This window comes from Lynx canadensis, chromosome X (genome assembly GCF_007474595.2).
Source record: "Lynx canadensis isolate LIC74 chromosome X, mLynCan4.pri.v2, whole genome shotgun sequence".
Lineage (NCBI taxonomy): Eukaryota > Metazoa > Chordata > Mammalia > Carnivora > Felidae > Lynx > Lynx canadensis.
This window is the reverse complement of record NC_044321.2, coordinates 101812206-101884294: the sequence shown is the minus strand read 5'-3', so window position 1 is coordinate 101884294 and position 72089 is coordinate 101812206. Positions and strand designations below refer to the sequence as shown.

At 35.2% G+C, this 72089-nt stretch overlaps 1 pseudogene; it reads left to right on the top strand.

Moving 5' to 3' along the window:
• The first annotated feature begins 45759 nt into the window (after positions 1-45759).
• LOC115506886 lies at positions 45760-46239 on the top strand (annotated as a pseudogene).
• The last annotated feature ends 25850 nt before the right edge of the window (positions 46240-72089 follow it).

Genomic DNA, 72089 nt, shown 5'->3' with positions numbered 1-72089 from the left:
AAGGAGAGATAAAGGTCTTCCCAAACAAACAAAAACTGAAGGAATTTGTCACCACTAAACCAGCCCTACAAGAGATCCTAAGGGGGACCCTGTGAGACAAAGTACCAGAGACATCACTACAAGCATAAAACATACAGACATCACAATGACTCTAAACCCGTATCTTTCTATAATAACACTGAATGTAAACGGATTAAATGCGCCAACCAAAAGACATAGGGTATCAGAATGGATAAAAAAACAAGACCCATCTATTTGCTGTCTACAAGAGACTCATTTTAGACCTGAGGACACCTTTAGATTCAGAGTGAGGGGATGGCGAACTATTTATCATGCTACTGGAAGCCAAAAGAAAGCTGGAGTAGCCATACTTATATCAGACAAACTAGACTTTAAATTAAAGGCTGTGACAAGAGATGAAGAAGGACATTATATAATAGTTACAGGGTCTATCCATCAGGAAGAGCTAACAATTATAAATGTCTATGCGCCGAATACCGGAGCCCCCAAGTATATAAAACAATTACTCATAAACAGAAGCAACCTTATTGATAAGAATGTGGTAATTGCAGGGGACTTTAACACCCCACTTACAGAAATGGATAGATCATCTAGACACACGGTCAATAAAGAAACAAGGGCCCTGAATGAGACATTGGATCAGATGGACTTGACAGATCTATTTAGAACTCTGCATCCCAAAGCAACAGAATATACTTTCTTCTCGAGTGCACATGGAACATTCTCCAAGATAGATCATATACTGGGTCACAAAACAGCCCTCCATAAGTTTACAAGAATTGAAATTATACCATGCATACTTTCAGACCACAATGCTATGAAGCTTGAAATCAACCACAGGAAAAAGTCTGGAAAACCTCCAAAAGCGTGGAGGTTAAAGAACACCCTACTAACGAATGAGTGGGTCAACCAGGCAATTAGAGAAGAAATCAAAAAATATATGGAAACAAACGAAAATGAAAATACAACAATCCAAACGCTTTGGGACGCAGCGAAGGCAGTCCTGAGAGGAAAATACATTGCAATCCAGGCCTATCTCAAGAAACAAGAAAAATCCCAAATACAAAATCTAACAGCACACCTAAAGGAAATAGAAGCAGAACAGCAAAGGCAGCCTAAACCCAGCAGAAGAAGAGAAATAATAAAGATCAGAGCAGAAATAAACAATATAGAATCTAAAAAAACTGTAGAGCAGATCAACGAAACCAAGAGTTGGTTTTTTGAAAAAATAAACAAAATTGACAAACCTCTAGCCAGGCTTCTCAAAAAGAAAAGGGAGATGACCCAAATAGATAAAATCATGAATGAAAATGGAATGATTACAACCAATCCCTCAGAGATACAAACAATTATCAGGGAATACTATGAAAAATTATATGCCAACAAACTGGACAACCTGGAAGAAATGGACAAATTCCTGAACACCCACACTCTTCCAAAACTCAATCAGGAGGAAATAGAAAGCTTGAACAGACCCATAACCAGCGAAGAAATTGAATCGGTTATCAAAAATCTCCCAACAAATAAGAGTCCAGGACCAGATGGCTTCCCAAGGGAGTCCTACCAGACATTTAAAGCAGAGATAATACCTATCCTTCTCAAGCTATTCCAAGAAATAGAAAGGGAAGGAAAACTTCCAGACTCCTTCTATGAAGCCAGTATTACTTTGATTCCTAAACCAGACAGAGACCCAGTAAAAAAAGAGAACTACAGGCCAATATCCCTGATGAATATGGATGCAAAAATTCTCAATAAGATACTAGCAAATCGAATTCAACAGCATATAAAAAGAATTATTCACCATGATCAAGTGGGATTCATTCCTGGGATGCAGGGCTGGTTCAACATTCGCAAATCAATCAACGTGATACATCACATTAACAAAAAAAAAGAGAAGAACCATATGATCCTGTCAATCGATGCAGAAAAGGCCTTTGACAAAATCCAGCACCCTTTCTTAATAAAAACCCTTGAGAAAGTCGGGATAGAAGGAACATACTTAAAGATCATAAAAGCCATTTATGAAAAGCCCACAGCTAACATCATCCTCAATGGGGAAAAACTGAGAGCTTTTTCCCTGAGATCAGGAACTCGACAGGGATGCCCACTCTCACCGCTGCTGTTTAACATAGTGCTGGAAGTTCTAGCATCAGCAATCAGACAACAAAAGGAAATCAAAGGCATCAAAATTGGCAAAGATGAAGTCAAGCTTTCGCTTTTTGCAGATGACATGATATTATACATGGAAAATCCGATAGACTCCACCAAAAGTCTGCTAGAACTGATACATGAATTCAGCAAAGTTGCAGGATAGAAAATCAATGTACAGAAATCAGTTGCATTCTTATACACTAACAATGAAGCAACAGAAAGACAAATAAAGAAAATGATCCCATTCACAATTGCACCAAGAAGCATAAAATACCTAGGAATAAATCTAACCAAAGATGTAAAGGATCTGTATGCTGAAAACTATAGAAAGCTTATGAAGGGAATTGAAGAAGACTTAAAGAAATGGAAAGACATTCCCTGCTCATGGATTGGAAAAATAAATATTGTCAAAATGTCAATACTACCCAAAGCTATCTACACATTCAATGCAATCCCAATCAAAATTGCACCAGCATTCTTCTCGAAATTAGAACAAGCAATCCTAAAATTCATATGGAACCACAAAAGGCCCCGAATAGCCAAAGGAATTTTGAAGAAGAAGACCAAAGCAGGAGGCATCACAATCCCAGACTTTAGCCTCTACTACAAAGCTGTCATCATCAAGACAGCATGGTATTGGCACAAAAACAGACACACAGACCAATGGAATAGAATAGAAACCCCAGAACTAGACCCACAAACGTATGGCCAACTCATCTTTGACAAAGCAGGAAAGAACATCCAATGGAAAAAAGACAGCCTCTTTAACAAATGGTGCTGGGAGAACTGGACAGCAACATGCAGAAGGTTGAAACTAGACCACTTTCTCACACCATTTACAAAAATAAACTCAAAATGGATAAAGGACCTAAATGTGAGACAGGAAACCATCAAAACCTTAGAGGAGAAAGCAGGAAAAGACCTCTCTGACCTCAGCCGTAGCAATCTCTTACTCGACACATCCCCAAAGGCAAGGGAATTAAAAGCAAAAGTGAATTACTGGGACCTTGCGAAGATAAAAAGCTTCTGCACAGCAAAGGAAACAACCAACAAAACTAAAAGGCAACCAACGGAATGGGAAAAGATATTTGCAAATGAGATATCGGACAAAGGGCTAGTATCCAAAATCTATAAAGAGCTCACCAAACTCCATACCCGAAAAACAAATAACCCAGTGAAGAAATGGGCAGAAAATATGAATAGACACTTCTCTAAAGAAGACATCCGGATGGCCAACAGGCACATGATAAGATGTTCAGCGTCGCTCCTCATCAAGGAAATACAAATCAAAACCACACTCAGGTATCACCTCACGCCAGTCAGAGTGGCCAAAATGAACAAATCAGGAGACTATAGATGCTGGCGAGGATGTGGAGAAACGGGAACCCTCTTGCACTGTTGGTGGGAATGCAAATTGGTGCAGCCGCTCTGGAAAGCAGTGTGGAGGTTCCTCAGAAAATTAAAAATAGACCTACCCTATGACCCAGCAATAGCACTGCTAGGAATTTATCCAAGGGATACAGGAGTACTGATGCATAGGGGCACTTGTACCCCAATGTTCATAGCAGCACTCTCAACAATAGCCAAATTATGGAAAGAGCCTAAATGTCCATCAACTGATGAATGGATAAAGAAATTGTGGTTTATATACACAATGGAATACTATGTGGCAATGAGAAAAAATGAAATATGGCCCTTTGTAGCAACGTGGATGGAACTGGAGAGTGTAATGCTAAGTGAAATAAGCCATACAGAGAAAGACAGATACCATATGGTTTCACTCTTATGTGGATCCTGAGAAACTTAACAGGAACCCATGGGGGAGGGGAAGGAAAAAAAAAAAGAGGTTAGAGTGGGAGAGAGCCAAAGCATAAGAGACTGTTAAAAACTGAGAACAAACTGAGGGTTGATGGGGGGTGGGAGGGAGGGGAGGGTGGGTGATGGGTATTGAGGAGGGCACCTTTTGGGATGAGCACTGGGTGTTGTATGGAAACCAATTTGTCAATAAATTTCATAAAAAAAAAAAAGAAATTGTAGTTTATATACACAATAGAATACTACGTGGAAATGAGAAAGAATGAAATATGGCCTTTTGTAGCAACGTGGATGGAACTTATGCTAAGTGAAATAACTCATACAGAGAAAGACAGATACCATATGTTTTCACTCTTATGTAGATCCTGAGAACTTAACAGAAGTCCATGGGGGAGGGAAAGAAAAAAAAAAGAGGTTAGAGAGGGAGAGAGCCAAAGCATAAGAGACTCTTAAAAACTGGGAACAAACTGAGGGTTGATGGGGGGTGGGAGGGAGGGGAGGGTGGGTGATGGGTATTGAGGAGGGCACCTTTTTTTTTTCTCAGTTTCTTTTTTTTTTATATATGAAATTTATTGACAAATTGGTTTCCATACAACACCCAGTGCTCATCCCAAAAGGTGCCCTCCTCAATACCCATCACCCATCCTCCCCTCCCTCCCACCCCCCATCAACCCTCAGTTTGTTCTCAGTTTTTAACAGTCTCTTTTGCTTGAGGAGGGCACCTTTTGGATGAGCACTGGATGTTGTATGGAAACCAATTTGACAATAAATTTCATATTAAAAAATGAAAAAAGATCTATAAAGAACTCACCAAACTCCACATCTGAAAAACAAATCATCCAGTGAAGAAATGGGCAGAAATCATGAATAGACACTTCTCTAAAGAAGGCATCCAGATGGCCAACAGGCACGTGAAAAGATGCTCAACGTCACTCCTCATCAAGGAAATACAAATTAAAACCACACTGAGATATCACCTCATGCCAGTCAGAGTGGCTTAAATGAACAAATCAGGAGACTATAGATACTGCCGAGGATGTGGAGAAACGGGAACCCTCTTGAACTGTTTGTGGGAATGCATACTGGTGCAGCCACTCTGGAAGACAGTGTGGAGGTTCCTCAAAAAATTAAAAATAGATCTACCCTATGATCCAGCAATAGCACTGCTAGGAATTTACCCAAGCAATACAGGAGTGCTGATGCATAGGAGCACTTGTACCCCAATGTTTATAGCAGCACTTACAACAATAGCCAAATTATGGAAACAGCCTAAATGTCTATCAACTTATGAATGGATAAAAAATGTGGTTTATATACACAATGGAATACTACGTGGCAATGAGAAAGAATTAAATTTGGCCTTTTGTAGCAATGTGGATGGAACTGGAGAGTGTTATGCTAAGTGAAATAAGTCACACAGAGAAAGACAGATACCATATGTTTTCATTCCTATGTGGATCCTGAGAAACTTAACAGAAGACTGTGGAGGAGAGGAAGGAAAAAAAGTTAGAGAGTGAGGAATCCAAACCATAAGAGACTTAAAAACTGAGAATAAACTGAGGGTTGATGGGGGGTGGGAGGGAGGGGAGGGTGGGTGATGGGCATTGAGGAGGGCACCTGTTGGGATGAGCACTGGGTGTTGTATGGAATCCAATTTGACAATAAATTTCATATTAAATAAAAAAGAAAAATTACTAACCAAATAAGCCAAAGATTATTAACCCTTTGAGTATGGTACCTCTTCATATTGCATGGCTCCAGGTAATGCATATAAAATCTTTAAATGCTTGTCAAATACCAAGAATCCTTCTGAAGAATGTTATGAGAATCAACTCTTTGGTAACAAGAAAGAAAAAGAAAGAAAGAAAGAAAAATGAGTGCTTTAACCTGCAAAGTATGAGTCCTACAATGGCCAACCAACAAACCTAGACCCTAATACAAGGTTTCCAAAGCTCTTTCTTCCTTCAGAGTTTCCAAAATCCTGCTTACAAATAACCTAGGAATACTATATTTCAAGAACCTGCAAAATAATAAATTTCAGAGGTGTTCTTTTATGAAATAGAGATAACCTAAATTATGTAGAATAAATGAAATTAATAAAAAATCCATTGTGATTTTACTTATGTTGCCATGACTATGTTTCTTAAGGATTGTGTAATTTGGTTTTGTAATACTCCAGCCAATTTGAGATTAGGAAGGGGAGTCTGAATAGTACTTTAAAACTGACAAAATGGAATACTACCCCTTAAATTCCTATAGCTTTCCAAATTGTCCTAAGGGGAAATACATATTAGTTTGTACTCTAAGAACAGTTTCATAAGGTGAAACAAAATACATGGAGACACACACTGTAAAGGACTTCCTCTACCATTGGAGATTTATGATACATACATATTTATTTTTTGTTGCTGCTAAGGAATGTTAGAGCCTTTTTCTTTTTCATTTGTTGAACATTTTTAATTTAAATTCAAGTTATTTAACATACAGTGTAATCTTGGCTTCAGGAGTAGAACCCAGTGATTTCATCTCTTACGTATGACACTCAGTGCTCATCCCAAGTGCCCTCCTTAATGTCCATGACCCATTTAACTCATCTGTCCACCCACCTCCCTTCCAGCAACCCTTTGTTTGTTCTCTGTATTGAAGAGTTTCCTATACTCTGCCTCCCTCTTGTTTTTATCTTATTTTTCCTTCCCTTCCCCTGTGTTTGTGTTGAGTTTCTCAAATTCCACATATGAGTGAAATTGTTATATCTCTCCCTGACTTATTTCACTTAGCATAATATCCTCTAGTTCCATCCATGTTGTTGCAAATGGCAAGATATCATTCTTTTTCATTGCCAAGTAGTATTCCATTATATATATAAACAACATCTTCTTTATCCATTTATCAGTCGATGTACATTTGGGCTCTTTCCATAATTTGGCTACTCCTGATAGTGCCCTATAAACAATAGGGTGCATGTGCCCTTTTGAATCAGCATTTTTGTATCCTTTGTATCCTTCCTAGTAGTGCAATTGCTGGGTCATAGGGTAATTCTATTTTTAATTTCTTAAGGAATCTCCCTGATGTTTTCCAGAGTGGCTTCACCAGTTTGTATTCCCACCAACAGTGCATACTTCTGAGAAGTTCAGAAGGAAGAAGATCTTCTAAAGCTTTTTAATGTTTAAAATAAGGAAACTTTCTCACAAAGGAAACTTTTTAAAATATCCACTGTCAGAGTTTTTGGGACAAAATGAAGACAAAAACAGATTAAATATGTTCATCAGCATCAAAATACTATAGTCAATACTTAATACTATTCTTATACAACTGCATCTGTTTGCTAACGATTTATCATTAGTTTTAGTGTTCTCTCTCGTGCATTGGCTGCAGTGACTTAATTTTGACACTACATTTCATAGAAACAATCTCTGCTGCCCTAAAATTAGGAGTGTACTAGGTGACAACACTTTCTTTGAAAGCAACTGTAAATGGTCTGAGTATGAAGAAAACCAACTGTCTATTAGTTACTCCATATCAGATATCAGTCTATCAACCCACTCAGATTCTCCATCTGGGCAACTGTGTTAGAGTTACAAATAGAAGATAGATTATTTTAGCTATGGCTGCCACGAAAAGGAACACTGATCAAATTTTCAAATTTTCATAAATTGTGCTATGAATCCCAGACTAAAACTTTGATGAAGTGGCCTTTCAAAATACATTATTCTTGAATATGATTATAGCAAATCTCCAAAACTAAAAGTAACCTAATTTTTCTCCTCCTTGAAACCTCAAAGAGTTTGACTAGCATATCTTTTCATTACATTCTATTGTCCCTCTTTTTTTTCTGCATCATTTTCTTTAAAATTTTATGTGAAAAAAAATTAAAAAAAATAATAAAAGGGGCGCCTGGGTGGCTCAGTCGGTTAAGCATCTGACTTCGGCTCAGGTCATGATCTAGTGGTCTGTGAGTTCGAGCCCCGCATCAGGCTCTGTGCTGACAGCTCAGAGCCTGGAGCCTGTTTCTGATTCTGTGTCTCCCTCTCTCTCTGACCCTCCCCCGTTCATGCTGTATCTCCCTGTCTCAAAAATAAATAAAAGTTAAAAAAATTATAAAAAAAAATAAAATTTTATGTGTCCTGTCACATGATCAAACATGGTTTCTGGAGTGGCCTAAATTAAAAGGTAGGTATTAATGTTATCTTCATTATATTCATAGGTTAAATGACTTGCCCACTAGTGGCAAATATGGGAGCTGAAAAGTTAACTAACTGGCTCCAAATTCTGAAGTCTGCTTATCATTATTGGATTACCAGAGAATACATTGTATTTTAATAATCTTCAAAGATTAACTCACAACAAGCCCCCCAACAATGAAGAAAGAGTACCCCTTGAGAGGAACTAGAGGTTCTTTATTAACATGTGGGTGTGTATGCCAGAAGAGATTTATTAATCTTGAGAGAATCCTATTTTCATGTCCTCTCAATAATTCCAAAGCTCAACATTATTACTGTAAATTATAGAAGGATGAGGTAAAGAATAAATATATTAACTATATAGAGAATGAAGAAATATTACTGTTAATATTATATCCTTAGTCCTAAATGGCATTGTAGAATTAAGACATAATAGAGAAATAAAATAATCTATAAAAGAAACAGAAAAGGGAAGAAATTAATGAATTTTCAATACCACTATAGGTATGATCTTCATGTAGCTTCTATTAGTTTTTTTACTTAATAAGCAAAATAAAAATCCTTATTGTATCCCCAAATATTCTTGTCTTTCAACGCATTGATTCCAGCATTAAAAGGAATCACAGGTCTACAGTACCTTCGTTTAAAATATATATTTATTTTATTTATTTTGAGAGAAAGAGACAGGCAGAGAAAACAAGCAGGGGAGGGGAAGGAAGAGAAAACAAGCAGGGGAGGGGAAGGGAGAGAAAGAGAGAGAGAGAGAGAGAGAGAGACAGAGAGAGAGAGAATCCCAAGCAGGCTCTGTGCTGTCAGCACAGAGCTCAATGCAGAACTCAAACTCATGAGCCAGGAGATCATGACCTGAGCTGAAATCAAGAGTCGGATGCTTAACCTACTGAGCCACCCAGGCATCCTTATAGTACTTATATGACTTTTGGATGTCTGCAAAGTTTCCCATTTGGCTCTCTTTCAAAAGGAATAGGTGCTTGACCAGTTAGAGATTGTCTTCTTGGAAAAGATGTTCCCAAAGGCCTCAGCATGGCATGGCACATAATGACACAGTAAGCTATAAGCATTCATTTAAATAGAAATATGATATACAGATGTGTTGGCAAGAAGCTCCCATACCAAATAAAGGACTTCAAGTAAAAACATTGCTGCTGAAAATAAATATTAGTTTTGTCATATTTCATATTCATCTGCCTCCTCTTAATTGTCAAAGAATGAACAAAACAAGCCCTAATGTGGCAAACGCTATCTTCTCTCCCTCCTCAATTATGTCTGGATAGATATAAAGGATGAAAGATGTTAACATTCTTATCCATTAGTCATGACTCGATCCAGGAGGACAGATATGTCACCCAACCTAAAACAGAAAGATTGCTGGGGCTCTCAGAGAGAACTTGATTAGCTCGGATCTGAAAATTTATCAGTTTGTATGTTCATGAGATATACTGTCAAATTAAAGACAGATGCCCCACTTGAGCACACAGACAAAGATAATATACACACAAATGTACCATCAATTCAGATATATTCATATTTTTTCAAAGTTTAATATCTATTTCAAAAGTACATGAACTGCCTTCTTCCTGCTGTATATGTTGTGTATTACTAGAAAAGGGATAAAACCCTTCTCTTGGGTACTGTACCAAGGAAGTAATACCACTCCAAAGAATATATTGGAAAGGTCAACTTCTTTCTGTATATGGCAAAAACTAATTAGAAGTCCTATCTATTATCAAAGATTTTGGCTTGAGAAAATAAGAAAACTAGACTATTTTGTGTTATCTTTCTGTCTCTGACTCTGTCTTTACTACACCTAAGACCAAATATAGTACTATTGACAATAAAGAAATAAAATTGTGCCAGGGCCACTATGGGTGAAGACTAGACTCAAGTTTCTGATATTTTTGAAGCTTACTACACTAACTGTAATATGTAATTAAAAAAATATATTTTTATAGTGTTTGAGATTCAATCAAAAAGTGGAATATGTCAAACAAATAGAATTATTTCCAGAAAGTATGTCTTAAATTAGGAGAGAAATAGAAAACCCTTAAAAATAAATTTGGATTTTAGATAGGTAGAGTGAGCGAGTTTGCTAGTTTTAGCATAAACTTTTAAAAAATATATGAAATCTCTATTTTCTCTGAAAATTCCAATGGTGTAATATTATAATCCAGAGGAAAATATCATAATAAGAAATAATAGGTATTCTTTATCAGGTTTATTACTGTGTATATGTTTAAGACACTGCCATGGGCCGATTAGCTGACCTTTCAAAGTTAAGTTTGCATATTTCCTTGCTTATCCACCATTGTCTGTTAAAGGGAAAATTTCTTCTGTTCACTTCCTTGTACCTTGGGGTAGAAAAGGGGCTATCTAATCACCCATGAAATATATGACTTTAATCCTGTTCAAGAAGGAGAACATTTGTAAGTTGCACAGCATGAGAAGCACATGAGTTATGGGAAATTGCTGTGGTGGTATAAAGTTGTCTTTTCCAAACAGAATTTTTCTATAAAAGTGTAATGCATAAAGTACATTTTCAAGTATGATATTCCTTAAAATGGATATCAATAAGAGACAGATATCATTAGGTTGTTTGATTTTTGGATGATGATATTCTCACAGTGAGTTAAAAAACAAACAAACAGAAAACTATGTCCCTTCCGGTTTTCCTTCTTTGGCATCCATCGACAGGTGGGACTGTAATTCACCCTCATGAGATATTATAACACCCATACCAACTAAATTTATTAATAACAACTGTTAATGTAATTGCAAAGAATATTCACCTGTTTTAAATGAATTTCTAAATAAGTCAGTTTTCCCCCTCCACTATGAAAGATTGTTTTTTGAAAGCTTGACAAATATATTTGTTACATAGATGTTGGTTAAAGCAAGTGGCATTCAGAAATGTTTACAAACTATATTTGGATAGCTACTACATCTAGTCTATCGTGAAAGTTGAGTTTATTTTTTTTGTTAATTTGTGAAAATATATTATGTTTTATCTGAAACCAAGTTGACCAGATAATTCACATATATCAATCTTGGAATGTTTTAAGTGAAGATATTTTAAATAAACCCTAACTAAGGGAGTTAGTAAAACTTATTTTTTTTTTGCACAAATGTTGTATGTTAAAACACATAATAAAGATTTACTATGGACTGAATTGTGTACTACCTGAAATTTATATGTTGAAACCTTGGAGATGGGGCCTTTGGGAAGTAATTATTGTTAGATAAGGTCATGAAGGTAGAGCCCTCATGGTGAGATTAGCAGCTTTATAAGAAGAGGAAGAAAGAGAGATTGTTTTCTCTTTACCATGTGAGGACATAGTGAGAAGACAGCTGTATGCAACCCAGGAACAGGAATCTCTCACAAATCCAGCACCCTGCTATTGGACTTTTGGCCTCCAGAATTGTGAGAAATAAATGTTAATAATCCATGCAGTTTTTGATATTCTGTTATAGCAGACTGAGTAGACTAATAACACAAGGCCTTAAATGAATAGTGATAGAAACAACTTATCAGATCTTATGGAGTATGTCTTTTATAAATATGTCTTTTATAAATACTCAGACTATTGCCACCTCTAATGGTAAGTCCAATGATCAGTAACCACTCTGAGCAGTACCTGTCACAAAGCTGCCATCCTGGAAGAGTTTTCTCCCCTATTGCTTTAGCAGTTATAGAGTCTCAGCCTCTACACTGTTTCATTTGCACTTTTGATATGTTACCAGAAGGTGACAGTACTGGGCCTCAGTTGTGAGAAGATAATTTTCACTGTGAAACGTTTTCTTCTTTTTAACTCTGTTCATTAGCTAACTTTAAACTTTTATATATTCACTTATAATAATTTTCTTCAATTGTTCTTGATTTATATTCCTAAAGATTCCAACAGGAAAGCTAAAGTAGAAGGCTTTTCACAAAAGTCAGCTTCAATTGATCTTTCCAGTCATTCTTCTGACCCCACTCACCTCCTCAAGCAGCTACAAAGAATTATTGCTTTTCTAAGGATACCATGTTCTTTTATACCTCTATGACTTTGAATGTGCTTCCCCCTGTGCATGGAGTACCTTTTTGAATCTCATAAAATCCCACTAATCTTTTAAAGTTCAGGTCAAAATTCCATTTCATAGTAAAGACTCTCTAGATCACCTAAGAAGTTATGCTCCCTTGTAGTGTCAGAGCAAAAGAAATTGCTAAAAAATAATTAGATTATGCCAAAGGGATACATGAGCCAATTTAAAAAGTTCATAATGGCCAGAGCTGGCAGCATTATAGCAAAACAATATATATTGTATAAAAATTTAAAATACTGGGATATAACCTAAAGTATAAAATAAATATCCATGAGACATACTTATATAAATAATTGAATACATAAATAAACCAAGGAGGGGATAGGGAGAGACAAATCACCTTTGCAAAAGAATTTCAAATAATTTATGTAGATACTTCACTCTCAAATAAATGGAATATAATCCCTTACCCCTTAAATGTGAGGTGCTCATAGTGACTTCTTTGTAAAGGGTTCAGTTTAGAAAGGGGAGAAAATTAACTTTATAGTGAAAAAACTTGACAAACACTACCTCAACCAGATGATCAAGTTTAATATCAACATTGATAAGTCGTTGATAGTATGTACCCTTGATAAGTTGTGATTAAAGTGGAACTTAACCCCTGTGATATTCCTTCCAAAAAGCAATAACTCCCATCTAATCATAAGAAAAACACTAGAAAAATACTGTCAGACATTCTGCAAAATATCCCATCAGTAATCTTCAAACTTTTCAAGGTCATGAAAAACAATACAAGTCTGAGAAACTCCCACAACTAAAATATTAAGAAAACATCACTTCTACATGTAATGTGGCATCCTAGATGGAATCTTGGAACAGGAGAATACATTGGGGAAATAACTGAGGAATTCTGAATGAACTATATAGGTTAGGTAACAATGTATAAATATTGGTTCATTAAATGTTACAAATATACTATACTAATGTGTGATATTAATAATAGGACACAGTGTGGGTATATGGAAAGTCTGTACAATCTTTGCAATTATTGGGTAAATTTAAATCTCTTCTAAATTTTAAAAGTATATTAAAGAAAAATAATAATCATAAAGCAGTTTTACTGCAACAGAACAGCTACAAGACTTTCTTCATCATTCACTTAAATGGATTTTAGTTACCTGTTTCCTTTTGTCCCTCCCTCTAGACTCTAAATCCTTTATAGTCCCAGCCTTTCATATATAGTACATTCAACACACAGGTCTATAGAATGAGTTAGAAATATGTATTTAGATACACAACTAATGATGGAATTATTACAACATTCTGAGAGATATTGTAACCAGAGAAGTAATATAAACTGGCAATGCTATTTGTAATAAATTTTATAGAAGCCTCAATAATAAATGTGAATTTATTAAAGTTATAATAGTTTTCTTTTGATCCTTCATACGCACAGACATACAGACATGAACTTGAATTTGGTTTCTCTTAAAATTAAAACATTTTAGGGGTACCTGGGTGGCTCAGTCAGTTAAGCATCTCACTCTGGCTTTCAGCGTAGGTCGTGATATCACAGTTCATGAGATTGAGCTCTACCTTGGGCTCTGCACTGAGCATGGAGCCTGCTTGGGATTCTTTCTCTCTCCCTCTCTCTCTGCCCCTCCCCTGCTCACATTTTCTCTCTTTCTCTCTCTCTCTCTCAAAATAAATAAACTTCAAAAATTAAAACATTTTTAAATGGTCCTTGATGAAAAATAATCTTCAAGTTGTCATCTATATGACTGCATCCCAAATCGTCCATAAGTGATAAGCTTAAGAGTGATTGAAGGCACTGACCCTGGAGCTAGACTACTTCAAAAGATATGTTGCTTTACAGCTGAATGACACTGGATAACTTATTAACCTCTATAAACCTCAGTTTCCTCGTTTGTAAAATGAAGATAATCATAGTACATGCCTTCCAGAGTTATTGTGAGAACTAAATAAATTAATGGCTGTCAATGGCTTAGAGCTCTGTGTGGCAAATTAGGCAATCATTAAATATCAGTTATTATGACTATTACAATTAACAGAAGAATTATTCCAAATATGGTTTTCAGTTGAGCCATACCTCTTCAGACTTTTGCACTAAACACTGGATGAGGTAACTTATTTATTTCTGATTCTATACTAACTATGCTATGTTAAGGTCAGCATTTTATTGATTATTATAACCAAAGTTAATCATTAGACTAGTTATGATTGTTAAAATGTAAGATCCATGATGGCAGAAACTATGTCTATTTCACCATTGCCATCTCAGCACCTAACACCAAACTTGGTGTTCATTAGGGCTTAGTAAATACTTGCTGACTGATAGTTGTATATCACCTGTACCCAGAATGACCTTTGTTACACTTACATTTCAAGGTTGAGATTAAACTAAATAATTTATGAAATACTTTTAAACGTCTAGGCTATATTCTCTGGTCTTAGAGCCAATTGGTCTAGCTTCTATTCTTAGTTTAGAATAATTTTTAAAACTCTTCTCTCCATCTAAATAATTGTTGCTATACAAATGCATAAATAGCTAAGGATAGATTTTCCTTTTAAATAGTCTTTAATTGGTTAAAGAATATACTAACTTTAGATTTATTTCACACATGCCCTCATTGATTCTTTTAGTGTCATCCGTACCAAATTCTTATTCTCAATGCATATGTACAGTTTGCAAGATAAAACATTTGACTGTAGTTTAAGATGAAAATAGAGGTGAAAAGGGGAGAAAAAAACAGCAGATTAGATGATGGTTGATGTTACAATGGTTCCAAATATTTTGGGTTACATTTTCAAGTGAATTAAACAATAAAAAAGACCCTTTTTGTTTCATGTTTTTCTATACATATATATTCCAGTTTTAAATTTTTAATAAAATATTTATTAAGTACAAATATTTATATTTATTATGTGTAAATATTTATACTTATTATGTGTAAGGCATTGTGCAAAAACTATGTACAGAATAAAAATATGAATGCAGTGTGGTCCTCACCTACAAGCTCTACATGAAAAAAGGATGGAAAAATGGAAAATGTATATTAATACCTATAATTCAAGCTGTAGAATTCTACTTTGCATCTAAGTTAATATTTTCAAAATCGACTTATTTTTAGGGATATGTTCTTTAATGAGGCCACAGCTCAAGGCTTAGACACATTTAACAGACTGTGTGTGTGTGTGTGTGTGTGTGTGTGTGTGTGTGTGTCTGTATATACATGTTTTTTTTGGTTTCCAAATACTGCATTTTCTATAAGCTATACCTCATATCACATTCATTCAAGTCAGTACTATTAAGTTGTAAATATGTGGAATGCTAAAGTCATGAATGTGAGGTCTGTTTTGTAATATCTCAAAGTTGTATTATACAAAAATGTATAATATAACACAAAGACTTAAATGTTTTTGTTTCATTATAAAAGATTAATACAATACATAAATAAGGACCCCAAACTATCTCTGTTTTCTAACTCATAGTTTAATCTTCCTTCAAAAGTCAGCTACAGTTATACCTAGTCTTTAAATATACATCTTTTTTTTTCCTAAAATGAGTGTATACAATTTGAACAAGAAATGCAATAGTTTCAAATAAAAAAATGAATCAAAAACTAAGATCTATTTATTTCTATTCCCAATGCATACTGTACAGCTTATTCACTTTCAAATTTGTCCATTATAAAAATTATTTTTGTATGTATATTCCTGTAAGATTTTGAAGTTCAATGAGAATGATAATATTTTTGTTTTAGCTATATATTGGTATTTAATAGTTGTATTTAATAGTACTCACCATATTTGTCGAATGAATGACTGAATAGATAAGAAAGAAGCTTTTCATAATTCTACAATCAAAAGAAATGATTCTCTTTTCCACATGCTCTATTACCTATTATCAACATGTGTTCATGAAGATATAGTTGCATATTTTTTTCTAATCATCTAACATTTATATAGAACACATTTTTGTTGTTGCAAGCCTTCATAATTATCATTTCATTAACTACATAATATTGCATTATGTTATGCTTTTTAGCTCTAGGATTTCTATTTTTGATGGGAAATCTCAATAAGATTATCTGCGATTTATCTTGCTATTTTTTATCAAAATGATTTATCTTGCTATTTATTTTGCTATTCACATTTCATGAATAGATAATGCTACAGTTATAGTGCTCGCATAACACTCTTTTTTTCGGAAACTTATCTCTTGGGAATAATTTCCATAATAGAAGAGGAGTCGAGTAGTTGTGTGCATAATTATAAAACCGGGACTAACAATAAAAAGCAACTATTTTAAAGGTACTGGAAAGCATTCAAAAGCAGAGTGAAGTCAGAGGAATTTCTTCTTGAAAAACTGTATGTTCAAGAGATAAGAAATGTGAGCTTGTCTTCTTGTCTGTGGGAGTTCCCCAAACCACACAGCCATGGTGGGCAGAAATTTATAGCTATACCAGTTTGATGTACAATAGAACCGAAATTAAGACAGAAAACTCAGCCAGAAATTTAAGGTAGAAATTCTGGAAGCAAAAGACACAAGAAAGAATGAGACCCAAAATTTTATAGTAACTCTATACCTATCCACTAAACTACACATGTGCATGGGATAGCCCAAATAACACAGCAAAACAAAACAAAACAAAACAACTGATAGGGACCAGAGAGGTGTTTTGCATCAAAAAACAGAGTTATACTGGAGAGCTTTTTTTGAGGTTGTTCTTTTTCCAACTATATGGATTCCTCAATAAAGGCTACCTTGGAAAACATAAAAGGAAGTATTGTTGACTTATGGTGTTAGATGATAGGGCCGAAGTATGGCCAATCAGTTGAAAATTTAAAGGAGAATCCCAGAAGCAAAGACACTATAGAGAAGATTAATTCTGAAATCTTCCTGTAACTCAATCCAGAATTTTGCTTCAGCAACAAAATGCAGAGTTGCAGAAGAAAACCTAGGGAACCATGTTAAAAAACACAGCAGGTAAAAGTTGTAAGAGATATTAGCTGTTGCCCACTATAAGGTAGACAAAATTTAGTGTTTGGTCCAAACAACTACTTACAAGAGCAATGAAAACAAAAATCCCCAGAAGAATAAAACAGAACCCAGAATCACTTAAAGCACATCTAAACTATTCAGGTTACATAAATTACTAGACTTTCAAAGAAATACAAAATATGATCTATTCAGAAGGGTGGGAATCTCAATAGGAACTAATTCTAAATGACATCTAAACTAAACCTATTTTTTCAAAAAGCAAAGCCCATTGTCTGATATGTCATTTGCAAATATCTTTTCCCATTCCACTGGTTGCCTTTTAGTTTTGTTGATTGTTTCCTTTGCTGTGCAGAAGGTTTTTATCTTCGTGAGGTCCCAATAGTTCATTTTTGCTTTTAATTCCCTTGTCTTTGGGGATGTGTCAAGTAAGAAATTGCTATCGCTGAGGTTACAGAGGTCTTTTCCTGCTTTCTCCTCTAGGGTTTTGATGGTTTCCTGTCTCACATTCAGGTCATTTATCCATTTTGAGGTATTTTTGTGAATGGTTTAAGAAAGTGGTCTAGCTTCAACCATCTGCATGTTGCTGTCCAGATCTCCCAGCACCATTTGTTAAAGACACTGTCTTTTTTCCATTGGATATTATTTCCTACCTTTGTCAATGATTAGTTGGCCATACTTTTGTGGGTCTAGTTCTGGGGTTTCTATTCTATTCCATTGGTCTAAGTGTCTGTTTTTGTGCGAATACCATGCTGTCTTGATGATTACAGCTTTGTAGTAGAGGCTAAAGTCTAGGATTGTGATGCCTCCTGCTTTGGTCTTCTTCTTCAAAATAGCTTTGGCTACTCGGGGCCTTTTGTGGTTCCATACAAATTTTAGGATTGCTTGTTCTAGCTTCGAGAAGAATGCTGATGCAATTTTAATTGGGATTGCATTGAATGTATAGATATCTTTGGAAAGAATTGACATTTTAACAATATTTATTCTTCCAACCAATGAGCATGGAATATTTTTTTCATTTCTTTATATCTTCTTCAATTTCCTTCATAAGCTTTCCATAGTTTTTAGCATACAGATCTTTTACATCTTTGGTTAGATTTATTCCTAGGTATTTTATGCTTCTTGGTGCAATTGTGAATGGGATCAGTTTCTTTATTTGTCTTTCTGTTGCCTCATTATTAGTATATAAGAATGCAACTGATTTCTGTACATTGATTTTGTATCCTGCAACTTTGCTGAATTCATGTATCAGTTCTAGCAGACTTTTGGTGGAGTCTATAGGATTTTCCATGAATAATATCATCTCATCTGCAAAAAGTGAAAGCTTGACTTCATCTTTGCCAATTCTGATGACTTTTATTTCCTTTTGTTGTCTGGTTGCTGACGGTAGAACTTCCAACACTATGTTAAACAACAGTAGTGAGAGTGGACATCCCTGTCTTGTTCCTGATCTCAGGGAAAAAATCTCTCAGTTTCTCCCCACTGAGGATGATGTTAGCTGTGGGCTTTTCATAAATGGCTTTTATGATGTTTAAGTATGTTCCTCCTATCCCGACTTTCTCGAAGGTTTTTATTAAGAAAGGATGCTGAATTTGTCAAATGCTTTTTCTATATCGATTGACAGGATCATATGGTTCTTATCTTTTCTTTTCTTAATGTGATGTATCACATTGATTGATTTGCAAATGTTGAACCAGCGCTGCATCCCAGGAATGAATCACACATGATCATGGTGAATCATTCTTTTTATATGCTGTTGAATTCGATTTGCTAGTATCTTATTGAGAATTTTTGCATCCATATTCATCAGGGATATTGGCCTGTAGTTCTCTTTTTTTACTGGGTCTCTGTCTGGTTTAGGAATCAAAATAATACTAGATTCATAGAATGAGTCTGGAAGTTTTCCTTCCCTTTGTATTTTTTGGAATAGCTTGAGAAGGATAGGTATTATCTCCGCTTTAAATGTCTGGTAGAACTGCCCTGGGAAGCCATCTGGTCCCGGACTCTTATTTGTTGGTATATTTTTGATAACTGATTCAATTTCTTCGCTGGTTATGGGTCTGTTCAAGCTTTCTCTTTCCTCCTGATTGAGTTTTGGAAGCATGCAGGTGTTTAGGAATTTGTCCATTTCTTCCAGGTTGTCCAGTTTGTTGGCATATAATTTTTCATAGTATTCCCTGATAATTGCTTGTATTTCTGAGGGATTGGTTGTAATAATTCCATTTTCATTCACGATTTTATCTATTTGGGTCATCTCCCTTTTCTTTTTGAGAAGCCTGGCTAGAGGTTTATCAATTTTATTTTCTCAAAAAAACAACTCTTGGTTTCATTGACCTGCTCTACAGTTTTTTAGATCCTATATTCTTTATTTCTGCTCTGATCTTTATTATTTCTCTTCTTCTGCTGGATTTAGGCTGTCTTTGCTGTTCTGCTTCTATTTCCTTTAGGTGTGCTGATGGATTTTGTATTTGGGATTTTTCTTGTTTCTTGAGATAGGCCTGGATTGCAAAGTATTTTCCTCTCAGGACAGCCTTTGCTGCATCCCAAAGCATTTGGATTGTTGTATTTTCATTTTCATTTGTTTCCATATATTTTTTTAATTTCTTCTCTAATTGCCTGGTTGACCCACTCATTCGTTAGTAGGGTGTTCTGTAACCTCCATGCTTTTGGAGGTTTTCCAGACTTTTTTCTGTGGTTGATTTCAAGCCTCATAGCATGTGGTCAGAAAGTATGCATGGTATGATTTCAATTCTTGTATACTTATGAAGGGCTGTTTTGTGACACAGTATGTGATCTATCTTGGAGAAGGTTCCATGTGCACTCGAGAAGGAAGTATATTCTGTTGCTTTGAGATGAAGAGTTCTAAATATATCTGTCAAGTCCATCTGATCCAATGTATCATTCAGGGCCCTTGTTTCTTTATTGATCCTGTGTCTATATGATCTATCCATTGTTGTAAGTGGAGTATTAAAGTCCCCTGCATTTATCACATTCTGATCTATAAGGTTGCTTATGTTTGTGAGTAATTGTTTTAAATATTTGGGGGCTCCCGTATTCGGCACATAGACATTTATAATTGTTAGCTCCTCCCGATGGATAAACCATGTAATTATTACATAATGCCCTTCTTCATCTCTTGTTACAGCCTTTAATTTAAAGTCTAGTTTGTCTGATATAAGTATGGCTATTCCAGCTTTCTTTTGACTTTCAGTAGCATGACAAATAGTTCTCCATCCCCTCACTTTCAATCTGAAGGTGTCCTCAGGTCTAAAATCAGGCTCTTGAAGACAGCAAACAGATGGGTCTTGTTTTTTATCCATTCTGATACCCTCTGTCTTTTGGTTGGCGCATTTAGTCCATGTACATTCAGTGTTATTATAGAAAGATATGGGTTTAGAGTCATTGTGATGTCTGTAGGTTTCATGCTTGTAGCAATGTCTCTGGTACTTTGTCTCACAGGGTCCCCCTTAGGATCTCTTGTAGGGCTGATTTAGTGGTGATGAAATCCTTCAGTTTCTGTTTGTTTCAGAAGATCTTTATCTCTCCTTCTATTCTAAATGACAGATTTGCTGGATAAAGGATTCTTGGCTAAATATTTTTCCTGTTCATTACATTGAAGATTTCCTGCCATTCCTTTCTGGCCTGCCAAGTTTCAGTAGAGAGCTCCGTCATGAGTCTTATAGGTCTCCCTTTATATGTTAGAGCATGTTTATCCCCAGCTGCTTTCAGAATTTTCTCTTTATCCTTGTATTTTGCCTGTTTCACTATGATATGTGGTGCACAAGATCGATTCAAGTTACGTCTGAAGGGAGTTCTCTGTGCCTCTTGGATTTCAATGCCTTTGTCCTTCCCCAGATCAGGGAAGTTCTCAACTATTATTTCTTCAAGTACACCTTCAGCACCTTTCCCTCTCTCTTCCTCCTCTGGAATACCAATTATGTGTAGATTATTTCTCATTAGTGGATCACTTAGTTCTCTAATTTTCCCCTCATACTCCTGGATTTTTTTATCTTTTTCTCAGCTTCTTCTTTTTTCATAATTTTATCTTCTAGTTCACCTATTTTCTCCTCTGCCTCTTCAATCCGAGCTGTGGTCGCCTCCATTTTATTTTGCAGCTCATTTATAGCATTTTCTAGCTCCTTCTGGCTGTTCCTTAGTCCTTTGATCTCTGTAGCAATAGATTCTCTGCTGTCCTCTATACTGTTTTCAAGCCCAGTGATTAATTTTATGACTATTATTCTAAATTCACTTTCTGTTATATTGTTTAAATACTTTTTGATCAGTTCGTTAGCTGTTGTTATTTCCTGGAGATTCTTTTGAGGAGAATTCTTCCATTTTGTCATTTTGGATAGTCCCTGGAGTGGTGCGGGACTGCCAGGCCCTTCCCCTGTGCTGTCTTGAATAACTTGCATTGGTGGGCAGGGCCACAGTCAGACCTGATGTCTGCCCCCAGCCCACTGCTGTTGCCATAGTCAGACTGGTGTGTACCTTCTCTTCCCCTCTCCTAGGGGCGGGATTCACTGTGGGGTGGCTTGGCCCATCTGGGCTACTTGCATACTGCCAGGCTTGTGGTGCTGGGGATCTGGCTTATTAGCTGGGGTGGATAGGCAAGGTGCATGGGGGTGGGAGGGGCAGGCTCAGCTCGCTTTTCCTTTGGTTATCCGCTTCAGGAGGGGCCCTTTGGCACCAGGAATGAATCAGACCTGCCACCGGAGGGATGGATCTGCAGAAACACAGTGTTGGATGTTTGTGCGGTGCAAGTAAGTTCCCTGACAGGAACTGGTTCCTTTGGGATTTTGGCTGGGGGATGGGCGAGGGAGATGGCGCTGGTGAGAGCTCTGTCGTCCGGGGCTCAAAAACTCTCCCTCCCATTGTCCTCCAGCCCTCCTGCTCTCCAAGCAGAGTTGTTAGCTTATAACCTTCCAGATGTTAAGTCCCACTTGCTGTCCGAACATACTCCATCTGGCCCCTCTGCTCTTGCAAGCCAGACTTGGGGGCTCTGCTTTGCTGGTGGGCTGCCCCTCCGCCCTGGCTCCCTCCCACCAGTCCCTGCAGAGCGTATGCCTCTCCACCCTTCCTACCCTCTTCCATGGTCCTCTCATCTATGCTTGGCTCCAGAGAATCCATTCTGCTAGTCTTGTGGTGGTTTTCTGGATTATTTAGGCAGGTGTGGGTGGAATCTAAGTGATCAGCAGGATGCAGTGAGCCTAGCGTCCTCCTACGATGCCATCTTCCACCTTCACCTTAGTGTAACATTTAAATAATACTGGACTTGCCTTCCATATAAAGCAATATGCAATTTTTCATTGTCATTTATTTATTGTGATAAGAACAAAACATTTGATCTACTCTAACAATTTTTTTATCTGAGCATCATTGCTGATATAGGTGCAATATTACACAGACTTGTAGAGCTAATTCATTTTGCCTGAGTGAAACTTTATGTACCATTAGTGACTCCCCATTTCTCCCTGCCTGCAACCCCTGGCAACCATCATTCCATTCTTTCCTTTTATGAATTTGACCATTTTAGATACCTCATATAAATGGAATGATGCAGTAATTGCCTATGTGCCTGAAATCTTATACTAAGCTTATTATACTCAAGGTTTGTCCATATGGTAGCATATTGCAGACTTTTTTTTTTTAAGGCTGACTGGCATTACATTGTATGTATTGTGAAAGGTGAAATGAAATGGAGTCATTTATGTTTAGAGGTTTTAAAATGAAACCAGGAGGCCATTAAAGAGGTGAGCCTTTTGCATATCCTCACTGGATGGAATCATGAAACCTTGAACTGAGCAAAACTGCAAATATTCCAAGGATTCTGTAAGAACATCAAAAATGTTCTATAGTAACAGACTTGCTGAGTGATGATAGCTTTAGCAAGCATTTATATTTAGCCAAGATTAATTTTCTGCCACCAACACCAATCAAAATTTTTTGTAAACAACATATATAAGCATTTTCTTTTGTCTTTGAAACCCCCTGACTTGGTTCCTTAGTGGGACACAATTGGGTTGATAACCAAAATGTGCTCCCCAAATTATATTTTTGAGACCCCAAATAAATGTTTTTGTTTTAGTTCAACTCTGCCTCTTTTCTCAGTCAACAGTATATACCACATTTTCTTTTGTGTGTGGGGGGGGCAGAATTTTAAAAAATTTATTTCTTTAAATTCAAGTTAGTTTACATACAATGTAGTATTGGATTCAGGAGTAGAACCCAGTGATTCAACACTTACATATGACACCCAGGGCTCATCCCAACAAGTGCCCTTCTTAATGCCCATCACCCATTTAGCCCATCTCCCACCCACCTCTCCTCTAGCAACCCTCAGTTTGTTCTCTGTATTTAAGAGTCTCTTATGGTTTCTCTCCTTCTCTATTTTTATCTTATTTTTCCTTCCCTTCCCTTACGTTTACCTGTTGTGTTTCTTAAATTCCACATATGAGTGAAATCATGTATTTGTCTTTCTCTGACTGACTTATTTCGCTTAGCATAATACACTCTAATTCCATTCACTTTGTTGAAAATGGCAAGATTTTATTCTTTTTGATCACCAAGTAATATTCCATTACATTTTTAACATTTATTTATTTTTTGAGAGACAAAGAGAGACACAGTACGAGCTGGGGAGGGGGGAGAAGGAGAGGGAGACACAGATTCCAATGCAGGCTCCAAGCTCTGATCTCAGCACAGAGCCCAACATGGGGCTAAAACCCATGAACTGTGAGATCATGTCCTGAGCTGAATTCGGTTGTTCAACTGACTGAGCCACCCAGGTGCCCCTATCTCACATTTCTTTAATCCATTCATCAGTTGATGGACATTTGGCCTCTTTCCTTACTTTGACTATTGTTGACAGTGCTGCCATAATCATTCGGGTCCATGTGCCCTTTTGAATCAGCATTTTTGTGTCCTTTAAATAAATACCTAGTAGTGGAATTGTTGGGTCATAGGGTACTTCTATCCTTAATATTTTGAGGAACCTCCATACCGTTTTCCAGAGTGGCTCCACCAGTTTGCATTCCTACCAACAGAGTAAAAGTGCTCCCCTTTCTCCACATCCTTGCCAACATCTGTTGTTTCCTGAGTTGTTAATTTTAGCCATTCTGACAGCTTTGAGGTGATAACTCATTATAGTTCTGACTTGTATATCTCTGATGATGAGTGATGTAAAGCATCTTATCATGCGTCTATTAGCCATCAGGACGTCTTCTTTGGGAAAGCATCTATTCATGTCTTCCGCCCATTTCTTCACTAGATTATTTGTTTTTTTGCTGTTGAGTTTGATAAGGTCTTTATAGATTTTGGATACTAACTCTTTATCTGATATTTCATTTGCAAATAACTTCTCCCATTCTGAAGGTTGCCTTTCAGTATTGTTGATTGTTTCCTTTGCTGTGCAGAAGCTTTTTGTCTTGATTTCCAAATAGTTGATTTTTGCTTTTATTTCCCTTGCCTATGGAGACATATCTAGTTAGAAGTTGCTGCAGGCGAGGTCAAAGAGGTTGCAGCCTATTTTCTTCTCTAGGGTTTTGATGGTTTCCTGTCCCACATTTAGGTCTTTCATCCATTTTGAATTTATTTTTCTGTATGGTGTAAAGAAAAGTGGTCTAGTTTTGCTCTTCATGTTGCTGTCCAATATTCTCAGCACCATTTGCTAAAGAGACTGTCTTTTTTTCATTGGATACTCTTTCCTGCTTTATCAAAGATTAGTTGGCTATACATTTGTGGGTCCCTTTCTGGGTTCTCTTCTGTTTCATTGATTTATGTTTTGTTTTTGTATCATGTTTTTGTTTATGTTTTGTATTGTGTACAATACTGTCTTGATGAGTACAGTTTTTACAGCTTAACGTCTGGAATTATGATGCCTCCAGCTTTGTTTATCTTTATCAACATTACTTTGGGTACTCAGGGTCTTTTTGGTTCCACACAAATTTTAGGATTGTTTTGTCTAGTTCTGTTAAGAATGCTGGTGTTACATGGTAGGGATTTTATTGAATGTGTAAATTGCTTTGGGTATTATAGATATTTTAACAATATTTGTTCTTCCAATCCATGACCATGGAATGTTTTTCCATTTCTTTGTGTCTTCTTCAATTTATTTCAAAGGCTTTCTAGTTTTCAGCATACAGATCTTGTATGTCCTTGGTTACATTTATTCCTAGGTATTTTATGGATTTGGGTGCAATTGTAAGTGGGATTAATTCCTTGATTTCTATTTCTTTTTTTATTTTTTAATGTTTATTTTATTTTTGAAAGAGAGAGAGAGAGACAGAGTGTGAGCAGGAGAGGAGCAGAGAGAGAGGGAAACATGGAATCTGAAGCAGGTTCCAGGCTCTGAGCTGTCAGCACAAAGCCTGATGCGGGGCTCAAACCCATGAACTGTGAGATCATTACCTGAGCTGAAGTTGGACGCCCAACCAACTGAGCCACCCAGGCACCCCTGATTTCTATTTCTATTTCTATTTCTATTTCTATTTCTATTTCTGCTGCTTCATTATTTGTGCAACCAATTTCTGTACATTAATTTTATACCCTGTGACTTTTCTGAATTCACGTATTAGTTCAAGCAGTTTTTTGCTGAAGTCTTTTGGGTCTTCTATGTAGAGTATCTGGTCACCTATCAAAAAGTGAAAGTTTGAATTCTTCTTACCAATTTTTATGCCATTTATTTCTTTTTGTTGTCTGATTGCTAAGGATGGGACTTCCAGTACTATGTTGAACAATAGTGGTGAGAGTGGACATTCCTGTTATGTTCCTGACCTTAGGAACATAAGGAAAAACTGAGACCTTTTCCCCATTGAGGATGATATTAAATGTGGGCCTTTCATATATGACTTTTATGATGTTTAATTATGTTCCTTCTACCCCTACTACATTAAGGGTTTTTTTTTTTAATCAAATATGATGCTGTATTTTGTCAAATGCTGTTTCTGCATCTATCAAAAAGATAATATGGTTCTTACCCTTTCTTTCATTAATGTGGTATATCACATTGATTGATTTGTAAATATTGAGCCAGTCCTACAGCCCAGGAATAAATCCCACTGGATCATGGTGAATGATTCTTTTGATGCACTGTTTAATTTAATATGCTAGTATCGTAAGAATTTTTGCATCCAGTTTCATCAGAGATATTGGCCTGTAATTCTCCTTTTTAGTGGGCTCTTTGCTTTTGGAATCAAGGTGTGGTGGCTTCACAGAATTAGTTTGTAAGCTTTCCTTCTATTTCTATTTTTTAGAATAGTTTGAGAAGAATAGGTATTAACTCTTCTTTACATGTCTTGGGCAATTCCCCTTGGAAGCCATCTGGCCCAGGACTCCTGATTGCTGGGAGATTTTTGATAACTGATTCAGCTTCTTAGCTGGTCATGGGCCTGTTCAAATTTTCTAATTTTTCTTGTTTGAGTTTTGGTAGTGTGTGAGTTTCTAGGAATTTGTCCATTTCTTCCAGATTGTGCAGTTTGTTGGCATATAATTTTTCATAGTGTTCTCTTATAATTGTTTGTATTCCTGTGGTATTGGTTGTGATCTCTCCTCTTTCATTTGATTTCAAATAGATTTTATCTATTAGGGTCCTATCTCTTTTCTTTGTAAGAAGTCTGTCTAGGGGATTATCCATTTTATTTATTCTTTCTAAAACCAGCTTTTAATTTCATTGATCTGTTCTACTGTTATTTGTTTGTTTGTTTTCATATCATTTATTTCTGCCCTAAGTTTTATTATTTCCCTTATTCTTTTGGCTTTGGGCTTCATTTCATGTTCTTTTTCTAGCTCCTTTAGGTGTAAGATTAGGTTGTATATTGGGGCCTTTCTTGCTTCTTGAGATAGGCCTGAATTGCAATGCACTTTCCTCTTAGGACTTACTGAATCCTAAAGGGTTTGGACTGTCATGATTTCATTTTCATTGGCTTTCATATATTTTTAAATTTCTTCTCTAATTTCCTGGTTAACCCATTCATTCTTTAGTAGGATGTTCTTTAACTTCCATGGATTTGGGGGCTTTCCAAATTTTTTCTTATGGTTGATTTCAAGTTTCATAGCATTATGATCTGAAAATTTTCATGGTATGATCTCTATCTTTTTGTATCTGTTGTGGGCTGATTCATGATCCAGTGTGTAATCTATTCTGGGGAATGCTCCATGTGCACTTGAGAAGAATGTGTTTTCTGCTGCTTTAGGATGAAATAATCTCAAGATATCTGTTAAGTCCATCTAGTCGAGTGTGCCATTCCAAGGCATTGTTTCCTTGTTGATTTTCTGCTTAGATGATCTGTCCATTGTTGGAAGTGGAGTATTAAAGTCTCCTACTATAATGGCCTTATTATCAATGAGTTCAGTATATATGTGATTAATTGATTTATATATTTGGGAATCTCCATGTTGGAGGAATATATATTTACAATTTTTAGATCTTCTTAATAGATAGACCCTTTAATTATGATATAATGCCATTCTTCATCTCTTGTTACTGTCTTTGTTTTAAAATCTAGTTTGTCTGATATAAGTATGTCTACTCCAGCTTTCTTTTGACCTCCATTAGCATGATAGATGGTTTTCTATTCCCTCATTTTCAATCTGCTGGTGTCCTTAGGTCTAAAATGACTCTCTTGTCGGCAGCATATAGTTGGATCTTACTTTTTATCCACTCTGCTACCCTATGGCCTTAGATTGGAGAATTTAGTTCATTTGCATTGAGTGTTTATTGAAAGATATGAATTTAGTGCTAATGTATTGTCTATAGATGTGGTGTTTATGGTGATGTTTTCTGGTCCTTTGTAGTCTTTGCAGCTTTTCATTCATGGAATATACCACATTTTCTTTATCCATTCATCTATCTATGGACATTTATGGTTGTTTTGACATCTTGGCTATTGTGAATAATGTTGCAGGAACATAGGCATACTTCTTTGTTATTTGTTTATTTCAATTATTTCAATTCTAGTTAGTTAACTTGTACCATAATGCCAATTACAAGAATTGAATTTATCTGATTCATCACTGACATATAACACCCAGTGCTCATCCCAACAAGTGCCCTCCTTAATACCCATCACCTGTTTAATCCATCTCCCACCCACCTACCCTCCTTCAACCTTCCGTTCTCTATAGTTAAGACACTCTTATGATATGCCTCCTTATCTCATTTTTTTCTCCTTTCCCTATGTTCATCTGTTTCCTAAATTCCAAATATGAGTAAAATCATACGGTACTTTTCTTTCTCTGACTGACTTATTTCAGTTAGCAGAATACACTCTAACTCCATCCACATCCTTGCATATTGCAAGATTTCATTATTTTAGCTGACTGTATAATATTCCTATATATATATTTTTTCCAATATACATTCCAATATACATATATATTCACGTATATTCCAATATATATTCCAATATATATACATACATATATATATATATATATATATATATATATGAATCTTCTTTTTTCATTCATATATTAATGGGAATTTGGACTCTTTCCATAATTTGGCTATTATTGATAATGGTGCTATGGACATTGGGGTGTGTGTGCCTCTTCAAATCAGTATTTTTATATCCTTTGTCTAAACATCTAGTAGTGCAGTTGCTGAATCATAGGGTATTTCCATTTTTAACTTTTTGAGGAGCCTCCATACTGTTTTCCACTGTGACTGTGCCCGTTTTTATTCCCACCAACAGTGTAAGAGGCTTTCCCTTTTCTCCACATCCTCACCAATACCTGTTGTTTCTTGTGTTGTTGATTTTAGTCATTCTGACAGGTGTGAGGTGATATCTCATTGTGGTTTTGATTTGCATTTTCCTGATGATGAGTTATGTTCAGCATATTTTCTTATGCCCATTGGCTATCTGCATGTCTTCTTTGGAAAAATGTCTATTCATGTCTTCTGCCCATTTTAAATTGGATTATGTGTTTCTTGGATATTGACTTTTACAAGTTCTTTATAGATTTTGCATAGTAATCCTTTATCAGATATGTCGTTTGCAAATATCTTCTGTCATTCCTTAGGTTGCCTCTTAGTTTTGTTGATTGTTTCCTTCATTGTACAGAAGCGTTTGGTTTGATAAAGTACCAGTAGTTTATGGTTGCTTTTGTTGCCCTTCCCTCAGGAGAAATATCCAGAAAGAAGTGGCTATGGCTGATGTCAAAAAAGTTACTGTCTGTCTTCTCTTCTAGAATTTTTATGTTTTCAGGTTTCACACTTAGGTCTTTAATCCATTTTGAATTTATTTTTGTGTATGGTGTAAGAAAGTGGCCCAGTTTCATTCTTTTGCATGTTACCCTCCAGTTTTCCCAACACCATATGTTGAAGAGACTGTCTTTTCCCTATTGGTCATTCTTCCCTAATTTATTGAAAATTAGTTGACCACATAGTTTTGGGTCCATTTCTGGGTTTTCTATCTTGTTTCATTGATCTATGTGTCTATTTTACTATTTTTACCAGTAGCATACTGTTTTGATCACAGCTTTGTAATATAACTTGATGTCCAGAATTGTGATGCCTACAGCAATGCTTTTCTTTTTCAAGTTTGTTTTGGCTATTCTGGGTCTTTGGTGGTTCCATACAAATCTTAGGATTATTTGTTCTTGATCTGTTAAAACTTCTGGTAGTATTTTGATAGGGATTTCATTAAATGTGAAGTTTGCTTTGGATAGTATAGACATTTTAACAATAATTGTTCTTCAATCCATGAGCATGGAACGTCTTTCCACTTCTTTGTTTCATTTTCAATTTATTTCATCTGTGTTTTACAGTTTTCAGAATAATTTCACCTCTTTGGTTAGGTTTATACCCAGGCATCTTATTGCTTTTAGTGTAATTGTAAATGGAATTGATCCCTTGATTTGTCTTTCTCTTGCTTTATTATGGGTGTATAGAAATGTGACAGGTTTCTGTGCACTGATTTTGTATCCTGCAACTTTACTGAATACGTTTAATAGTTCTAACAGTTTTTTGATGGACTCTTTAGGGTTTCTATATATAGTATTATGTTATTTACAAATAGTGAAAGATTTACTTCTTCCTTGCCAATGTGGATGCCTTAATATCTCTTTGACAAAGGGATCAGAGGAAGGAATGTTCTCTTAATATGTGTTTCTGGAAACATCTTAATTCTACCTTTACACTTAATTTTTATTTGCCTTGGTATAGAATTCTAGGTTGAAAATCATTGTACATTAGAATTTTGAACGCACTGCTCAACTGTTATCAAGTTACAGGATTTTGTTAAGAGATCTGAAAAAATTCTGACCTGAAAAACAAACAATCCAGTGAAGAAACGGGCAGAAAACATGAATAGACACTTCTCTAAAGAAGATATCCAGATGGCCAACATGAGAAGATGCTCAAAATCACTCCTCATCAGGGAAATACAAATCAAAACCACACTGAGATATCACCTCACGCCAATCAGAGTGGTTAAAATGAACAAATCAGGAGACTATAGATGCTGGAGAGGATGTGGAGAAACAGGAACTCCCTTGAACTGTTGGTGGGAATGCAAACTGGTGCAGCCACTCTGGGAGACAGTGTGGAGGTTCCTCAAAAAATAAAAAATAGATCTACCCTATGACCCAGCAATAGCATTGCTAGGCATTTACACAAGGGATACAAGACTGTTGATGAATAGGGGCACCTGTACCCCAATGTTTATAGCAACACTTTCAACAATAGCCAAATTATGGAAAGAGCCTAAATGTCCATCAACTGATGAATGGATAAAAGAAATTGTGGTTTATATACACAATGGAATACTATGTGGCAATGTGAAAGAATGAAATATGGCCTTTTGTAGCAATGTGGATGGAACTGGAGAGTGTTATGCTAAGTGAAATAAGTCATACAGAGAAAGACAAATACCATATGTTTTCACTCTTTTGTGGATTCTGAGAAACTTAACAGAGGACGATGGGGGAGGGGAAGGAAAAAAAATGAGAGGGAAGGAAGCAAACCATAAGAGACTCTTAAAAACTGAGAATAAACTGAGGGTTGGTGGGGGGTAGGAGGGAGGAGAAAGTGGGTGATGGGCATTGAGGAAGGCACCTGTTGGGATGAGTACTGGGTGTTGTATGGATACCAATTTGACAATAAATTTCATATTAAAAATAAATAAATAAAAAATAAATAAATAATTTAAAAATTCTGAAATCTGTTTTGTAGGTGAGTTTTTTGGTTCTTGTCTAGAGTCTTACATAAACTTTTTTGTTGCCAGTGTTCTGAATGTCCCCTCTGGGAAAATAACAATAATAATATCTTCATGCTTCATTTTCATTACTTCCGTACTATTATAGAAATGATAACATGGTGCTTCCTGAAACACTGCAGCTGTTAGTAAGCAAGTTAATATATATAAAGTTCTTAGATCACTGTATCAGACATATTGTAAGTGGTATATAAAAGTTAGCTAATATTACTATCCTCAATAATTTCTTGAATCATCAACTTGATGATATCTTCCTCTCCATTTCCTCTGTTCTTTGTTTTTTTGTTTTTGTTTTTTTAATGAGACTCTTATATTGAGATTTAGGGCTTCTTAAGGTTACCTGTTTTATTTTCTTTTACTCTTATTTTCTATGTCTTTATCATTTTGTTTGACTTCTGGAAGAATTCGTCTACTTGAATATCTAAACTTTAAATTTAGTTTTTTTAAATGTTTATTTTCAGAGAGAGAGAGAGAGAAAGAGAGAGAGAGAGAATGAGTGGGTGGGGGCAGAGAGAGAGGAAGAAAGAGAATCCCAAGCAGTCTCTGTGCTGTCAGCATCAATGCAGTGCTTGATCTCATCAACCACGAGATCATGACCTAAGCCAAAATCAAGAGTCAGATACTCAACTGACTGAGCCACCCAGGTGCCCCAAATTTAGTTCTTCATTTCTGCTAATTATGTTTTAGCTTTCATGAACTCTTTTCTGTTCTGTTTTCATGGGTGTAATATCTTCTATTATTTTTTCTGAAGATGCAGTGATAATCTCTGAAGATTTTTTTCTTTCTCTTTTCAATATTTCTATACATGAGCTGATATTGGTGCCTCACCAACATCTCCCTCACTTGACTAATGCAGGAATTTCCTAGATGCTGAGATAAGTGCTTCCTACTAAGGACGCACAGGTGTCTCCACTTCAGAGGATTGTCCTCAGTAGAAATGGGAAGGTCTTGCCCAGAAGGTTATACACTCTTCCAAGCAGCCAGCCTGTTTCCAATGATTGATGAACAAGGATACAAAAAAATGTGCCACCTTGATCCAAGGTGAGACTAACTCTATGGTGTAATTTCTGTTTCATTGCTCCCCATGAAACTAGACTTTAGCTAATCTCCAGCTGTTTCTGTCCTATATAGTAGCTGAGGTAGAATAACACAAATCCTCTTTTTTTGCAAGCAACATCACAATTAACACTTTCAGAAGACTACTATGTCAAATTGTTTCCAGAGAGCCCAACCTAAGATACTTTATTTCTTTAAAGTTTCTTTTTTCCCCCTATGGTGATGGTGTTTTTGATCTCTATTTTCTATAGAGGCTTTCCTCACATGACTGGTAATTTCTAGATATCAATATCTTTAGATCTTTCCTCTCAGAGAGGTCAGGTTTCTCATGGAAGGCTCTTTCTATCCATGTTGGGGGGGGGGTAAAAACATGATTGCCAGTGATCTGGGAGCCTAAGGCAGGAAGATAGCTAGAGATTTCATCATTCATGATGCATACATTCTAATCTGAGAATTCCTTTTAATTTGACACCTTTTGTAACTTGAATTTTGTTGATATGCCTTTATTAATTACTAACAATTGATTAGTTAAAATATGCCTGATATTTAGACAACACTTTCTCCTCCTAAGGGCTATAAAAATTTTATGATATGTTGGAAAATATGTTAAGTGCCCAATTCTAGTCCTGACTTTTCTTCTAAATATATGTGTGGTTTGAAGAAAGCTATTTAACATTTTTAAATCTCAGTTTCTCTTCTGTAAAATGATATTTTGGATGTGTAATGGAAAAAGATGGTAGATAAGGAGTATAATTCTTTTCATATAAAAAATCCAAGATTATTTCAATATCTGCTACAAAAGATATATCCATGCCTCATTTAATTACTAAAAAAACTTTCTATGAATTATTTAAAAACTGTAACATCATGAGGTTTAACTGTGAAATTTAAAGGTTGACACCCAAAGGATAGATTTAATGTAATGCTGGCATACATAGTCCAGAATTTATCACCACTTCACACTCAAGACAAAAAGTTTGGAAAAGGATTCTCCAGTTATAGAAAGTTTTAGATTCATGACAAAGTCACCTTCAAACATTATTGAAGAAGAAGTTTTGAAAACATAACTTTTGAGGATAACTGGAAATCTTTTTTTCATTATTTTTATTTTATTTTTTAAGAGAGAATATGAGTGGTGGAGGGGCAAAGGGAGAGGGAAAGAGAGAATTGTAAGCAGCCTCCATGCCCAGTGAGGCACCCTATGCAGGGATCCACAGGGAGCTTGATGCAAGAATCAATGCAGGACTTAATCACTTGAATGTGAGATCATGACTTGAGCTGAAATCAAGAGTTGGATGCTTAACTGACCAAGCCACCCAGACATCTTGAGGATAACTGGCATTCTAAATCTACTAGGTACCCCCATCATTGATTTTTTGTATTGGAAATTTATTGGATTATCTGGCCATATACTAATTTTTTTAAGACTATTCCATACTTCAACCATGTTTTCAGAATGACAAGATTATGTACGGATATCATCTGATGTAAGCTGGACTAATCAGAGACACTACTCCAGATATTTGTAACTGCATCTGAGAAAACAATCCAAGTTTCTCTTCAGGTTTTGTACCTTTAACATATAAATTCTGTCATGAAAACTGAAGAAACAAAGTTGCTCTGAGGAGAAAGACAATGGAATAAAAAAAATAATAGCATCCATGGTTTTAGTTCCTTTCTTATTTCCTTCCATCCTTGGATTCCTTCTGAAGTCATATTTCTTTACAATAAATTATATTCTTGCTTAAGGTAACTCAGGTGGTTTAACTGCAACCCAAAGAGTGCTAACCTATATACAGTTTTCTATGATTTTATTTTTTCTACTATTTTATCTTGAGTTCTTAGAATGAAACAAGTCAAGTGTCACAGAACATGTTGGTCCTTAAAACTGCTACATTTGTCATGGGCTTTAAAAAGATAAAATTCAGTTTTGGTGGTAGTGAGAGCATGGAGAAAGTAAAACTGCTTGTGAAATATAACCTTTTAAGAATTTATTTACTTTTCTTTATTTTTAATTTTTTAAATGTTTATTTACTATGTTGAGAGAAAGAGAGACAGGCAGTGATCAGAGGAGAGGCAGGGAGAGAGGGAGACACAGAACCTGAAACCAGCTCCAGGCTCTAAGCTAAGAGCCCCACAGGGGGCTCGATCCCATGAACTGTGAAATTGTGACCTGAGCCAAAGTCTGACATTTAACCTACTGAGCCACCCAGGCGCCCCACCTTTTAGGAATTCAAAATATAAATCTTTTCACCCAGCAATAATGCCTATTGCAATCTATCCTGAGGAAACTGATACAAAATGCAGGAAAGTCTGAAATATATTAACATAAAGCATGATTTATAATGATGAAATTAGAAATAATCTATGTGAGTAAGAACTGTTTAAATTGTGATAGTTATACAATTTTTAAAGTAACTTTTTTGAAAATGAACTTTAATAACAAGTGGAAATTTTACATTCATTTTAAAAAGAAAATGTTTGAAATTTTGTATTAAATTCCTCTGACATGTTAAGAATTCCCTGAAATTTTCATTTAAAATTTTCTTATGATGTAAGAAGTTAAAGACAAAACAAAGAGATTAAAAGATATTCCATGCTTATGGGTTGGAAGAACAAATATTGTCAAAATGTCTATACTTCTTGGAGTGCCCGGGTGGCTCATTAGGATAAGGGTCTGACTCTTGATTTTGGCTCAGATCATGATCTCATGGTTCATGAGTTTGAGCCTTACATGGGTCTCTGCACTGACAGTGTGGAACCTGCTTAGGATTCTCTCTCTGTCCTTCTCTCTCTCTGCCCATCCCCCCGCTTGTGCTCTCTTTCTCAAAATAAATAAATAAACCCTTTTTTAAAATTTCTACACTTTTCTAAGTAATCTATAGATTTTATGTAATTCCTATCAAAACACCAACAGAAGTTTTTACAGAACAAGAACGGAAAAACCCAAAAATTATACAGAACCACAAAAGACACTGAATAGTGAAAGACACTGAATAGGGAAAGCAACCTTGAAAAAAGAAGCATGGCTGGAGGTATCACAATTCTGGACTTAAGTTATGTAACAAAGCTGCAATAATCAAAGTAGGATGGTACTGGCACAAACAGACACACAGATCAATGGAACAGAATAGAAAACCCAGAAATAAACCCACAATTATATGGCCAATTACAAAACAGGAAAGAATAACCAATGGGGAAAAACAGTCTCTTCAACAAGTGGTGCTGGGAAAACTGGAAAGCAGCATGCAAAGGAATGAAACTGGACCACTTTCTTACACTATACACAAAAATAAACTCAAAATGGATTAAAAACCTAAATGTGAGAAATAAAACCATAAAAATCCTGGAAGAGAGCATAGACAGTAATGTCTCTGACATTGGCCATAGCAATATCTTTCTAGATATGTCTCATGAGACAAGAGAAATAAAAGGAAAAATAAACTATTGGGACTACATCAAAATAAAAAGCTTCTGTCCAGTAAAGGAAACAATGAACAAAACTAAATGGCAACCTATGAAATGAGAGAAGATATTTGCAAATTATATATCTGATAAAGGGTTAGTATCCAAAATATAGAAAGAATTTGTAAAATTCAACACCCACGTTAATGCCCATCACCTTGTTGGAGTGTGCACTGGGTCTTTTTTTTTTTTAATGAAATTTATTGTCAAATTGGTTTCCATACAACACCCAGTGCTCATCCCAACAGATGCCCTCCTTAATACCCATCACCCACCCACCCCGCCCTCCCACCCCCCGTAAACCCTCAGTTTGTTCTCAGTTTTTAGGAGTCTCTTATGTTTTGGCTTCCTCCCTCTCTAACCATTTTTTTTCTTCCCCTCCCCCATGGTCTTCTGTTAAGTTTCTTAGGATCCACATAGGAATGAAAACATATGGAATCTGTCCTTCTCTGCATGACTTATTTTACTTAGCATAACACTCTCCAGTTCCATCCATATTGTTACAAAAGGCCATATTTCATTCTTTCTCATGGTCATGTAGTATTCCATTGTGTGTATAAGCCACAATTTCTTTATCCATTCGTCAGTTGAGGCATATTTAGGCTCTTTCCATAATTTAGCTATTGTTGAAAGTGCTGCTATAAACATTGGGGTACAAGTGCCCCTGTGCATCAGTACTCCTCTATGCCTTGGGTAAATTCCTAGCAGCGCTACTGCTAGATCATAGGGTAGGTCTATTTTTAATTTTCTGAGGAACCTCCACACTGTTTTCCAGAGCGGCTGCACCAGTTTGCATTCCCACCAAGAGTGCAAGAAGGTTCCCGTTTCTCCACATCCTCGGCAGCATCTATAGCCTCCTGTTTTGTTCATTTTAGCCACTCTGACTGGCGTGAGGTGATATCTGAGTGTGGTTTTGATTTGTATTTCCCTGATTAGCGGCAACATTTAGCATCTTTTTATGTGCCTGTTGGCCATCTGGATGTCTTCTTTAGAGAAGTGTCTATTCATGTTTTCTGCCCATTTCTTCACTGGATTATTTGTTTTTCAGGTGTGGAGTTCGGTGAGCTCTTTATAGATTTTGGATACTAGCCCTTTGTCCGATATGTCATTTGCAAATATCTTTTCCCATTCCGTTGGTTGCCTTTTAGTTTTGTTGATTGTTTCCTTTGCTGTGCAGAAGCTTTTTATCTTGATGAGGTCCCAATAGTTCATTTTTGCTCTTAATTTGCTTGTCTTTGGGGATGTGTCAAGTAAGAAATTGCTGTGGCTGAGGTCAGAGAGGTTTTTCCCTGTTTTCTCCTCTAGGGTTTTGATGGTTTCCTGTATCACATTCAGGTCCTTTATCCATTTTGAGTTCGTTTTTGTGAATGGTGTAAGTGGTCTAGTTTCATCCTTCTGCATGTGGCTGTCCAGTTCTCCCAGCACCATTTGTTAAAGAGACTTGTTTCCATTGGATATTCTTTCCTGCTTTGTCAAAGATGAGTTGGCCATACTTTTGTGGGTCTAGTTCTGGGGTTTCTATTCTATTCCATTGGTCTATGTGTCTGTTTTTGTGCAAATACCATGCTGTCTTGATGATTACAGCTTTGTAGTAGAGGCTAAAGTCTGGGATTGTGATGCCTTCTGCTTTGGTTTTCTTCTTCAAAATTACTTTGGCTATTCGGGGCCTTTTGTGGTTCCATGCAAATTTTAGGATTGCTTGTTCTGGCTTCGAGAAGAATGCTGGTGCAATTTTGATTGGGATTGCATTGCACTGGGTCTTATATATTAAGTGGTGAATCACTAAATTCTACTCTTAAAATCATTATTATATTATATGTTAACTACATTGGATTTAAATTAAAAAAAGAAAACCTCTTTCTAAAAAACAATTCAACACCCATAAAACAAATAATCCAATTTAAAAATAGGTGGAAGAAAGGAACAGATATTTCTCAAAAGAAGACATCCAGATGGCCAACAGACACATGAAAAGATGTTCAACCAGTCATTATTTGAGAAATGCAAATTAAAACTGCAATTAATATCACTTCACACCTATCAGAATGGCTCAAATCAACAACACAAGAAACAACAGGTGTTGGTGAGGATGTGGAGAAAAGGGAACCCTCTTACACTGTTGGTGGGAATGCAAACTGGTACAGCCACTCTGGGAAACAGCATGGAAATTCCTCGAAAAGTTAAAAACAGAAGTACCTATATCCAGTTATCACACTACTGGGCATTTACCAAAAAAGTACAAAAATATGAATTCAAAGGGATATATGCATCCCGATGTTTATAACAGCAATATTTACAATAGCCAAATTATGGAAGCAGACCAAGTGTCCATTAATAGATGAATAGATAACACAGATGTGATTCAGCCATTTAAAAGAATGAAATCTTGCCATTTGCAATGATGTAGATGGAGACAGATAGTATAATGCTAAGTGAAATAAGTCAGTCAGAGACAAAGCCATATGATTTCACTCATATGTGGAATTTAAGAAATAAAACAAATGAGCAAAGATTAAAAAGAAAGGGAGAGAGAGGGATACAAACCAAGAAACAGACTCTTGACTAATAGAGAACAAAATGATGGTCACCAGAGGGGAGGGGGATTGAGAGATGGTTGAAGTAGGGGATGGGGATTAAGAGTACACATATCTTGATGAGCACTTAGTAATGTATAGAATTGCTGAATCACTATATTATAAAACTGAAACTAATGTAACTCTGTATGTTAACTGACTAGAATTAAAATAAAATTTAAAAATATAAAATAAGTGAATAAAATTATCTTATCATGTAGAAGTGATCTATATTGGTTAACATTTCTATTCCCTAGTTCTTCCTAGATCCTCAGAACACTGTTTAAAGATGCACATCTTTAAAGAACAATTATATTTCAGATTATATTCAGCATAATCTCATCTATAAAAGAAAATGGAAGGCTTTGGCAGTGTCTATATATACATTGTTGTATCTATTTACAAAAAAGCTAGTTGTCATCTTACTGAAAGCATTGTAATAACTCAGAAAATTCAGAAAATTTGTAAGCTTTTGAAAATATGATATTCACTATGTACATACTGGGTCTTCATCATTGTTCATTAAGATTCTGGCCTGAATTCTCCAGCTAGTCATGTTGTGAGATAACTTATATTCTGATTTCATTCTAGTTATTTTGAGATGTCATTAGATCTTTAAAATCTATAAATTTACTAAACATTTTACAACAAATATGTGTTTTTATTCTGTGAATTCTCTTTGGATAATACATTTCATGAGTTTAACACTATGAAATAAGACTACTGAGTTTTCCAAATCATGCCCCTTAATTTTAAAGTCCTGGGATTTAATGAGGGGTTGCCTGGGTGGCTCAGTTGGTTAAGCATCCGACTATGGCTCAGGTTATTATCTCGCAGTTCTTGAGTTTGAGCCCTGCATCTGGCTCTGTGCTGAGAGCTCAGAGCCTGGAGCTTGCTTCATATTCTGTGTTTCCCTCTATCTCTGCCCCTCCCCTGCTCTCACTCTGTCTCCCTCTCTCAAAAGTAAAAACATTTTTGAAAAATCAACAAAATAAAAAAAAAATAAAGTCCTGGGATTTGATCAAACAATCTGGTTTTGCTTAGTACATAATATTTCAATTTTTATAGATTTCAGAACTATCCAATCTCAGCTTCTGTCATATGTCTTTGAAGCAATATTATTACATTCAGAAAGTCACAAAAGGGTTAAATATAACAATCCATAGTAAAATTAAAATTATAATCACATTCTCTATAATTCAGAAAAAAAGTAAAATATCTAATGTTATCAACCTTCAACTAATATACCTATTGTAACCACATAAAGTTTTCAGAGTTCCCACTTTGGGGTGCCTAGGTGGTTCAGATGCTTAAATATCTGACCTTGACTCAGGTCATGATCTCATGAGATCTCATGATCTCATTTGTGAGTTTGAGCCCCAATTTGGGCTCTGTGCTGACAGCTTAAAGCCTGGAGCCTGCTTCAGATTCTGTGTCTCCTTCTCTCTCGGACCCTTCTCATTCATGCTCTGTCTCTCTCTCAAAAATAAGCATAATTTTTTTCTTTAAAAAAAGTTCCCATTTCATGTGCCTATATTCTTTGCTATGGTTGATACTTCCCAAGGTTCTAATAGGAAAAGATAATAATAATAGTAATGAGGAAAAAAATGTTGAACTCATAAAAACAAAATATAATGGCAGTTGCCAGGAGCTGGATGTGGAAGAAATGAGGATGTGTTTAGTCAAAGGATAAAAACTTTCAGTTATAAGATAAATACGTTCTGATAATCTAATGTACAACATGGTGATTATAATTAAGAACACTGTATTATATACTTGAAATTTGTTGAGAACACATCTTAAGCATTATCACACACACACACACACACAATGTGAGTAGTAGATGTGTTAATTAACTTTATTGTGGTTATAATTTCACCATGTATACATATATCAAATCATCACACTGTACACGTAAAATATATTACTATTTCACATGTAAATTATACCTGAATAAAGCTGGGAGGAGGGAGAAAAAAAAGAATACCACATATGATTTCCTTCCTTTAACTGGTCAGGCGTTCTTCAAAAAGTGTTACCTTTATCTCATCTCATTTAATCTTCAAAATAATAATTTTCACAATAAGAGTGTAAATACTAGAATATGATAATTTTATGGATGAGGGGGAAGCATAGAAAGTATAAATAATTTTATCAAGGACATACAGTTAGTAAGGTTTGGAGCCAGAATTCAAACCCTGGCAATATGACTCCAGTTTTGGAACTCTTAATCACTATCTTATTCTACGTTATCAGAAAGTACACTCTCCCAAAAGATACTGGCTTGACTTTTGGCTAAGAATACTCATGATTTAATGAAATAACAGGTTGACTCTCTTCTCTCCACAAACTGCTTATTTCACTCAGTTTAATGAATCAACAGATAATAAGTTAACATATTTTGCATTAGCATTAATCATAAACAAAAACAAAGGAATGGAAGATAAGAAAACAGAGGTATATGGACTAGTAGACATACATACAACATGTCAGTTGCTTGGTAGAAAATAGTGAGAAAGACCTCTCTGAAAGGAAATTAATTGCACCTGGAAAAAATTCCATGCGCTCTATTTCCCCTCTTGTCTCCAGAAATGTAAGCATCAATATTTAGTATTGTTTTTAATTTACATAACTAAAGCATCTGTCAGATATTTTAAAACAAGTATAGGAATAGAGTCAAATAAGAATATGAAGGACTAGAATGCAATAAAGGAAAGTTTAGTGCACCCAAATTTGCTGGGTTTTGGTCTTCCCCTTCTTGATTTGGCAGTATATCAAGATATGAACAAACTAAACTAAGGAGAAGTTCTGCACAGCCTTTCCTTTCTACTCTTCATTTTCTGAATGCACTGGCCAAAGATTTTTTTTTTTAATTTCATACATCATTTACAATTAGCTGTCTTTCTCTGTAGTCATTGCTGACCTTAGCCTAAGCACAAAAAGGAACACAAAGCAACACATAGACACACATATTTGGCATTGTCACAGTTAGTGCAACCTAGTCCAAGTCCACTGCACTATGACACTAGCTATAAAAGTCACAGACCTAGAATATAAAGTGCCCAAGAACTAATTAATCTTTGTAATTGTTTATCAAAGCAAGTTGGATATGTATGTCAATTCAAAATAAGTCCCCAGTATTGTGGAAGTCATAATAAGTAGCTGAAAGCAGAAGTTTTCCTTAATAGTGTGAGTATTGGTCATACTTGGTATTTACCAAATTTAGCTATCTCATATATTAGACTCTCTTTCAGTCATTGAAGTTTAATTTTAAGCTTTTGTTGAGATAAGAAATGATGATGAGAAAAATTTCATTTACTTTGGAGTTTGAGGTTACTTTTAAAACCCTTTGTTTACCTGTTGTACTCTTTTTTTCCCATCCCAGTTCCTCTGTAGGGAGAACAAAACCACTGAGTTTTTTAATAGTTATTGGTTTACACCACACTATACATCCTCATAATTTGCCCTTTGGGTAAAATGATTACCTTTATGAAATATATGTGTAGGACAAAATTAGCATGACCCATGTATCAGGGTTCTCCCAAGAAGAACAGATAGGATCTATATATCTATACCTATATTTATATCTATATACCTATATCATCTCTATGTATCTATATCTATCATTTATCTAAATCTATATCTATATCATCTATATCTAATCTATTGAGAGAAACTGATTTCTTTAAGGAATTAGGTCACAGGACCATGCAATTGTGGAAGTCAACAAGTCTGTAATCTGCAAGGTAGGCCAACAGGATAGAAATTCATGTAAGATTTGATGATGCATTTCTGAATCCAAAATCCATAAGACAGACCAGCAGAGTAGAAACTGCAGCATGATTTCTATGCTGAAGTCTTGAGGCAGAACATTTTCAGGGAACCTCAATCTTGGCTCTTAAGGCCTTGAACTGATTGCATGAGGTTCACCCCCATTATGAAGGGTAATCTGCCTTAAATTCAACTGATTGAAAATTTTTATTCCATATAAATATATCTTCATAATAATTATACAGATGTTTGACTATATAACCAAGCACCATACCTGAGCTAACTTGACACATAAAATAACAAATTACATCCCAAACACACACAAACACATGCACATACAACACCAGCTTCATTATCACTGTGTTCTAAACAACTGACTTAAACATGTTAAATATTTAAAGAAAATTTTATATGTCATATTTTTAGTAATTAAAATTTATGAATTGCTAAAAATTAAAACTTTCCTTGGTGGCTTTCTGAGAGTTATTCTCTTTTCACTGAAGCTAATTATATGACAGTTAATATGCTAATCTACTGAGAATGAAGTTGGATTCCTATGAGTAGGTTTTCTTTTCTACCACTTATGGGGGTTGAGATTTCCAAAATATCTAAAATGCTTAGAGTTTTATATTTATCTTACTGGAAACTGAACAACACACCTTGAACCAAGCTAAAAACCTCTCAAAATAAATATCATTTACCTAATAACATTTTGGAAAAGAAACAACACCAAATATTTGATGGACTAGTTTAATGATTGAAGGGTACAAGAATGCTAGCACTCCATGATGCAGATATTCAGAGCCTTGGATAGTTTACCTATATAAGTCACTAACAATGTGATAGCAGATAGGTTTTTGTATCCACTACCTGCTATATCTGGATCAGTATCTGTTTGAAAACTAATTTGATAATATTTAGAATTATTAGTTAGTGGCCAGTTTCCTTCAATTATCTTTGAAGTTTATGTTAATAATTTTTTTTCTAGACAAACCAATTTCTCTTTTCAATAGGTTACCAGCTTTATCAATTTCCTTTAGAAAACTATTTTGAACATCTTGATCAAAATCTTACTTCTATCAATAGCAAACTAAGGCTACAATTTAGCTTAATCTCAGGCAATTAAAACACACACTTTATTAAACTTCGGTCATACCCATTAAAATTAATTGAGACCTTAGCCCTTTGCTAGACTCTTTCTTAATGAGCTTGGAAGAAAAGATAATAAATCCAGCAAACAAGACCCTTCTTTAATGACTATGGTCCATATTAATTTTGGCTGGTTTAAACTAAAATTAATTGTATATTCCCACTTTAAGTTTTTGTGATTATCTTCCAGGAAATGCATATGTGCTTTTCAAAACTAAGAAAGTACTTTATGTGCCAAAAAAGAAAAACAGTGTTGAGAAAATATAAGATAAAACAATTTAAAGGAATAGTGTTAAATTAAAGGTCAGATTTTGCTAGTTAAAAGACAGCCTATCCAGTGGATTATTAAAAGCTTCATTAATAGTCAATGAATTGCTGGATGAAGTAATACTTTTGCACAACTGCTAAACCAGGGACAGAATTTATTCACTTAATTTAAATCTTATGCTCACAGTTCTCGAGTGATTTCATTAGACAGATTAACTGACTTGCACATGACAGAGTTTTCCTCTTGGAGTTTGATATATTTCATGCACGTTTATTTATACAGAGGACCCAAAGCAACCTGTACCTCTAATGTGATTTCTGGATAACTAGATTTTAGTTACTGAGGGGGCTAGAGAGTTGAGACATATTGTGGGCAGAGTCTCTTAATCTCCTGTGTATATACCTAAATACTGCAATATTGGATTCAATTAACTCTCTTTGTGTTCAGTTTAAAAAATTTCAAAATAAATTTCTATTTCAAAAGATAAAAAAATACTATGATATCACAAGAATATATGACCACATTGCCAAATCCTGATAAAAATAAAAACTCTTTCACCATGTTTATAAGAGTATTCATACATTCAACCTAGCAATTATCATGAACATATGTAAGCACCTATGTGATTTTAATTTATGGACACTTAAAATCCACAGTTCTGACCCTGACCTTCTCTATCTTCTGAATAGTTAGAAATATCAGTAATTCCTTTTCTTTCACTCAATTAAATAGACAGAATAGAAAAACTGAAAAACTGCACTGTGCTTTCCTTAATTTGTGTTCAAAGCAATGGGAACAAATTATACACTATGGAAACATCAAGCTTTCTGTGCCAACGTTAGTGAATCAAGAAGTGTTTCTCTACTAAATTATTTCACTAATTTTGGACCATCAAAATCTATTCTGCCTATTACTATGCTATTGGAACTGTAGATCGATATGATGTGATGGATAGGCCCTTAGAATATCAGTGAGGCCTGTATAGACAACACAACAAAGGTTTTTGTTACAAATCAAGCAATCAATATTGAGTATCTCGAGGGTGCTTTGAGGTCACAGTATTATGGGAGGAGTTACCCATTCCACACATGATGAACATAAAGTTTTACTTCTTCCTACCAAAAATAGAAAGCTAAAAAACAAGGGCTAAAGCATCTTCCTGTATGACAAATAATCTTTCCCCAGTCTACTGACTTGATACACTTTGTTATTCAATATATCACACAATAAAAACAATAATGTTGCATAGTGCATCTGCAATGGATGCTTGGACTGTATTAATATTCACTGAGTTATCACATTAAAACATGGTTTTATATAGGTACTAAGGCAGAAAAAATCATGGTAATATATCTTAAGCTCCTCTTTCTTAACATTGAAACTGAATAGTATCAAAACTGTACATAGTGAATAATCAAATATTGTAGTCATGAATTGCCTTGAAAAAAGTAAGTACTGGTATATAAACAGTGTCAGAGATTTAAAGCAGATTCTTCTATCTAGCAAATGAGATCACAGCATATAAAAGAAACAGTAGTTTTGGAAAATCCCAAAGTGCTCAAAATAAAAACATAATGAGCTGTGTTGCCTATATATAAATATCCTGTTAAAAAATTCTTTGAATAAACAGGAACATATACTATCTTGAATACAAGATGCACTGTGAAAAGTATATAAACTTTGCCAAAATCCTTTCTCCCTTCTTTTTAATGAGTGATCCAAACAACCAGTTCATATAATAGATATTTCAAAATTTTGTAATTCTTTGCTTTGTTTATAGGTACATTGTTTAAATTATTCTTAAGAATCATGGAAAACTACTAAATCTAAATAACATGAATAAAGTTTTGCATATTCTCTTTCAGTTCATCTGACTGTGCCAAGGAAACTTCAAAGAAGCAGAAGTCAAATGAAACATGTGTTCATTCGCATTCTTTAGCAGCACTGCTTGGGCCGGAGGCAGTTTGCAGGGTGCTGGAGCTGTGGCTGTAGAGAACAACTAGTGGGTTCAGCGTATCCCATCGGGGTCCCCACAATGCTGAGTGCTGCCAGGGAGTCCCATTTGCATGGGGTGAAGTGTTCGTCCTCTCCAAATGATGATCTTGGATCTAGGAATTGGGAAGCAGCAGATTGGGTTAATGAAGAAAGAAAACAAAAGTTCTTAAGACTTATGGGAGCAGGAAAGAAAGAACATACTGATCATCTTGTTGGAGGAGATCACAAATCAACATCTCACTCCCAATCAGGGGAAGAAGACAAGAAAATAAGTGAAGAACTGGAGTCTCAATATCAGCATAGTATGGACGGTGAATTGTCAGGCAGATATCAATGACTTTGTGGACTTAGCTTCAGTGAGGTAGAAGATCATGATGCAGAAAGTGATGTGGTTGGAGATGATGATGATGGTGATGATGATGATGATGTTTTACCTGATACTGAAAGTCCAGATAACAATGATAGTGATTTTGTGGTAGCTGTTTCATCTTTATTGTTCCTTCATATTTTTCTCTCATAAGAAAATATCAGATATTGTGATATGTTCATGGAAAATATTGAGTTATTATACTTTGTTGTAGAATTGTTTTTCATGGATATTTCTGCTGCCAATAACAATCTAAGTTGTTTACAAAAGATTAGGTGCTTAGTTTGCTCTTACTGATTCAGCTCTACTCTTTTGGACAAAGCAACATGAGAGCAAATACTTTCACACCTGTTAGGATGGAGTTGCAACTATCATACATTTGGAATGTTATGATCCCAAGCAGTCTTTATTTATATACCTTGAATTACATTGTATGTTAGTTTTTTTAAATAAACTCTGGTCAATTTTTACAGAAGAAATTATTTCTCTCATCATTTGGTCCTATCTATTTAGGAATATGTAAAACTGGATTTTTTTAAGGTAATATGTGATCAAAGTTAATTTTCTTCCTAAGGAGTAAACAAAGAAAAAGTAGTTTCCCATAAGAAAAAAAGAAGCATGTTCATTAACCTCACTTTTTCATAGTTGATGTGATTCTGTACATTCAATAACTATCTGATTACCTCTTCATTTTAAAGAAAGAAATTATTTTTCACATATAGAGATATTAAGGAGGAAAAATATAACAAGAATACACCAAACATTTTACAAATCCAGACTTACACTCATGTAAACTGATAAAATTTCCTGAGATAGTGTAAAAATAGTGAAAAAGAAAAATTGAGAATCTAACCCTTAAATAGTTTAATCCAATTAGAATGAAGTACACTTCAAGCCAAACATTTTCTTATTGATTTTCTGTCTGGATGAACTATCCATTGCTGAAAGTGGGAAATGAAGTTCCTTTCTATTATTTTATTGTTGTCTGTTTCTCCCTTCAGAGTTGTTAGTATTTGCTTAATATGTTTAGGTGCTTCAATGTTGAGTGCATATATATTTAAAATTGTTATATCTTCTTGATGGATTGACCCTTTTATCATTTTGTAATGACTTTATCTTTTGTTACCATTTTTGTCTTAAGGTCTATTTTACCTGATATAAGTATAGCTACCCCTGCTTTATTTTGGTTTTCACTTGCATGGTTAATCTTTTTCCATCCCTTCACTTTGAATGTATGTATGCCTTTAAAGTTGATGTGGCTCTCTTGTAGGCAGTATATAGTTAGGCCTTCTTTTTATGCATCCAGTTACTAGGCCTTTTGAGTAGAGAATTCAATACATTTACAACTAGAGTAATTGTTGATAGGTAAGGAATTACTAATGCCATCTCATTAATTGGTTTCTGGCTGTTTTGTAGTTCCTTTGCTCCTTTCTTGCTGCCTTCTTTGGAATTTTTTTTTTAATTTTCTATAAGGTGTATGTTCAAATTCTCTTTTCTTTATCTTTTGTGAATCTACTATGGCTTTTTGCTTTATGTTTACCATGAGGCTTACATAAAAACATCTTAAAAATATAACAATCTATTTTACACTGATACCTTACATTCAATCACACACAAAATTCTATCCTTTTACTATCCCACCTTTTATGTTTTTGATATCACAATTTATCTCTTCTTATATTGTTTATTTATTAATAATTATGATACCTATAGTTATTTTCATATTCTTGTCCTTTAACCTTTGTACTATAGTTAAGTGGTTAATATGCCACATTACAGTGTGAGAGTATTCTGAATTGAATACACAATTATTTTTATCACTTTGTTGTATATTTTCACGTTACTAATTATCATCCTTTCATTTCAGCTTGAAAAACTCCATTCAGCGTTTCTTTTTTTTTTTAATTTTTTTTTTATATATATGAAATTTAAGGACAAATTGGTTTCCATACAACACCCAATGCTCATCCCAAAAGGTGCCCTCCTCAATACCCATCACCCACCCTCCCCTCCCTCCCACCCCCCATCAACCCTCCCGCCCCTAGGAGAGGGGAAGAGAAGGCACACACCAGTCTGACTGTGGCCCCAGCGGTGGGCTGGGGGCAGACATCAGGACTGACTGCGGCCCCGCCCACCAACTCCAGTTATACACCACAGCACAGGGGAAGTGCCCTGCAGGTCCTCACCACACCAGGGACTATCCAAAATGACCAAGCGGAAGAATTCCCCTCAGAAGAATCTCCAGGAAATAACAACAGCTAATGAGCTGATCAAAAAGGATTTAAATAATATAACAGAAAGTGAATTTAGAATAATAGTCATAAAATTAATCGCTGGGCTGGAAAACAGCATACAGGACAGCAGAGAATCTCTTGCTACAGAGATCAAGGGACTAAGGAACAGTCACGAGGAGCTGAAAAACGCTTTGAATGAAATGCAAAACAAAATGCAAACCACCACGGCTCGGATGGAAGAGGCAGAGGAGAGAATAGGTGAACTAGAAGATAAAGTTATGGAAAAAAGAGGAAGCTGAGAAAAAGAGAGATAAAAAAAATCCAGGAGTATGAGGGGAAAATTAGAGAACTAAGTGATACACTAAAAAGAAATAATATATGCATAATTGGTATCCCAGAGGAGGAAGAGAGAGGGAAAGGTGCTGAAGGGGTACTTGAAGAAATAATAGCTGAGAACTTCCCTGAACTGGGGAAGGAAAAAGGCATTGAAATCCAAGAGGCACAGAGAACTCCCTTCAGACGTAACTTGAATCGATCTTCTGCACGACATATCATAGTGAAACTGGCAAAATACAAGGATAAAGAGAAAATTCAGCGTTTCTTGTAAGGCAGATCTAGTGGTGATGTTCTCCCTCAGGTTTTGTCTGGGAAAGTATTTCTCTTTCATTTCTGAAGGACAACTTTTTCAGAGTATTCTTGGTTGGCAGTTTTTTTTTTTTCCTAGTACATTGACAATGTCATTCCACTCTATTGGGGCATGTAATATTTCTGCTGAAAAATGTGCTGATAGTCTAATTCAGGTTCATTTTTAAGTTACACTCTTCTTGTCTCATGTTGCTTTTAAGATTCTCTCTCTTTGATTTTTACAGTTTTTTTATAATGTTTCTTTTTTTTAATTTTTTTCAATTATTTATTTTTGATAGAGAGACAGAACAGAAGTGGGGGAGGGGCAGAGAGAGAAGGAGACACAGAATCTGAAGCAGGCTCCAGGCTCTGAGCTGTCATCACAGAGCCTGACTTGGGGCTCAAACTCACAAACCGAGAGATCATGACCTGAGCCAAAGTCGGACACTTAGCCGACAGAGCCACCAAGGTGCCCCTTTTATAATGTTTCTTGATGAAGATTGTTTTGGTTTGAAATTATGGGGTGACCTATTAGCTTCATGAATTTGAATCTCCAATTTTTTACCGAGATTTAGGAAGTTCTCGGCCATTATTTTTAAAATTTTTATTTATTTATTTTGAGAGAGGGAGAGAAGCAGAGAGAGAGGAAGAGAGAGAGGGAGAAAAAGAGTCCAAAGCAGGCCTTTCACAGTCAGCACAGAGCCCAACATGGTGCTCAATCTCATGAACCGCAAGATCATGACCTGAGCCAAAATCAAGAGATAGGTACTTAACCAACTGAACCACCCAGATGCCCCTCAGCCATTATTTCTTTAAATAAGCTTTGTGCCCCCTTTTCCCTCCCTTCTCCTTCTGGAGCTACAATACTTCAAAAAGCAATTTTTTTAATGGCATCTGATAGATTACATAGGATCTTGTCAACTTTTGGTCATTTTTTTTCTTTGTTTTCCTTTAACTTGTAATTTCAAAATTTCTGTATTCCAGTTGCTAGATTATTTCTTCTGACTGATCCTTCTTCTGTTGATGTTCTCAATTGTATTTTTAGATTCATTTATCGAATTCTTGAAGTCCAGAATTTCAGTTTCTTTTTTGTTATTTCTTCTGTATGTTAAACTTCTCATTTTGTTTGGGTACTGTTTTTTTCTGGTTTCGTTGAGTTGTTTGGATTTTCTTATAGGTTATTGAATTTCCTTAAAACAGCTATTATGAATTTTTTATTGGGTAAATCAAATATCTTCGTGTCTTTAGGGTCAGTTTCTGGAAGATTATTGTGATCTTTTGGTGGTATCATGTTTCCTTGATTTTTCATGTTCACAAAGTCTTGTGTTGCCATCTTTCCATTTATAGTAGCAGCCACCTTCTCCTGGCTTGATTAATAGACTTCAGGGCAAAAACATACCTTCTAGGGTTTGTGAGTCTTTCCCAGACCTTCTATGGATATGCCTGCTTCACTCTTCCTGTTCCCTCTTGTGGCAATATTCTTAAGCTTGTATGTCATCTCATGACCCAGGAGTGCACTAGACCAAGTGCTGACAAGCCTTCCATTTGCTTTCCCAGGGACAGAGATAAAGCTCAAGTCTGTGGTCTCTTTCTGGCAGATATGAGTACTATTTCTGCCTGTGCTCACTACCCATTTGCCAAATCTTACTCTGACCACCGTTGGGAGTGTGTACAGACAGCTGCCCAAAAAGTAGGGCAGTGTGTGAGTGAAGTATGTATAGTGCTAGGTATACTTGTTACCCAGTTGGGGGGTTCTGTGGGTGAGGCACCTCCAGAAGCTTATTGGTAGGATTCTTAGTGGAGTCTGTAATGCAGTTAATAGAATCTGCATCCCACTATTAATGCCCTCTGAGAGTTCTATCTCTCCTAGCCTCTTTTCACCCCCAATCACGCAACTCATGACTCAGTAGTCTGGATGGGGTGATACAGAATTGGGCTCTTTTGGCAATTTGCCATACAGCCGAGGAAGTCATGCACTTACTCACATGTTCTCCCTTTCCCCAGAGGGAAAAATCATAGGCCAATTAGTTGTTTCTTGACATTGATCTGTGCTACCTTGGAGGAGGGGGGATGCAGTTAAGACAAACTGTACCTCTTACCCTCTCCAATGTATTCAATCTCATATATATAATTGTATATATCTCCACGATGTACTGGAACTTCTCTTCTAAAAATCTGGACTTCCACAAAGGCTCTCTTCTCTGTGGGCAACTATCTAAGACAGTGATTTCTAGGAGCTCCTGGACCATGGCCAAGAGGTTCTGGAAGCAGTTCAGGGGTCAATGCAGGATCCACAGCAGGGAACACGGTTTACATGCCAATTGTCTGATTTATAAGTGGGCAAGAATCCTCTTGCGTCCCTTGGCATATTGCGATGGATCTCACCACTCACACAAAATAACTTTTGTCAGTGGAGGGATGACGAATTATTATTGTTGAGGGGTGGATCCAGTGAGAGACATCTTATCCAGCCATATCGCTGACATCACTCACCTCTCTTTCACTTTTAAAGAATAATTTCAAGGAATATAGAATTCTGGGTTTTGAATGTGGTTTTTATATATCCATATTCCTCTTCCCTTACTGGAATGATTACTGAGGAGATGCCAGATGTATTTCTTATCTTTATTCCTCTATCGGTAAGGTGCTTTTTATTTAAGCTTTGTTCAAGATTTTTTCTTTATATTTATTTATTTTTTTAGTTTGAAAATGATAAGATTATGTGTGGTTCGGGGGGGGGGCGTTTATCTTTCTTGAAATTCTCTGAACATCCTGAACCTGTGGCTTGTTGTCTCATATTAATTTGGTGAAATTCTTAGTCACTTTTGTTTCAAATATTTATTTTGTTCCTTTCTATCTTTTCCTTATGGTAGTTTTAAGATGCATATATTATACATTTTGTAGTTTTTTTTTAATGTTTATTTTTGAGAAAGAGAGACTCAAGAGTGTGAGCACGGGTGGGGGAGGGGCAGAGAGAGAGAGGGAGACACAGAACTCAAAACGGGCTCCAGGTTCCACACTGTCAGCACAGAGCCTGACACAGGGCTCAAACTCAATAAGTGAGATCATGACTTGAGCCAAAGTCGGACACAACCGACTGAATCACCCAGGCACCCCCATTTTGTAGTTTCTTGACATTACTTGGATATTCTATTGTCTCTTTTTTTTCAGTTTTTGTTCTCTTTGCTTTCTAGTTTTTAAAGATTCTGTTGATATATCCTCAAGTTCAGAAATTCTTCCTTCAGCCATATGCAGGCTACTAATAAGCCCATCAAAGGAATTCCTCATTCAGTTACAGTGTTTTAAATCTATGGAATTTCATTTTAGTCCTTTCTTAGGATTTCCATCTCTTTGCCTCTTTTGCCCATATGTTCTTACCTATTTCATCTGTTAGAATACTTAGCATATGAATAATAGTTGACTTAAATTTCTGGTCTCAGGGAGTGACATCATCATTGTGGCAGCATAAGATATCCCTTTTCATTTTGTTCCCACCCTCAACAACAAACTACTATCCATCCCCAAACAAAAGTGCCTCTGTGGGTGTTGAAGAATCCAGCACCATGCATTGAAGGACTAGGAAGTTATATCAGCAGCCTGTGCACTGGGGAATAGGCAGAAAAACCACAGTACTATCTGTAGACCACTAGGAGCCTGTGAACTTGTTCCAGCCCCTTTTAGCCATGATCTGTAAGCTTCTGGAGAATACTGACTTAAAGAGTCACCCATGGACAAGAAGGCCAAAAATGGTAGAAAGAAGTCCAAAAATGGTAACAAAAGACAAAGAAGATCATTACATAATGATATATGTGTCAAAGTCAAAAGATATAAAAATCACAAATATATATGCACCCAACTTAGAGCAAATAAATATATTGAGCGAATGCTAACAGATCTGAAAGGAGAAATAGATAACAATACAATAATTGAAAAGGAATTGAATTTCAGCAATGGATAGATCAGACAGAAAATCAACAAAGAAACACTGGACTTAAACCATACTTCAGACCAAATGGACCTAACAAATATAATTTTTCATCCAATAGCTGCAAAATACACATTTTTCTTGAGTGTACACAGAACATTTTTCAGGATATATCATACTATAGGTCACAAAACAAATCTTAGCAAATTCAAAGGAATTGAAATCATAGCAAGTATATTTTCTGGTCACAGTTATGAAACTAGAAATCAAGAACATGAGAAAACCTGGATAATTCACAAATATATGGAGATTAAACAACATGCCACTGAACAACCAATGGATAAAAGTAGAAATCAAGAAGGATATCAAGTAATATTTTGAGACAAACAAAGATGGAAGTACAATATATCAAAACTATGGGATTCTGCAAAATCAGTTATAATACAAAAGTTTATACCAACAAAATGCCTACATTAAGAAACTGGGGCGCCTGGGTGGCGCAGTCGGTTAAGCGTCCGACTTCAGCCAGGTCACGATCTTGCGGTCCGTGAGTTCGAGCCCCGCGTCGGGCTCTGGGCTGATGGCTCAGAGCCTGGAGCCTGTTTCCGATTCTGTGTCTCCCTCTCTCTCTGCCCCTCCCCCGTTCATGTTCTGTCTCTCTCTGTCCCAAAAATAAATAAACGTTGAAAAATAAAAATTTTTAAGAAACAAGAAAAAGCTCAATCTCAACTCAAAGAACAAACTAACGCAAATGTTAGCAGAATGAATGAAATAACAAAACTCAGTACATAAATAAATAAACACAAGGAAACAACAGAGAAGACCAATGAAACTGAGGTGTTTTTTGAAAAGAAAAAGAAAATTGACAAATCTTAGCTAGACTAAGAAAAAAAGACAAAAGATTCAAATAAGGAAAATCATAAATGAAAGGAGACATGACAACTGATACCACAAAAATACATAGGATTATAAGACAGTACTATGAAATATTATGCCAACAAATAGGATAACCTAGAAGAAGTGGAGACATTCCTAGAAACATACAACCTACCAAAACTGAATCATGAATAAATCTAAATGTGAATAGACCAATAATGAACAAGGAGATTGCATCAGTAATCAAAAACTTCCCAACACAGAAAAGCCCAGGACCAGATGGTTTCACTGACAAATCTTACCAAACATTTAAAGAATGAATGGAAATTTTCCTCAAACTATTCAAAAAAATTAAAGAGGAAGGAATACTTCCAAATGTATTTAATTTTTATTTATTTTTCAATTCAAGTATAATTAACATATAGTATTATATTCACTTCAAGTGTACAATATAATGATTCAACAATTCTATACAATACTCAATGCTCATTATGATGATTGTATTCTTAATCCCTTTCACCTATTTTTATGAGGCCAGCATTACCCTGATAGCAAAGCCAGATAAGGACACCACAGGAAAAGAAAACTATAGACCATGACCAAGTGGAATTATCTGGGGGATGCAAAGATCATTCAACATATGCAAATCATTAAGTGTAAATACACCACATTAATAAAATGAAATATAAAATAATATAATCATCTCAACATATGTAGGAAAAATGACAAAATGTTATATCCTTTCATGAAAAAAATATGCTCAATAAATTGGGTATAGAAGAAACATACATCAGCATAATAAAGATCATATTTGACAAACCTACAGCTAACATTATACTCAATAGTGAATGATTGAAAACTTTTCCTCTAAAATAAATAACATGTTAAAGGTACCCACTTTTTTAAAATATCATTTATTGTCAAATTGGCTTATATACAACACTCAGTGCTCATTCCAACAAGTGCCCTCCTCAATGCCCATCACTCACTTTCCCCTCTCCCCCACCCCCATCAAACCTCAGTTTGTTCTCTGTATCTAAGAGTCTCTTATTGTTTGCCTCCCTCCCTCTTTGTAACTTTTTTTCCCCTTCCCTTCCCCCATGGTCTTCTGTTAAGTTTCTCAATATCCACATATGAGTGAAAACATATGATATCTCTTATCACTCTTATTAAACATAGTACTGGAAGTTCCAGCTGGAGCAATCAGGCAAGATAAAGAAATGAAACACATCCAAATTTTAAAGAAGTAAAATTTTCATTGTATTATATAATCTTACATATAGAGAATTTTAAAGACTCAACCAAAGAACTGTTAGAACTTATCAATGAATTCAGTAAAGTTGCTGGATACAAAATTAATATATGTAAATCAGTTATGTTGTTTATATAAAATACCTAAAAAGAAATAAACAATCCCATTTTCAATAGCATCAAAAATAAAATAATTATGAATAAGTTAAACCAAGAAGGTGAAAGAGGTGTACACTGAGACGTATAAGACTTTGATGAAAGAAGTTGAAGACACACAAAAGTAAAAAGTACCCCCAGGTTTATGGACTGGAAAAATTAATATTGTTTAAGTGCCCATTTTACTTAAAACCATCTATAAATTAAGTATGGTCCCCTTTTGAAATTACAATGGAATTTTTCACAGAAATAAAATAATAATTTTAAAATTTGTATTGAACCACAAAAGACCATAAATAGCCTAAGCAATCCTGAGAAAGAATAATAAAACTGGAAGCATCATGCCTCCTGATTTCAAACTATATTACAAAGCTATAGGAATTAAAGCATTTTGGTACTGGACACAAAAATAGACATGCAGACCAATAGAACATAATAAAGATCCCAGAAATAAAGTCACATATATGTTCAACTAATATATGACAATAGATCCAAAAACACTTAATGGGAAAGGGATAGTCTCTTCACAAATGGCTCTAGGACAACTGGATAAATACATGCAGAAAAATGGATTTAGACCCCTATCTTCTACTATTCACAATAATAAACTTGAAATAGATTAAAGATTTAAACATAAGACCTGAAACCATAGAATTCCTAGAAGAAATCATAAGGGAAAAGCTCCTTTGTCATTGGATTTGGCAATGAGTTTTTTGGGAATTAACACCAAAAGCACAAAGAACAAAAGCAAAAATTAATAAGGGACACTACATCAAGCCAAAAGGCTTCGAAATAGAAAAAAAAAACAATCTACAAAAATAAAATAGCAATTATAAAATGGGGAGATATACTCAAAAACCATACACCTAAAAAGGTGTAGTGTCTGAAAGAATGAATACAACCTAATAACTCAAAAATGTGATTAAAAATAGGCAGAAGAAATAAAAGGACAGTTTTCAAAAGAAGACTTACAAATAGCCAACAACTATATCAGTTTAATATCACTAATCATCAAGAAAATACAAATCAAAATCACAATGAGATATCACCTCTCACATGTTAGAAGGGCTACTATCAAAAGACAAGAGATATGTGTTAGTGACCATGTAAAGAAAAGAGAACAATTGGTCACTGTTGGTGGGAATGAAAATTGGCATAGCCACTATAGAAAACAGTATGTAGTTCCCTCAAAAAATTAAAAATTTCAATAGACCAATTACGAGCAATAAAATTGAATATGTAATCAAAAAATAACACCATCAAAAGTCCAAGATCCAATGACTATACAGGTGAATTCTATCAAACATTTAAAGAGTTAATATCGGGGTGCCTGGGTGGCTCAGTCAGTTGAGCGTCCGACTTCGGCTCAGGTCACGATCTCACAGCTCTCGTGAGTTCGAGCTCCACGTCGGGCTCTGTGCTGACAGCTCAGAGCCTGGAGACTGCTTTGGATTCTGTGTCTCCCTCTCTCTTTGCCCCTAACCCACTCACATTCTGTCTCTGTCTCTCTCAAAAATAATAAATACACATTAAAAAAAATAAAGAGTTAATACCTATTCTTCTGAAAGTATTCCAAAAATTAGAAGAGGAGGAAAAACTTCCAAATGCATTCTATGAGGCCATCATTACCCTGATACCAAAACCAGATAAAGACACCACCAAAAAAAGAAAGAGAGAGAAAGATAGAACTACAGGCCAATATCTCTGATGAACAGAGATGCAAAAATCCTTAACGAAATACTACCAAACTGAATCCAACAATATATTAAAAAGTATTCACCACAATCAAATGGGATTTATTCCTGTTATTGCATACCATTTAAAAAATGTTTCCATGTAATTTTGTTCTGTACACTGTCTTATATGTTGAATGGGAGTGTCAACCCCATTATAATCGTAACTCAAATTGAGCAGACCTACTCCATATATACAGTGAGTAATAGGTGGAAAAACCAAAATAATCCATTACACTAAGTATACTGACAAAGTGTATAAGATGTTAAATCAAATATTATCACTAGAATATAGATAACTAGAGACAGTATTCTCAAAAAACATAAATATAGAAAAACAGAAAAGTAGAGGCACCACATTATTACATCTCTTTTTAATGTATTACCCAATTATTATCGGGCCCATCCTGATTTCTTACTCAGTTAATGCACTCCACCAGGAAATAGCCCATCAGTACCTTTCAACCAATAACGCACATACTGGCTTTAATTTAAGTTCACCAAGCATAGGGGTCTATTGCATCCATCTACCACATTCTATTATCTGACAGTAGCTTGATTTAGTGATGATCTAGCACTGTGTGTGCTGACCAGACACTGTTCTTCCATCCAATTTCCCTAACAGTGGTTACCACTTTATAATCATTCACTCACAGTGTCTTCCCCATGCTTTTCTTTTCACCTCAAAGCCTAAATAATTTTCTATTATCAAAAATTCTCAATGACTTCCTCGTTTCTTCCAGTCCTGAAAAGTCACTGAAAGTATGCTGGAGAGGAGAAAATAAAACAGAAGCTATTCCTATATCTCCTTTTCCTACACATATTATGGGGTTTGGTAATTCAATCACAGTTCAATAAAGAAAAGATAGATCGTATTCACAATCCCACAAATGTTGTGTTTTATACCTTACAGACACTTTATACTCTAGGCTTTTAAATTTAGAAATGAGGAGACTAAAGATAGGTAAAGGAAGAGTTCAAGTCCCATGTATCCATTCTTTTGCACAAAAATACAGTGACAAAAATAAGTATTACAGAACATAGACGAAAAGAATAAGTAATATATGGAGAGGATTCTGACTTTTGTATAAAGGCCAAATAATAGCTAAAAATGGGATTCATGGAAAAATAGGATGTTGTATATTAATTTTTTAAAGTTTTTTTATTTAATTTGAGAGAGAGAGAGAGAGAGAGAACGAGTGGGGTAGAAGCAGAGAGAGAGGGAAAGAGAGAATCCCAAGCAGGTTCCACACTGTCAGTGTAGAGCCCAACACAAGGCTCAATCCCACAAACCTAACTATGAGATCATGACCTGAGCCATTACCAAGAGTCAGGCACTTAACTGACTGAGCCACTCAGATGCCCCAGAATCTTGTATATTGTTGACTTACATTAGTAATAGCACCTTGCTAATTTTATGGCCTAAAATTTAATTTTTCTTGTTTTGTTTTCTTTATTATAGCAATAACACAATTATAGAATATATGTAATTTATACAAAAGTAGAAGAAAAATGAAGAAAAAATCACCCATGTTACCACTATTCATAGGTAAATATAGTTATTACTTTAACATGTTTGCTTTAAGTCTCTTTTTCATGGATTTCTTTTTACATAGGTAAGATTGTACTGGTTTCACAATAGTACTCTAAGTTTTCTGATACCTTATATACTACTAGTACTATTACTAGTTCTACTACTACAACTACCACCTTTCAAATATTTGTCAGACACTGTGAAAAGTGCTTTATTTGTTTTATCCTAGTTAATTATCTCAGTAACACCAAGAGGTCAATATTACTATCTATTTCAACTGCACCACTGGGAAAAAATGGGACTTCAAGGATAAATGATTTTGCTTAAGCTACATAGCTAGTAAGTGGCAGACTCTAGATTGAGGCCCATAGTTGTATGGTTCTAAGCCCATAGTAATTGCTAGTGCACAATACTATTTAATGTCCTTTAAAAATTTTTATAAGATCATTTTTGATGGCTACATAATTTCCATTATATGAATGTGCCATAATACATGTAACTATTTCTATAGTGGAAAGCATTTAAATTGTTTATATATTAAGCAAAGCCTTGAAAAGAACTGCATTAAGAAGGGCTAAAGCAAATTTTCAGAAGCCTTTTGTTGGTGGTTGGTAGAAGCTCAGTTAACTCTATTAATTTTATACATTCATTTATTTTCAAATTTCTTACCTCTTTTTCATTTTAATCTTATTATCTTAAAAGTTATACATACATAAGTTTAAAAAAACCAATAAACTACACAATATTGTAAAATGAAAACCAAAAGTCTATTACCCTGGCTCTAGTCCTGTTTTTCTTAACCAAACACTATTAAACAGTTGGTTTTATTTATTCTGGTGATTATATACTTTACTATCAAATAATTTTATTCCTTATATTTCTACTTGTCAACTTACTTATTTTTCACAAATAAAGGATACCTATTCCTGTACTTCTTATACCTCTACTTCTTAATTTACCTACTTTTCACAATATCTAACATCTATTTTCTCCTTGGTTTTAAACTTGGAAAATTAACCTTTTTCTTTCCTTTATCCTTCTTTCTTTTTTCCTTTTTAGAGGGATTATGTGTACGTATTGTGTGTGTACATACATGCAGATATATATACATATATATATATGCATACACAATACACATATATATACACACACATATATAAATTCAGCTTCCTCACCGTACAGTGGGATTATGCCCAGAGAAACCCATCATAAGTTTAAAAGACTAAGTCAGAAAGGCATTGAATCCACCTAACATACCAAACATCATAGCTCAGCCTAGCCTACCTTAAATATGCTCAAAACACTTACATGAACTTACAGTAGTGCAAAATCATTCAAACACAAAGTCTCTTTTATAAAAAAAAAAAAAGTGTTGGAGTGCGTGAGTGGCTCAGTCAGTTAAGCGTCCAACCTCGGCTCAGGTCATGAACTCACAGTTGGTGAGTTGAAGCCCCGCATCAGGCTGTGTGCTGACAGCTCAAAGCCTGGAGCCTACTTCAGATTCTGTGTCTTCCACTTTCTCTGCCCCTTCCTCACTTGCCTCACTCTGTCTCTCTCTCAAAAATAAATATTAAAAATTTTATAATAAAGTGTTAAATACCTAGAGTAATTGATTGAATAATGTCCTAAAAGTGAAAAACAGAATTGTTTACCCGGGTGATCTCATGGCTGAATGGAAGCTATAGCTTTCTCCCATCACCCAGAATCACAAATGAGTATGCTGCTGTTTATCACTAGATCAGGAAAAGATCAGAATTCAAAATTCAAAGTATAGTCTCTACTGAATGAATATCGCTTTCACATCATCATAAAAATGTGATATTAAGTAGAACTATCATAAATTAGAAACCATCTGTATATACAATCACTTAGAAGAAGGGAGGAAAAAATAAAGACTTACACACATAAAATTATGCTGCTTGACATTTGATTGGTTCTTTCAAGTAGAAAGCTTAAGTCTTTCTTAAAACTGTAGCAATTTTTATTCCTCATTCTTTCTTTTTTTAAAAAAAAAATTATCCGGTACTGAGTAGAAGGTGGCATAACAGCATGGAAGTTTTTGTGTGTCTCATGTCTGTGAAATACAGTCAGATCAACACTAAACCATCCTGCACAATAGAAAACTGATATGAGGATTAATAACAATATGCACCACTGAAACACAGAACTCAGCATGTACATGGCACAGAGAGGTGAACTGGGAGATAGAAAAGCTGCAGACAGTGGGGAGCTGTTTTTGCGTGTGGAGAGAGGACAGAGATGGGGGAGGGATATGGGAAAAGCAACCCTCCCAAAAGCAGCTGGAGAGAAAGTGGAAAAGTGAAAACAGCCACAGGGACTGAACTAAAAAGGGAGAAAGGAGAAAGGAGAGGGTTTAAATTCCATTAAGACTCTATAAACAGGGGGAGCACAGAGTCTGAGGCTCCATGGCTCAATACCTGATGGTGCTCTGGTAAGAAGGGCAAATCCCCAGGAGCAGAGTGGAGTCCAGGGGTCTTTGGGCCACATGGAGAGAGCTGGTTTCCCTGCTGGGAGGACACCAGGGAGAGGCTGTGTGACTCCCCCAGAGTCAAAGGCCCTAGTGGACCTGGTAGAACAACCACATTCACTGGTGCTAGAACAAGGTAACTGGGGGTAAAGCCTGGTGCCAGATGCGTGTTCTGCCATAATCCCTGAAACACTGCTGCTACACGATTGTGTGAACTTTTTCTGGGGCAGGCTGGTACCTAGCCCCAGTCTCTGGGTGTCAGCAGCAGCATGGTCCTGCGATTGTTCTTGGGTACAGCCAGCACCTGGCCATTGCTCAGTGAGATCCTCCCCCAGAGGGGCCGAATAAGTCAAAGCCACAGTCCCTCAGAAGTAAGGGGTCACAGGGCGCTTGGGTGGCTCAGTTAGTTAAACATCTGACTTTGGCTCAGGTCATGATCTCACAGTTTGTGAGTTTGAGTTCTGTGTCAGCTCTGTGCTGACAACTCAGAGCCTGGAGCCAGCTTTGGATTCTGTGTCTCCCTCTCTCTCTCTCTGTCCCTCCCCTGCTCGCTCTCTGTCTCTCTGACAAAATAAATAAACATTAAAGAAAAATTTTAAAAATTAAAAAAAAAAGAAGTGAAGGGTCAGGAAACACAACTTCATCTGAGATAAAACTCAGGAAGGAGGTGCTGCCTGGGGATTGGTCACTGACAATGTAAAAGCAGGGAGTGGACGGAAGTTGAAGACAAAGGACAGGGGCTCAATTGCTGATCAGGGAGAATAGAGTTCCCATACTAGAGACTGGGCAGCTGGGTGACGCCATTTACAGTGCTCCCGCACATGTGCATACACACCTACAAGCACCACAATCCACCCCAGTAAGCTAAACACTACAATCTAGTGGAGAACAGAGCCATTACACTAAGCCCTGTCCAATTGGGCCAACCTCACTCTTCAGGAACACAGGTCTCTCTGCCTGCTTAATTTACAGACTATAAAGTGCTTCATAGTTTGACTCAGAGGTGAAATAGAAGTAATATCAATCATATTTCACCCTATTTGCTGGTCCAGCTATTCAATTTTTCTTTTTTTTCCTTCTTTTCATTTTTTTATTTTCTATTCTCTTTTTCATTTCTTTTCTTTTTCTTGAGTACAGAAAGAGAAAAATTTATTTTTATTTTCCATTTTTATTAAAAATATTTTTCTTTAATTTTTTTTCTAATATATTTTTTACTTTGTGGAAGTGTTTTCAAATTCTATTTTACTTCCATAATCTCATTTTATTCTATTACAGTGTATTCATTTTTTCAAATTTTCAAACAATTTCCTTTTTTTCTTTCCCCTTCTTTTCTCTAATCTATCAAGCCCTTTTCAACACCCAGACCAAAACACACTTAGTAACTTGCATCATTTATTAGATTTTTTGGTGTCTGTTTGTTGTTTTTAATTTTTTCATTGTAATTTTTTTTTTAATTTTTTTTTCAACGTTTTTTATTTATTTTTGGGACAGAGAGAGACAGAGCTTGAACGGGGGAGGGGCAGAGAGAGAGGGAGACACAGAATCGGAAACAGGCTCCAGGCTCCGAGCCATCAGCCCAGAGCCCGACGCGGGGCTCGAACTCACGGACCGCGAGATCGTGACCTGGCTGAAGTCGGACGCTTAACCGACTGCGACACCCAGGCGCCCCTCATTGTAATTTTTTTAATTTAATTTTTTAAAAAAATTTAACCTCATTAATTCCTTTTTTCCCTTCAAAATGATGAAACGAAGGAATTCACCACAAAAGAAAGAGCAAGAAGAAACAACAGCCAAGACTTAACTAACACAGATACAAGCAAGATGTCTGAACCACAATTTAGAATCATGATAATAAGAACACTAACTGGATTTGAAAATAGATTAGAATCCCTTTCTGCAGAGATAACGGAAGTAAAAGGTAATCAGAATTAAATTTTTAAAAAATGCTGTAACTGAGCTGCAATCTCGAATGAATGCCATGGTGGCAAGGATGGATGAGAATCAGTGATATACAGGACAGCGACGTGCAGAAGAATGAACCTGGACCACTTTCTTACACCATACACAAAAATAAACTCAAAATGGATGAAAGACCTCAATGTAAGCCAGGAAGCCATCAAAATTCTTGAGGAGAAAGCAGGCAAAAACCTCTCTGATCTTGCCTGCAGCAACTTCTTACTCAACACATCTCTGGAGGCAAGGGAAACAAAAGCAAAAATGAACTGCTCGGACCTCATCAAAATAAAAAGCTTCTGCACAGTGAAGGAACAATCAGCAAAACTAAAAGGCAACTGATGGAATGGGAGAAGATATTTCTAAATGACATATCAAATAAACGGTTAGTATTCAAAATCTATAAAGAACTTATCAAACTCAACATCCAAAAAACAAATAATCCAGTAAAGAAATGGGCAAAAGACATGAATAGACACTTCGCCAAAGAAGACATCCAGATGGCTAACCAACATATGAAAAAATGCTCCACATCACTTGTCATCAGGGAAATATAAATCAAAACCACAATGAGATACCACCTCACACCTGTCAGAATGGCTAACATTGACAACTCAGGCAACAACAGATGTGGGTGAGGATGGGGAGAAAGAGGATCTTTTGCACTGCTGGAGGGAATGCAAACTGGTGTAGCCACTGTGGAAAATAGTATAGAGGTCCCTTTAAAAAATTAAAAATAGAACTACCTTATGACCCAGCAATTGCACTACTAGGTATTTATCCAAGGGATACAGGTGTGCTATTTCAAAGGGGCAGATGCACCCCAATGTTTATAGCAGCACTATCAACAATAGCCGAAGTATCAAAAGAGCCCAAATGTTCAGCGACAGATGAATGGATAAAGAAGATATGGTATATATATATACATACATACACACACACACACACACACACACACATACACACAATAGAGTGTTACTTGGCAATCAAAAAGAATGAAATCTTGCCATTTGCAACTACATGGATGGAATTAGAGGGTATTATGCTAAACAAAATTTGTCAGTCAGGGAAAGACAAATATCATATGACTTCACTCATATGAGTACTTTAAGACACAGAACAGATGAACACAAGGGAAAGAAAGCAAAAATAATATAAAAACAAGGAGGGGGACAAAACATAAGAGACTGTTGAATATGGAGAACAAACAGAGGGTTACTGAAGGGGTTATGGCAGAGGGGATGGGCTAAATGGGTAAGGGGCATTAAGAAATCTACCCCTGAAACCATTGTTGCACTACATGCTAACTAACTTGGATGTAAATTTAAAAAATAATAATAATAAAATAAAATAAAAATAAATAATTTAAATAAATAAATAAATAAATAAATAAATGTCATCCCTCTACTCTCATACATTTTTTGGACTACATGATTCATCCCTCTGGGTTTCATATTTTTTCCTTGTATTTTCCACATTTGTATTCTATATATTGGGAGTGTTGTGTTTTGTGAGGATTCTTTTTTTTTTTTTAACATTGGTTTATTATTGAAAGAGAGACACAGAGCATGAACATGGGAGGGGCAAAGAGAGGGGGAGATACAGAATCTGAAGCAGGTTCCAGGCTCAGGGCTGTCAGCACAGAGCCCCAACATGGGGCTCAAACTCACAAACTACCAGATCATGACCCAAGCTGAAGTCCGACCCTCAACAAACTGAGCCACCCAGACACCCCTCTTTCTTTCTTTTCTTTTCTTTCTTTCTTTCTTTCTTTCTTTCTTTTCTTTCTTTTCTTTCTTTCTTTCTTTCTTTCTGCCTTTAACTTTCAGTCAGCTCATTTAACATTTTTAAAAATAACAAAACCATACATTTTACTATATAAATTATCAAATGTCACTCTGTTACATTATATAGTGAAGTAATCAGGTGCTTGCATCTACATTTAAAGTCAATTTGTGACACCTAAAGATTCAGATTGATAGAAATATGTTGTTTTGTGACATCAAATACGACAAACTTCATTGCTGTTTGGCATGATTGTTGAACAATTCTTGGTAAAGTGCTTAACAGAATAATGTACAAATGGCCTTTGAATTACACTGTTATCCCAGGCCCAGAAAACAGCAACAATTTAAATCTACATAAAATATTGTGTTTTTATTCAAATACAGTTGATTTTTGAACAAATGAGTTTGAACTGCATGGGTCCACTTATGTAAGTATTGTTTTACAGTACAGTACTGTAAATTTATTTTATTTTCCTTATGGTTTTCTTTATTTTCTCTAGCTTTATTGTAAGAATATAGTATATAATACCTATAACGTTAAAACTACAAGCTAATTGACTGCTTATGTTTTCAATAAGGCTTCTAGCCAACAGTAGGCTATTAGCAGTCAAGGTTTGGGGGATTCCAAACCTTGGATTTTGGACTGCATGGGGGGTCAGCACCATGATAACCCACATGTTATTCAAAGGTCAATTGTATGTTGACCTGTATGTATGTATATATATGTTATATATATAATATATATATATATAATATATATATTATATATATATTATATATATAATATATATATTATATATATGTTATATATATAATATATATAATATATATATTAACTATATATTATATATATATGTTATATATGTGTGTTATATATATGTACCATATATATGTTATATATATGTTATGTACATATGTTACACATATATGTTATATATATGTTATATATATATGTATAAAATAAAGTCTACACTCAAATAATTGTGAAGATTTTTTAAATCACCTTTTAAAATTATAATATTATATATTAATATAACAATAATATTTATATATTATATATTTTATATAATATAAATGTATATAATATATAAGTATGATTAATATACATTTATATGTTGTATTTAAAAGGTAGAAGAGGATACAGCTCTACTAATTATCATTATCACTGTGAACCTATCTATATAAGCACCAACTCAATGAAAATCCCTTTTATTTATCCTTCTACTTGCTACTTCCATTACACGCTTTATCTCAGTTTTGTCTGCTTTTGAGCATTCTATGAATGGAATCATGTAACATACATACCACTATCTGCTTTCTTTTATTTAATTTTATTTTCTTAAACATCACTGTAACAGGTTACTCATTCTTAATATAAAAACTAATTTTATGAATTTAAAATTTCGTTCAACTTGGGTATGCTCCAAGTTGTCTATTATTCCTATTGATAAACATTTATTTCCATTTTTTGCCTATTCCAAGTAGTAGTTCTGTAATCATTCTTGTACATGCTTTTTCATGTGCATTTCTTTCATGTATATATGTAGTAGTGGAATGCTGGGTTATTTGGGTATGTGTATATTAAGTTTTAGTAGATACATGACAGAGTTTTCTAAAAAATTGTTTAATTTATTTCTATAAAATGTGGTATTTCATATCCTGGCTAGTAATACTTGGTATTCTTGGTTTTTAAAATCACCTTTACCATATGCAAGCATACTTTCTATGAAAACTGCTGTTTTTACTTTTTCCTTCATAATCTGAATACCTCTTTTTTTCTGCCTTACTATATTGCCCTCACTAGTACTGTTGGTAAAATGTTGAATAGGAATGGTGATCGTTAATATTCTTGTCTCATTCCTGATGTCAGGGTGAAAGCTTTTAATATTTTATTATTAAGTATGGTATTTGTTGTAGATTTTTTTTTTACACTCTACATCAAATAAAGGGAATTTCCTTCTAGTCATAGCTCAGTAAGAACTTTTTCAAATTAATAGACTTTATTTTTAGAGCTTTTTTAAGGTTTACATAACAATTGAACAGAATGCATAGGGAGTACCCATGTATCTCCTAACACCATACCAAATTTTCCATATATTAACATCTTGCATTACTATGATACATCTGTTATGATTGGTGAACCAATATTGATACATTTTTATTTAACTAAGTTGATGTTTACATCAGGATTCAGTCTGAGTTATATGGTTCTGTTTTGACAAATGCATGCTATGATATATCCACCATTATTACATCATAAAGAATAGTTTCACTGTCCTAAAAATCCCTGTGCTCCACCTACCTATTCATCCTTCCTCCTCTCACCCCAAATCTCTGTCAACCACTGATTGTTTTTTACTGTCTCTGTAGTTTTACATTTGTCAGAATTTCATTTAGTTGGAATCATATGGCTTTTACATTTTTAATACTCTTTTATTTTTTTATTTTTTTTTCAACGTTTATTTATTTTTGGGACAGAGAGAGACAGAGCATGAACGGGGGAGGGGCAGAGAGAGAGGGAGACACAGAATTGGAAACAGGCTCCAGGCTCTGAGCCATCAGCCCAGAGCCTGACGCGGGGCTCGAACTCACGGACCGCGAGATCGTGACCTGGCTGAAGTCGGACGTTTAACCGACTGCGCCACCCAGGCGCCCCTTTTAATACTCTTTTATACAGCTCTCCTTTAGCATTATGCATTTAAGTTTCCTCCATATCTTGCAAGGCTTGATAGCTAATTTATTTTTGTCACAGACTATCTCACTGTATAGCAATACCATACTTTATTCACTGATTGAAGGATATCCTGATTGCTTTATTTTTGCCAATTATAAATAAAGCTGGTCTCAACATTTATGTACAAGTTTTTGTGCAGACATGTGTTTTCAATTCATTTGAGAACCTGGAAGCAAAATTGTTGAATAATATGGTAACATTATATTTATCTTTGTAAGAAAATGCCAAACTGTCTTCCAAAAGTGCCTACACCAGTTTGTATTTCTGTTCTTGTTCCACATCCTCACTAGCATTTGGTGCTGTCAGTGTTTTGCATTGGGACTATTCTAACAGGTATGTGGTGGTATCTTGTTAGTTTAATTTGAAATTACATAATATATGAGGTTGAATATAAGAGAATGGAAAGGCAAACCACATACTGACAGAAAATGTTTGGTTTTTTTGAAGATTTTGTTTAAACTTCAGTTAGTCAACCCACAGTGTAGTATTAGTTTCAAGTATATGATATAGTGATTCAACACTTCCATATGACACCTGGTGCTCATCACAAGTGCACTCCTTGATCCCCATCACTTATTTTACCCATTCACCCCACGTACTTCCCCTCTGATAACCATTAGTTTGTTCCCTATAGTTAAGAGTCAGTTTCGTGGTTTGGCTATATCTCCCTTTTTTCTCTTTGCTCGTTTGTTTTGTTTCTTAAATTTCACATATGAGTGAAATCATATGGTATTCGTCTTTCTCTGACTGATTTATTTCACTTAGCATAATATTCTCTAGTTCCATCCACATCATTGCAAATGGCAAGGTTTCATTCTTTCTTATGGCTGAGTAATATTCCATTGTATATATTATACCAACTTTTCTTTATCCATTCATTAGTTGATGGACACTTGGGCTGTTTCCAGTTTTGCTATTTTAGATAGTGCTGCTATAAACATTGGGGTGCATATATCCTTTTGAATTAGTATTTTTGTATTCTTTGGGTTAATAGTGCAATTGCTAGATCATAGGATAGTTTTATTTTCAACTTTTTGAGGAAACTCCATACTGTTTTCCAGAGTGGCTGCACCAGTTTGCATTCCCACCAACAGTGCAAGAGGATTCCCCTTTGTCCACATCCTCACCAACACCTGTTATTTCTTGTGTTGTTGATTTTAGCCATTCTGGCAAGTGCAAGGTCATATCTCATTGTAGTTTTGATTTGTATTTCCCTGATTATGAGAGATGCTGAGTATCTTTTCATGTGTCTGCTGGCCATCTGTATGTCTCCTTTTTTTTTTTAATTTTGTTAATGTTTTATTTATTTTTGAGACTGAGAAACAGAATGTGACTGGGGGAGGGGCAGAGAGAGAGGGAGACACAGAATCTGAAGCATGCTCCAGGCTCCATCTGTATGTCTTCTTTGGAAAAATGTCTATTCATGTCTTCTGCCCATTTTTTCATTGGATTATTCATTTTTTGGGAGATGAATTTTATAAATACTCTATATATTTTGGATACTAATCCTTTATCAGATATGTCATTTGCAAATATCTCCTCCCATTCTGTAGGTTGCCTTTTTTGTTTTGTTGAATGTTTCCTGTGCTGTGTAGAAACTTTTCATTTTGACAAAGTCCCAATAGTTTATTTTTGCTTTTGTTTCCCTTGCATCAAGAGACATATATAGAAGGAAGGTGCTACAGCCAATGTCAAAGAGTTTACTGCCTTTGTACTCCTCTAGGATTTTTATGGTTTGGAAGAAAATATTTGTAAATATTTGCTAACAAGTCTTATATCTAAAATATATATGGAAAACAAAACATACAATCTTTAAAAGCATATTTAAGACATAAGTCCTTTTAGCAAATATTTGCAAATATTTTCTGCCAGTATGTGGCTTGTCTTTCCATTTTCATAACAGTGATTTCAAAACAGTAGACATTTTTAATGAAGTCCATATTGTTGACTTTATTTTACATGGTTCATGATTTGAGTTTTGTATTTATAAACACTTATTGCCAAACCCATTATTATCTAAATTTTCTCATATGCTACCTCTAGAAATTTTATGGCCTGGTAATTTACATTTAGAGCTATGATCCATTTTGATTCAGTTTTTGTTAATTGTGTAACTCAATTTCTAAGTTATTATTATTTTTTTTGCATGTGAATGTTCAGTACCATTTGTTGTTGAAAAGGTGATCCTTTCTACATTGAATTGACTTTGCTCTTTATGAAAGATTAGTTGACTATAGATTAGAAAAGTGTGCTATAATCACACTATAGAAAATAGAAGCCACTCCCACTACAAACACACACTAAATTTCTATTCTCTTATTTTATCTTAGTCTTTTTCAGAAGCTTATTTCCACTTTACGTAGAATATCTGTATAAAAAATTTTTTTTATTAAATAATTTCCCTACTAAATATCAGTGACAGCAGTGACTTCACTTCACTGTCATTAGCACCTGTATCAGTGTCTAGTACATACCACCAAAATATATTATATATATTATTCAATAAGTAAATAATTAATAAAACATATAAAGTTAACCAGATCAATTGAAGCTCTTTTTAATTGTGTGTGTCCAAAATTACATGAGTAGCTTTAACTGTCATCTGTAACAAATAACCCTATACAAACCTCTATAGGGTTTCACTTGACCTTTGCAAACAGATTTGAGAGCTTTATAAATATAGTTGTAGTAAGAACCATTCAAATACATAAGCAAATTTAGCCAATTCTCTCTAGTTTAGTCATGTTTTACAAAGAATAAGAGTCTACTATTTATTGCATTCCATTCACAAATAATATTTGACCACCCCAAGGTATGTTGATATTATATAAATTAGCACTACACAAATTTCAGAGTAATATATTTAGATTACTACGTCTCTACCCATATAGTTATAAAAATTGCTAATTCTGATGCTATATTCAGAAAGAATATGCTTAGACATCTTTTGTTTGTTCATCAAAGAATCACTTCTAAAATATCTAAATTCTTTACTTTTGTAATTTTGAATCAGAATCGTTCAGGTTGATTTTATTACAATTTAGTAGGTTTAAGTGTGCTATTTCTATGCCCTAAACTGGGAAACTAAAACATATTTCAAGAGTTTCACAGTTCTAGATTTTGGGTTATTTTTTTACACAATTCATTAAATTTTGTCACAACATTTGGTCGAATAGCAACTTCTGAAAATGCAAAAAAGGACAACTACATCTGTAACAGTTTACATCCCCCAAACTGACCATAAAGCAAAATACATTACAGTCACCTGGCATCACAAGCAAAAATGCCATATGCTCACAGTTTCATTTCCATAGTGTTGCTTTAATATAAAATCCTAATTTAATATACTTTTTATTGTTTGTCAGATTATCTATCTTTTTAGAGGCATTTAGAAGGTAGGGATATATAGAGGAAAATGAAGCAATATTTGACTCAAAATATGCAAAGTATTACAGACTCTACAAAAATTGTACAGAGAAGAACTACTGTCAGGTGACATGTTTAGGCTCCTTAAATAAGGAGATTTCCTGGCATGGAACTCACCAAACAGACAGCTTTATCATAAACTTTTGGTAGTATATTTGTCACTTTCAATGAGTAGTGATTATAATTTAACAGTCACTTGGACCATATATAACAATATCCAGACTGCAATGAGAATTGAGAAAAAATTAAAAATTGATAGATATTTAATTTTTTCTGGATTTCTGAAGTAGTGTAGACCATGACTTAAAATACAAAGTTAGAGAAGATACAGAATAAAATGAGATCCTCAATGGCTTTCATAATACTTATACTATTTGATTGAATTTATTGTACTTTTTAAAATTTCTCATGAAAAAGAAAACTATGTGAAAATATTTATGAATAAGGCTTTTGCCATGTTATTACATCGAATACATAAAATTGAAAATACCCCACATTTTGGGATTTAAAAGTGAAATTTTGGTACATCTATGAGATATGACACAAAAATAAAGTTGAAGAATATTTTCTGATATGGGAAAATGTTTGCCATGTCTTGTTAAGTGAAAGTTGGAAAACTAGCTCCTATAGTAAAACACCAATTGCATGAATGTATACTTACTAAGTACACAATAAAAACCTGGAAATGTATAGTGTGCTGTAGACACTGTAAGTGACCACCAATATTTTCAGTACTTTTCTCCTTGTAGGCACAAGGGAAGACTCTCTGTCCCCTTGAAGTGAGCTTAACGATATAACTTGATTTGGCCAATGGAATGAACAGGAATGACATTTGCTATCTCTAGGCAGAAATATTTAGCAGCCAGTGCATGATTTTCCATGCTTACTTTTCCTGTAATCATAAACTTTGAAGTTTGATGTGGAGAATTTAGTGTCCTAAAAAAAGGTGGAAAGTTTGTCAGTGTATGTGTCCCTGAGTGAATTTGTTAGAAATAAGCTCCCTGCAGACCTTTGTTTTACATTTAGTATGAGCAGAAATGAGCATTGCTGTTTTTAATCATTTATGTTTGCAATTTGTTTGTAATTGCAAGATAATCCAGCGTATCCTTATTGCTGCAATATAAAATTTTTGGTGAATCCCTCTGCTTAAGACATTAAAAGTATTTATTTTCTGTGTCATTTTTTCTGTTTTTTCTAAATGTTCAGGATGATCATAAATTATAAAGTAATTATTAAGACTAAGCATTAAAGAAAAATTTTAAATTAATGAGTTAGGCTTTTA